Raw genomic sequence first — 72,089 nt, forward strand, 5'->3', positions numbered from 1 at the left:
TAGATATTATAAAAGAAAATTTAATAAAAAGTGAGGTTATTTCTGTGGCTACATGGTTACTAAATGCACACATAAAATTGAAATACATATGTTCTTCGAATTTATCGCCCTCTTATACATTCGATGTACAGTCGTGGACAAAACGAGCGAGACCCCTCGCCTTTTCGTTATGCTGATCCGCACGGCTTTAAAGTCTGCTACACAGCATAACAGCCAAGGCGACGATGTGCTACCAACATACTATGCACAGGCGTGAAACTGACAAACTATCTTAAGTTTTTAGGCTGTTTTCAATAATTTGTAAGACTATATTAATGTTGATTAGTGTGTTAAATACAACACGTAAATATAAGACAGAACTGAAAGAAGAAACGCTAATTGGTATGAACTGTACCAATAAAAATGAATTTCAACTTATCGAGATAACATAACTGTTTTAGTAAGACAAAGAACCCCGCATCGCTACGAATTAGCAAAATATTATCCGCATTCGGCCACGAAACGGTCTGTGTCAACGTTCAGACCAGTCATACTGGATTACCGTTGCTGACCTACCATGAAAGTGTGCAAATTTAGCAATGCGTGAAGATTCATAACGAAATTCAGTTAAAAATCATTCAGTGTCACATTTAAGTCAATTCCATTATTGACAGAAGCGGAAAAAGTAGGCAGTAACATGTATTAAATTCTACACGAGTGTCATATTGACATCCACAGGGCGCCAGTACAGAATGAAGGTAGCGATAAAACATATTGGGGGCGCGAGAACTTCTTAAAGTTGCTTTACTGATATTCTACCTGCCTCCATCGAGATTAGAACCGAAAACAAAGCAGATCTTCCTTTCACTACGCTAGCAGACAACCCAGGCAAACAGCCCTCTATTATTACCCCAGACATGAATAAGCCGGCAATTTCGCAATGAAAATGGCAAAATGATCTGCAGTTTCTGTTGCATAGAGCTTTCTGGACTACTTAAACCAACCTAACCTAACACACATCCATGCCCCAGGAAGGACTCGAACTGACGGCGGCCGCAGCTCGTGGTCGTGCGGTAGCGTTCTCGCTTCCCGGCCCGGGTTCCCGGGCGGGGTCAGGGATTTTCTCTGCCTCGTGATGCCTGGGTGTTGGGTGATGTCCTTAGGTTAGTTAGGTTTAAGTAGTTCTAAGTTCTAGAGGACTGATGACCTCAGATGTTAAGTCCCATAGTGCTCAGAGCCATTTGAACCATTTTTTGAACTGACGGCGCAAGCACCCGTGCGATCCGCGATGTGACGCCGTTGAAAGCACGGCTAACCCGCGCCGGCAAGCTGTTAATATCATCTGATGTTGCTAACAAGTTATTTACTTCTGGTGAATGATTTTCCGCGCAGTTCGTTTAAGATAGAATTACTAAAATATATTTGATGTTACGGAAGACGAAGGACGCCTAATTCATTTCCCTCTCTTTATTTATGATGTTAGATTCGCAATATCTGAGCATACGTATTATCCATAACCACACTTCAGCTCCTCACAGATATGTGAATGAAACACATTGGCGTACAGTTTTAGATATAAAAACTGATTGCCGGCCGGCCGCCACAGAGACTAAGTCCGAGTCGTTCACTTAACGTGGGCAATAAAACTGACCGCCCCTGACAACTCTAAGTCCGGCCATCTGCACAATCTGGCAACACTGTTAGATGCGGAAGTGTTAGGAGGAAGTGTTGTCTACTTCCGAGATGTTCCCAGATTGTGTGAGCCCGTGGTCTAGTGGCAAAGGATAGCCCTAACCTTGATTTCCCATATTTCGCCTTGTATATAGGCAGCTCTCTGGGGTGGGTTTACTCAGGAGCCAACGCCTGAAGTTATAGGATTTTTTGTTATAGGATGAAAGGTGGCGGTGGCATTTAGGTTTTTTTTAGTTCCATTTTCCTAAGGAACTTTTTAAGGGGAAAAAAGTGGTCAAAAAAAGAAAAAAACAACAAAATAAAACAAAAGCAAAAAAAGTGTTTGGCTGCTAAGCAAAAAAAAGTGGTAATCTTCGTGCATTCTAAACTTATGGTCGCCTGTTGGCGTCCAACTGTTTTTTTTTTTTTTTTTTTTGTTTTACCACATTTCGGTCTAAAGTTATGAGTCTGATTGAGCATCGAAGATAATTCGCTTAACATTCTACGCACCAGCAATAACAAGTATTCCAGAAACAACTCCGCAGGACAGCTCGTGGCTGTGTCGCGATCATAACAGCTTACGCTCCTCGCGCTGCAGCGGCTACCGGCCACCGGCCAGACGCCACCCGCCGCCTAAAATCCGGTGCCGCCCATGTGAACGCGGCGCCACGCTATCAATGTACGTATCAACTGCCATTTTAGAATTTGAAGTTCTAGTTGCAGTTAAGCATTGGATTTTTCATACTTGAAAATCATGAACTAAGTTAAGCATTGTAAAATTGAGTCGCAAGTGGAAAAAGGTGTAACATCTGCAACTCAACGTTTACTTTTGGTATAACAGAGGGGTGAATGCAGAGGAGGCAGCTAGAAAGATTTTAACTGTGTTTGGAGCGAGTGCTTTTGGGAAGAATACGCCAGAAAAAGACATTCGTGTTTCAACAAAGATCGTTCTGGCATGAATGATTTTCCACATTAAGGCAGTCTCGATTACTGATATATGTGATAGATTACCATTTTATCATCATGCGACATTTGCATTCAACAGGCAAAGTTAAGAAATCTGGTGTAGGAGTACTGCATGCTCTAATTCGAAACAACAAAATCAACGGAGTGACTATTATTGAACGTCATCAGGTCACTCATCGAGCATTCCTATGCAGTACTGTTACTAGTGACGTGTTATGATGCCTTTATCATTAACTTCCTAAGAAGAAATGAAAGGCTGAGCCCCACCAAAAGACGTAAACTCGAGGAAACAGTAGTATCAACATAACATTTTACCTCTGATAAATCCAAAAGTGTGTTTAGGGCTACGAATTGTGCCCCCAGGGTGTGTGCAACACAGCTGGAATTTGTTGCCAACATCTGAGACACGTTTCGGTCGCAGCGTAAGAAAATCGAGCAACAAAACTGCGTCACCTGTGCTACTGCATGATAACGCACTATGTTGATTTGAGAAAAAAAACTATCCAGGAGAATGATAGGAAAGTCGTCTCTCAGGCACTAATGTTGATAGGGAAGTCCTCTCTCAAGCACTTGTCCCTCTCGTTATATATTTGTAAAATTTTACGTTTCCCGCTCTTGATCGATCAACCGTCAAGGCAATTCATTTCTAGACGAAAATACTCTTAAAACTACTCTGGTTTAATGACATCGTTAGAACCAGTAGGATTCTACAGCCGTAGAATTTGTAAATAACTTTAGCATTGTCAGATCGTTTTAGATATCGTGAAAGAAACTTCTCCTGCTGATTAATTTCTCTTTGATAATTACTGTTGCGTTTAGTAAACTAATGGAATATGCAATTAAAATATTCACTGTACTAATACAAATTAAAATCAGCTTACTACAGAAACATCACGACGGCAGTCTATCTTAATAAAGCATTAAGCGTCTGTGAGACGATTGAGCCTACTTTAAGACGAATTAGTTGGACATTATCGACTTTCGATCTTTTCGATCTGTATTTATTTCATTTCCTGTACCATTCGTAAGTATTATGAAAATGTGACATTTCATAGATAAAATTATGTATTCACAACATCAAAAAGTATGTCGGCAGAAAACAAAAGTGGCATTATGAATTTGGCAGTACCGTAAGGTTTTCGCTCTGACACTAAGGCTTACTGAAAGTAGCAATACGAATTTTGCTCGTGCGTTGTCTTACGATTCCCTTATTGAATTTTTATCTGCCCACTTGTAGCTGTGCTACAAAAGAATTAATAATCTGGCTTTCAGCGAGTCTTGAAAGGCGAACGAAAGCAGCTTGCACCTGGTAGCTAAGCATGTTACCTGGGAACTGGTTTTTTCCTAAAGTGGCAAGACATCCTTTTGTGATTGAATTGTTGGCAAATGTCAGTCAGATGTGTGCCGTTGGTCTAAGCGTTTCGGTGTGTTGAATTTGTACCAATGATATTTCTACAGGTTTTTTCTGTCCCAAATAGAGAGTCGAAGTCTCCCATTAGTATTTTCACGTCATCTTGGTGAATTTTGCTCATAGTATCTTCGAGTGTGTTCCAGAATTTTTCGACATTTTCGGTGTTTTTCTTATTTTCGATGTTGGAGGGGACACGTGCATTGATCAGTGTATATTTTTTACTAGGGCTCTGAATGAGCTTGTTGATGGGCCGGCCGCGGTGGCCAAGCGGTTCTAGGCGCTTCAGTCCGGAACCGCGCGGCTGCTTCAGTCGCAGGTCGGAATCCAGCCTCGGGCATGGATGTGTGTGATATCCTTAGGCTAGTTCGGTTTAAGTAGTTCTAAGGGACTGATGACCTCAGAGCCATTTGAACCTTTTGATTGTTGATTGGTGTGATTTATTTGACAGAGTTGATGATAGATCTGTGTTCGAAAAATACAATGCCGAAGATTGGTACGCCTTTCGCTACCTTTTGTTGTATTTTGCTCTTGAAGATGCAATGGTTTCCCTAATGCAAGGTTTCATTGTCAGTTAGTCGTGGTTCTTGAAGAGCAAGGATGAGAATTTTTTGTCGGTCGATTTCTTTTGTGAGATTATTTAGTTTTCGTGTTTGGATGAATGTATCGATGTTTACTTTTAAATGCATGTTTTTTGCTTTTAGGGAAATTTACCAGAGATCTTCGATATTCTCTTCCGTGCTAACCTGGAGTCCCCAGAACCCGAAAATCCAACTGCCGCCTGTCGACAGCCGGGTTGTGTACCACCTGGGGTAAAGTTGACTTTGCTTGCATAGTTCATGTTTGCTTGTGTTTCATTGGTTTGGCCTGTGTGATACCAGGACCGGACAGGACTAGAGGGTGTTGAAGCCTTTGATAGCAAATATTTTTAGCCAAGCTCATTGAGCTAACAGACAGTGACCAGATTAGCGGTGATTTTCACTCAGACGTGTCTGGATTTTGGGTTCAACGGATTGAGTAGCCGTTCAGGATTGTGTTAGTAGTTGGTTCACCCCTAGTACTTGATTTCCTCGGTACCACGCATATGGGGGAGGGTTTCCCCTATCCGCCACACGCGATTATTATTATTATTATTGTCATTATGTCATCAGCAAATCCGATATGGTGTATCTTCCGACCACTGAAATAGATGTGTATTGTTCGATTCAGTATTTCCATCACATAAATGTGGGTTATAATTACGTTACATTGCTGCTAGTAGACATATTTCTCACTTTTTCTTAGACAGTTGCTACCTGTTACTCCATCATATGAATTTATGTGCGCAGCGTTGTTGCAATACAGACGTTCAAATTATCCGATTTCTGTAAATTCATTTCGATACCAGATCGTTATAATCGGATTCAGCCAGGCAGTCTTAATGTGGATATCCGACTACGACTCTCATCATATGATAGACTGGGTAAACCGCATTCTTAATCGGACTGTTGAATATAGATCACTTATCATGACAGGGCCTGAATTCTTAAACAATGTGGAAAATAATAATCCAATGTGCTTATTACAAATACGTTATTTAAATATAAATATATGAACTAGCGAGATAACAGTTTATTTACAGGAGCAGAGCCCCATCCATCATAGCAGAGCAGTGCGAGATTGGTTTCAGGGCCAAGAGAGGATAAAGCTGTTGCCGTTTGTTCCACGATCACCAAACATCAGACATATACAGAATATATGGGCAGAGGTAACAAGGCCATTGCCACGTGGATCTACAAAAGCAAGGGACAAATATCGAAACCATATGTTGGGAAGTACCCGTGTTCTGGGGGTAGCGTCTTTGATTCATAATCAAAACATCTTCGGTCCCGGGTTCGATCCCCGCCAATGCCTACATTTTGATAAATAATCAGCATTGGCGGCCGAAGACTTCCGGCATAAGAAGTCAGCGTCATTCTACCAACGGCCTTGTCAAATAGGGTGGAGGAGCGGATAGAGGTTCAGGGCACTCACTTGTCTTAGGGGTGGGAAATTGCCCCTGAAGGCGGAAGAATCAGCAATGATCAACGACATGAGGATGCAGAAGGCAATGGAAACCACTGTATTAAAGACACGTAACGTGTATCTACAGGATATGGGGCCTGTAATTGAAGAAGTGTCATGATGATCTTTCCTTTGGCAAAAGATTCCGGAATAGTCCCCTATTCGAATCTCCGGGAGGGGACTGCCAAGGGGGAGGTTACCATGAGAAAAAGTTTGAATAATCTACGAAAGGATAACGTTCTACGAGTCGGGGCGTGGAATTCAGAAGCTTGACCGTGGAAGGGATACTAGAAAATCTGAAAAGGGAAATGCAAAGGCTCAATCTAGATATAGTAGGGGTCAGTGAAGTTAAGTGGAAGAAAGACGAGGATTTCTGGTCAGATGAGTATCGGGTAATATCAACAGCAGCAGAAAATAGTATAACAGGTGTAGGATTCGTTATGAATAGGAAGGTAGGGCAGAGGGTGTGTTACTGTGAACAGTTCAGTGACCGGGTTGAACAACATATGCACCAGTCAGTTCCTCAGTTGGCGTCGAGTGGATGAGTCTTTTCAATTACCTTGCATTGCAACAATTGTAAGGAGGAGCCTGAAAGTAAATGGACTTGTATGGTAAAGAGCTGCGACAAACCAAAGCTTGACCGATTATCAGATAATTGTCCACAAGGGTTTTGTGGACGAGTATACTTTTAGTAGCCGCGCGGGATTAGCCGAGCGGTCTGGGGCGCTGCAGTCATGGGCTGCGTGGCTGATCCCGGCAGTGGTTGGAGTCCTCCCTTGGGCATGAGTGTGTGTGTTTGTCCTTAGGATAATTTAGGTTAAGTAGTGTGTAAGCTTAGGTACTGATGACCTTAGCAGTTGTGTCCCATAAGTTTTCACACACATTTGAACATGTTTTTATACTTTTAGTAACCAACCCACCCACGAACATTATGTAAGATTTCTCGAAGCCGTAGGGGAATTGATTTCATTAAGTCGTCGACAGTGTAGCGTGATGGTTTACTTCCCAACATATGTTTTCTATATTTGTCCAAAGGTCGCTTGGTTTTGTAGATCCACGTGGCAATGGCCATATATTCTCTATCTGGTTGATGTTTGGTGATCGTGGAACAAACGGCAACAGCTTTATCCTCTCTTGGCCCTGAAACCAGTCTCGCACTGCTCTGCTATGATGGATGGGGCTCTGCTCCTGTAAATAAACTGTTATCTCGCTAGTTCATATATTTATATTTAAATAACGTATTTGTAATAAGCACATTGGATTATTATTTTCCACATTGTTTAAGAATTCAGGCCCTGTCATAGTTAAGTGATCTATATTCAACAGTCCGATTAAGAATGTGGTTTACCCAGTCTATCATATGATGAGAGTCGTAGTCGGATATCCACATTAAGACTGCCTGGCTGAATCCGATTATAACGATCTGGTATCGAAATGAATTTACAGAAATCGGATAATTTGAACGTCTGTATTGCAACAACGCTGCGCACATAAATTCATATGATGGAGTAACAGGTAGCAACTGTCTAAGAAAAAGTGAGAAATATGTCTACTAGCAGCAATGTAACGTAATTATAACCCACATTTATGTGATGGAAATACTGAATCGAACAATACACATCTGTTTCAGTGGTCGGAAGATACACCATATCGGATTTGCTGATGACATAATGACAATAATAATAATAATAATCGCGTGTGGCGGATAGGGGAAACCCTCCCCCATATGCGTGGTACCGAGGAAATCAAGTACTAGGGGTGAACCAACTACTAACACAATCCTGAACGGCTACTCAATCCGTTGAACCCAAAATCCAGACACGTCTAAGTGAAAATCACCGCTAATCTGGTCACCGTCTGTTAGCTCAATGAGCTTGGCTGAAAATATTTGCTATCAAAGGCTTCAACACCCTCTGGTCCTGTCCGGTCCTGGTATCACACAAGCCAAACCAATGGAACACAAGCAAACATGAACTATGGAAGCAAAGTCAACTTTACCCCAGGTGGTACACAACCCGGCTGTCGACAGGAGGCAGTTGGATTTTCGGGTTCTGGGGACTGCAGGTTAGCACGGAAGAGAATATCGAAGATCCCTGGTAAATTTCCCTACAAGCAAAAAACATGCATTTAAAAGTAAACATCGATACATTCATCCAAACACGAAAACTAAATAATCTCACAAAAGAAATCGACCGACAAAAAATTCTCATCCTTGCTCTTCAAGAACCACGACTAACTGACAATGAAACCTTGCATTAGGGAAACCATTGCATCTTCAAGAGCAAAATACAACAAAAGGTAGCGAAAGGCGTACCAATCTTCGGCATTGTATTTCTCGAACACAGATCTATCATCAACTCTGTCAAATAAATCACACCAATCAACAATCAAAAGGTTCAAATGGCTCTGAGCACTATGGGACTTAACTTCTGAGGTCATCAGTCTCTTAGAACTACTTAAACCGAACTAACCTAAGGACATCACACACATCCATGCCCGAGGCTGGATTCCGACCTGCGACTGTAGCAGTCGTGCGGTTCCGGACTGAAGCGCCTAGAACCGCTCGGCCACCGCGGCCGGCCCATCAACAAGCGACTTATGACTATGCACATTCAGAGCCTCAGTAAAAAATATACACTGATCAATGCACGTGTCCCCTCCAACATCGAAAATAAGAAAAACACCGAAAATGTCGAAAAATTCTGGAACACACTCGAAAATACTATGAGCAAAATTCACCAAGATGACGTGAAAATACTAATGGGAGACTTCAACTCTCTATTTGGGACAGAAAAAACCTGTAGAAATATCATTGGTACACATTCAACACACCGAAACGCTTAGACCAACGGCACACGTCTGACTGACATTTGCCAACAATTCAACCACAAAAGGATGTCTTTCCACATTAGGAAAAAACCAGTTCCCAGGTAACATGCTTAGCTACCAGGTGCCAGCTGCTTTCGTTCGCCTTTCGAGACTAGCTGAAAGCCAGATTTTTAATTCTTTTGTAGCACAGCTACAAGTAGGCAGATAAAAATTCAATAAGGGAATCGTAAGACAACGCTCGAGAAAAATTCGTATTGCTACTTTCAGTAAGCCTTAGTGTCAGAGCGAAAACCTTACGGTACTGCCAAATTCATAATGCCACTTTTGTTTTCTGCCGACATACTTTTTGATGTTGTGAATACATAATTTTATCTATGAAATGTCACATTTTCATAATACTTACGAATGGTACAGGAAATGAAATAAATACAGATCGAAAAGATCGAAAGTCGATAATGTCCAACTAATTCGTCTTAAAGTAGGCTCAATCGTCTCACAGACGCTTAATGCTTTGTTAAGATAGACTGCCGTCGTGATGTTTCTGTAGTAAGCTGAATTTAATTTGTATTAGTACAGTGAATATTTTAATTGCATATTCCATTAGTTTACTAAACGCAACAGTAATTATCAAAGAGAAATTAATCAGCAGGAGAAGTTTCTTTCACGATATCTAAAACGATCTGACAATGCTAAAGTTATTTACAAATTCTACGGCTGTAGAATCCTACTGGTTCTAACGATGTCATTAAACCAGAGTAGTTTTAAGAGTATTTTCGTCTAGAAATGAATTGCCTTGACGGGTGATCGATCACGAGCGGGAAACGTAAAATTTTACAAATATATAACGAGAGGGACAAGTGCTTGAGAGAGGACTTCCCTATCAACATTAGTGCCTGAGAGACGACTTTCCTATCAACCTCCTGGATAGTTTTGTTTCTAAAATCAACATAGTGCGTTATCATGCAGAAGCACAGGTGACGTAGTTTTGTTGCTCGATTTTCCTACGCTGCGACCGAAAGGTGTCTCAGTTGTTGGCAACAAATTCCAGCTGTGTTGCACACACCCTGGTGGCAGAATTCGTAGCCCAAAACACACTTTTGGATTTATCAGATGTAAAATATTATGTTCATACTACTGTTTCCTCGAGTTTACGTCTTTTGGTGGGGCTCAGCATTTCATTTCTTGTTAGGAAGTTAACGAGGGAAGACATGAACCAAGGACCTCTCGTTCCGCAGCTGCTCACTCTAACCACGGGATCACGGCGCACGCATTATCCTTGATGTTGATGATCTTGCGCATGTTTTCTCGATTGATCTGTGTTCAGTTTTTCAAGGCCTATCCACTGTGCCAACTTATAACTAAATCTGACAGGGTGCGATGTGGATGTTCCCCTGTTAGTGGTATTGTGTGTTGGTGGCGTTGCTAGTTTACATACTGTGCATGTAACACACAATAAATGCGTTGGATGCCTCCTATGATCAGTTTACTTGAAAAACGTTTGTTGTCATCGTAATTTATGTAACTGGCTCTCCGACTTCCAATTTGACAATTTGTGGAATAATTGTCTACCTTGCTAGTCCTAGTTTCAAACATTACTGACAGAAAACTTAGGTATGAAGGAGTCAGTAAAAGCAATTATTCGCTATTGTAGCAAACTTTTGAAACCACTGGACACTTGAATTCTCTATATTGATTCTGAGAGTTTTGTTCAAAAGGTTCAAATGGCTCTGAGCACTATGGGACTTAACATCAATGGTCATCAGTCCCCTAGAACTTAGAAAGACTTAAACCTAACTAACCTAGGGCCATCACACAACACCCAGTCATCACGAGGCAGAGAAAATCCCTGACCCCGCCGGGAATCGAACCCGGGAACCCGGGTGGTGGAAGCGAGAACGCTACCGCACGACCACGAGTTGCGGACTGAGTTTTGTTATTTCCCTTGTTATTTACTGTCTCAATGTCATCCGTGAGCATAAAATTAAAGGCAGTTGGATTTGGTTCCTGATCTATAAACTACACTCCTGGAAATTGAAATAAGAACACCGTGAATTCATTGTCCCAGGAAGGGGAAACTTTATTGACACATTCCTGGGGTCAGATACATCACATGATCACACTGGCAGAACCACAGGCACATAGACACAGGCAACAGAGCATGCATAATGTCGGCACTAGAACAGTGTATATCCACCTTTCGCAGCAATGCAGGCTGCTATTCTCCCATGGAGACGATCGTAGAGATGCTGGATGTAGTCCTGTGGAATGGCTTGCCATGCCATTTCCACCTGGCGCCTCAGTTGGACCAGCGTTCGTGCTGGACGTGCAGACCGCGTGAGACGACGCTTCATCCAGTCCCAAACATGCTCAATGGGGGACAGATCCGGAGATCTTGCTGGCCAGGGTAGTTGACTTACACCTTCTAGAGCACGTTGGGTGGCATGGGATACATGCGGACGTGCATTGTCCTGTTGGAACAGCAAGTTCCCTTGCCGGTCTAGGAATGGTAGAACGATGGGTTCGATGACGGTTTGGATGTACCATGCACTATTCAGCGTCCCCTCGACGATCACCAGTGGTGTACGGCCAGTGTAGGAGATCGCTCCCCACACCATGATGCCGGGTGTTGGCCCTGTGTGCCTCGGTCGTATGCAGTCCTGATTGTGGCGCTCACCTGCACGGCGCCAAACACGCATACGACCATCATTGGCACCAAGTCAGAAGCGACTCTCATCACTGAAGACGACACGTCTCCATTCGTCTCTCCATTCACGCCTGTCGCGACACCACGGGAGGCGGGCTGCACGATGTTGGGGCGTGAGCGGAAGACGGTCTAACGGTGTGCGGGACCGTAGCCCAGCTTCATGGAGACGGTTGCGAATGGTCCTCGCCGATACCCCAGGAGCAACAGTGTCCCTAATTTGCTGGGAAGTGGCGGTGCGGTCCCCTACGGCACTGCGTAGGATCCTACGGTCTTGGTGTGCATCCGTGCGTCGCTGCGGTCCGGTCCCAGGTCGACGAGCACGTGCACCTTCCGCCGACCACTGGCTTCAACATCGGTGTACTGTGGAGACCTCACGCCCCACGTGTTGAGCAATTCGGCGGTACGTCCACCCGGCCTCCCGCATGCCCACTATACACCCTCGCTCAAAGTCCGTCAGCTGCACATACGGTTCACGTCCACGCTGTCGCGGCATGCTACCAGTGTTAAAGACTGCGATGGAGCTCCGTATGCCACGGCAAACTGGCTGACACTGACGGCGGCGGTGCACAAATGCTGCGCAGCTAGCGCCATTCGACGGCCAACACCGCGGTTCCTGGTGTGTCCGCTGTGCCGTGCGTGTGATCATTGCTTGTACAGCCCTCTCGCAGTGTCTGGAGCAAGTATGGTGGGTCTGACACACCGGTGTCAATGTGTTCTTTTTTCCATTTCCAGGAGTGTATGATTTAATATTCTACGCTGCTAAATAAATTTTGTAGGTTATATTCTTTACGTAAAACAGAGTATCGGTTTCAGTCCTAGGATTGACGATAAACTTCAGAAATACAATTACAGAATAGTGGCATATCGATTATGGCTCCTCACCAACAACAATAGTTGTTACCCATAGTTTTATATTTGCTATTTTACCGTCGTTACCGTTTTGAGATCAACCTGATCTTTCCACAATGCCATTTTTGACTTGCTTCTTAATATGTCCTATAACTACAGATTTGTTGAAAATATTAACTGTTAAATACGCTATTCCACAAATTAAAAACTTCCAGTTATTCTTCATATCTTGAAACTTACTACCGTTGACTTTCACTGAAGAAAAGGTACATAATAATAACATGAAATCAAAGATTAGAATGCCAAAGCATAGAGTGAATGGTTAAAATGAAATGAACTAAAAGTCATCTTCTTGTCTAAAACACGTTACTCTTCCAGAGAACTTCGGCACCTCTCAAAATTTTTTTACACCTCTGATGTTTAGCCACATGTGGACAAATAGTGGGTCTCATGATGCAGCACTGTTTAGCCGTCACAAAATAAAGCCTCAAAAATCAGTAAATAAAAATATTCTTCTACTGTTGCTCCGAATCCCATATACCAACCTCCTTCTAGCCCAACTTTTGTTCTCCAATTACGCCTTCATCGGCGAACTTCTCCTCAATATTTTTCATTTGTGCTGAATTGCTTTGTACCCTTCTTGCATATACACGTGTGCTATGTATTTTTAGAGACTGCATGAATATATAAGGTGAGGATTTCTTCTCTTATCAAATTAAAAAAAAGTTGAAACAGCTGTTGCAGCTGATTGGTGAAGGGATGGAAAAAAAAACACCTCTGCTGATACTGCTTAGTATCGCGTATAGCCTCCTTCGGCTTCCACAACAGCTCGAAGTCTGTTGGGCATTGAGCCCACAACTCGAGCCACATACCTAGGAGATTCAAGTAACTCATCCCAAGCGTCATGAATCACATCAGAAAGATGTCGGCGAGTCGACGGTGACTGCCCCTTTTCTCGTATTACTCTGACCATTTCTGCCCAAATATTCTCAAAGGGATTCATGTCAGCTCCTTTAGGTGGCCATTCCATTACAGTAATATTACTATGGTCATCGAACCACCTCTTAACAGCACGTGTCATATGAATAGGCGAATGATCTTGTTGGAACATGATCTGATCATCGCCAAATCTTGCTGTCACAGAAGGCAACATCACGTTCTCCAGAATTGATATATAATTGCTCGCATCGAATCTTCCTTCCACTTCTCACAGGAACCCACACCCTTCGGCCGATATCCATGCCCATACCGTTACCGACTCCCTGCCACTCCTTCGGCAACTGTAAATATATTTTCTATTATACCTAGCACCTTTAGGCCGGTAAACAAGTACTTTTCCGGTTGATGCCGTAGAGAAAACTTTTTCGTCCATGAAAATCACTCGCCTCCAAAACTGGAGAGGTTTGTCGACATTTTCAGCAGCAAAAGCAAGGCGAGCTTCTCTGTGGGAAACAGCCAATGTCTCTTTCACAGCAGCGCTTCTTGCTCTCAGTCCACCTTCGCTTAGACGACGAGTGACGGTCTTACTGTTAACATTGAGACGCATAGTTTGCTGAATTTGTCGTGCGTTGACAAATGGGTGGTTCTCACTGAAACGGCGTATCTGCTGTTCCTGAGCTGCTGTTGTTTTGCGGCGACGGCCATGAGGTCTCCCATTCAGGTTACCACTCTCCTCCTTTCGTCTGATACACCTGGCTACCGTCGACTTGTGCAGACCCATAGTTCTTGCTATATAGCCATTTGAAGATCCCTCTGCATGGAGTGCTATTATAGCGCCCTTTTCTGCCTCAGCCAGATGGGCCATTTAGCGTTGACTGAATGATTCGTCGCGGTTAATATCTGCTGCGGAAACAGCGCTAGCAGGAAACAGACTGCCTCCTCCACGATGGCAGCCACAACGCAGTGGCCAAGTATGTGTAACACGGAAATCGTTGGCATAAACGAGAGATCGCAAGCCCGTACCTGTGTCATTACATAGTGGAGCAACTTAGAATCTGTATTTTTTTTTTTCAGAAGGGACTGGTCCACTATTGTCCACTATTGTCATCTTTTATCCTGATAAATATTACATAAAATGAAATGTTTACGTTTTGCATATGCGGCAGGCCTAACGAAAGGAACATTTCTGAAATATCTGTGGCAACCTGAAGAACACTTCCTGTAGAAGGTTGCCTTATAAGAAGGAAAACGTGTTTATCCCCGATCGCCGTGTTTCCAAGTGGCACAGTTTACTCTGAGGCATACATAATTCTCGCCGGGTGTAAGAAGCGACTCGACTAACGAGGGGAACTCGCCAGGTGTCATAAGCTGATTGTCCGGAAACTTTGCTCAGTGAAGGAGAGGACAAAATAAGCGAACATATGTTTCGACTTATCTGCAGACACTCGACCGTTTCCGAGAAAACGACGGTCAAAGTTATCAACGCGCTGTTGCTATAGTGTAGATACCTTCTGCAGCCGAGAACCCAATTGAAGCGGTGGATCACTGGCTACCGTCGTTCCTTCTTAAGTTTGATTCCCGTGTTCGAGACCATATTGGGTTTTTCTATTATTATTTTTTCCTGCCTTCTATCAGAATTATCTACGAATGTTTTTTTCTAATTTATGTTGAAATAATGTTGTCATTATTCGCCAATTAACTTTATGTGTAATTAATGAATTAAAAAAATAATAAACGAATGAGACAAGCTGATCTAACATCATCTGGTCTGCCTCATGTATCGTTATATCCAAATGGTTTATAAATGTTAATCTACATTCAGATCCGATGATGGCACCTTTAGTGTGTTGAAACCGGTTATCCAGTAAACAGTATTTAAGCGACCTTGGCTTCTGAATTATTTCTACACAGAGTGATCGCCCCACTACGCACTATGTGTTCCATTTTAACTTATTTCTTTACACAGTAAATTAACTGACGAATAACGACAACATAATTTGGAATAAATAGTCGTGGATAATTCAGAGAGAGAGGGGGGAAGAAAGGAAAAACCGGGTTTCGAACTCGCAGCGCAAAATTCCGAAGTCGCTATGGTAGCCGCAGAGCCACCGCTTCAGTTGAATCCTTACCCGCTAAGAGGTATCTACGCTATAGCAACAGCGCATTGAAAACTTTGACCGTCGTTTTCTCAGAAGCGGTAGAGTGTAAGCAGATAAGCCGAGACACGTGTTCGCTTATTTTGTCCCCTCTTTCACTGAGCGAAGTTTCAGCAAGATCGGGGTCCCCTCGTAAGTGGCGTGCGTTGGGATTCAGTAGACAGAATGCGTCCACTTTCCTCGACTACTCATTGACATGTTTGGAAACATTCTTTCTTGTAGTGGCACTTTGCATTATGAGGGCTGATTTTCCTGATAACGATCAACTAATGGACTTTGCTCCTAATTTACGTTACTGTGTAGTAGACCTACTGCAACTACTTAAACTGGAAATGTTTGTTTATTTTGATATTCCGCTTCTTAGTTTCTACATTTCGCTATAACATTTTCCTGTGTTTCAAAACAGCAAGTTAAGACGACCACTGCAAATTGGTAACATCAGCAACAATTTAATACAATGAAACAGTTATGTGTGGTGTGCGAGGAGTGTGCTCTGTTGAATGAGGAATACATTAAAAACGAAAGTTGCGTCCAATAACAATAATTAACTTTCGGTTTGTGGTATACACCACTTCTAGCAAACACCGAACAACGCGCTCCAGTACGCGGCCGCCAAATACACTCCTGGAAATGGAAAAAAGAACACATTGACACCGGTGTGTCAGACCCACCATACTTGCTCCGGACACTGCGAGAGGGCTGTACAAGCAATGATCACACGCACGGCACAGCGGACACACCAGGAACCGCGGTGTTGGCCGTCGAATGGCGCTAGCTGCGCAGCATTTGTGCACCGCCGCCGTCAGTGTCAGCCAGTTTGCCGTGGCATACGGAGCTCCATCGCAGTCTTTAACACTGGTAGCATGCCGTGACAGCGTGGACGTGAACCGTATGTGCAGTTGACGGACTTTGAGGGAGGGCGTATAGTGGGCATGCGGGAGGCCGGGTGGACGTACCGCCGAATTGCTCAACACGTGGGGCGTGAGGTCTCCACAGTACATCGATGTTGTCGCCAGTAGTCGGCGGAAGGTGCACGTGCTCGTCGACCTGGGACCGGACCGCAGCGACGCACGGATGCACGCCAAGACCGTAGGATCCTACGCAGTGCCGTAGGGGACCGCACCGCCACTTCCCAGCAAATTAGGGACATTGTTGCTCCTGGGGTATCGGCGAGGACCATTCGCAAACGTCTCCATGAAGCTAGGCTACGGTCTCGCACACCGTTAGGCCGTCTTCCGCTCACGCTCCAACATCGTGCAGCCCGCCTCCAGTGGTGTCGCGACAGGCGTGAATGGAGGTACGAATGGAGACGTGTCGTCTTCAGCGATGAGAGTCGCTTCTGCCTTGGTGCCAATGATGGTCGTATGCGTGTTTGGCGCCGTGCAGGTGAGCGCCACAATCAGGACTGCATACGACCGAGGCACACAGGGCCAACACCCGGCATCATGGTGTGGGGAGCGATCTCCTACACTGGCCGTACACCACTGGTGATCGTCGAGGGGACACTAAATAGTGCACGGTACATCCAAACCGTCATCGAACCCATCGTTCTACCATTCCTAGACCGGCAAGGGAACTTGCTGTTCCAACAGGACAATGCACGTCCGCATGTATCCCGTGCCACCCAACGTGCTCTAGAAGGTGTAAGTCAACTACCTTGGCCAGCAAGATCTCCGGATCTGTCCCCCATTGAGCATGTTTGGGACTGGATGAAGCGTCGTCTCACGCGGTCTGCACGTCCAGCACGAACGCTGGTCCAACTGAGGCGCCAGGTGGAAATGGCATGGCAAGCCGTTCCACAGACTACATCCAGCATCTCTACGATCGTCTCCATGGGAGAATAGCAGCCTGCATTGCTGCGAAAGGTGGATATACACTGTACTAGTGCCGACATTGTGCATGCTCTGTCGCCTGTGTCTATGTGCCTGTGGTTCTGTCAGTGTGATCATGTGATGTATCTGACCCCAGGAATGTGTCAATAAAGTTTCCCCTTCCTGGGACAATGAATTCACGGTGTTCTTATTTCAATTTCCAGGAGTGTACATCGCTGGCCGCACTTCTTTGGGCGGCCCGCTGCTTCCATCGCTGACCGTCTTCACACGCACGCTCCCTTACGTGGCCGAGAAATACATCGCTGGCTGCACTTCTCCGGGCGGCTCGCGGCTACCATCGCTGGCCGCCTTCGCGCCCGCGTTTGTCAGCACACAGCAGTTGGCTACGCCAGGAAACATTGTGATTGGTTTTCCCTGGAAAACAGTGACCCCAGCCGACGGCTCCATTAACTAGCAAGCCTTATATAAACCCGGCCGCCGCCGCAAACGACAGTTCTCATCGGGAAGTGCAGTACGCCGTGTTCCAGCTGCTTGTGGATGACTCGCCGCACCACTCGAGGTTACCAGGCTGCTCGGCGGAAATCTTGCGACTTCACTTGGAGAGACTGAACTTCACTGGACTTGGGAATAATTACGGGACATGCACCCCACCAAGCACATTTGGACATTGGTATAACCAAACTTTAATTATGCATTACTTCTGAGTGTGAGCCTGGGTAGACGCTTGGCTAACATAATTGTTAAAAAGTGATTTGTGATTTCATAAACCAGACTGAAGAGCTTATTGTGTTATTCCTGGTTATAACACAATAAAATGGCGACGAGCACGCACCAGCAGACGTTGGAAGATCTCCTCAAGAAACTTCTCCAGCAGCAGGACGAGAACCACAGGCTGCTACTCAACACCCTCCAGCCACTTACACAAGGGTTCATGCAGACGCAGGCCACGCAGCAAGTACCGCCGTTTCCGTCTTTTGAAGAAACGTTAGAGGACTGGGAAGTCTACAAATCCCGATTGCTGGAACAGTTCCATGCTTTCAAGGTAACTGACGTTGGCCTAATGAAATCTTTGTTTTTGTCTTGGTCTAAACCTGAGATTTATCGGCTCTTGTGCAAACTGGCCCCCTTATCAAAACCTTCGGAGCTGACTTTTGCCGAGATTCGCTCGTTGCTCACTAAATATTACCAGCGCCATACCCATGCTATTTCATCTCGAGTCGCCTTTTACCAATGCAAGAAACAGCCGAATCAGACGCATCGAGAGTGGGCAGCGAAATTGCAAGGCTTGGGGCGACGATGTCACTTTGTTACCTCTAAAAATAAGGACCCCTACGCCGAAGAAATGATCCGGGGCATGATAATCAGGGGTACGCCAGACAGGCAGTTCCAACATGAGGTCCTTCAGCTCGTCGACCCCTCATTGGATAAAGTCTTGGACTTGGCACAAAGCTTCGAGGTGACCCGTGCAGCAGGCAAGAAACTAGAATCATGGGTCGACATTGCAGCAGTCAATGTAAACACATCAGAGCCGGCGGCTAAGGCCCACCCGAGTGATGATTCCGAAATAGCGATAGTGTGGGCAGGCCGCCGGTCCAGTCAGCAGAACCGTCCGCCACCTCGCTCCAACCGCTCAAACCGGTCGTGGGTGCCAAAACGTTTGCATCGTGTCCTGATTGTTTTAAAAAACATCAACGAGATGACTTTCCTGATCGATGGGCCTTTTGTTACAAATGTTCTTCTGAGGGCCATTTAGCTTCTGTGTGTCGAAAGTCCCGCCGGCCGCAGCAACCTTCGGATCTTCCGATGGATGTTAATCTGATCGCCGCTATTGATCATCAGGAGACCACCAATAGGCTTTTTATTGAAGTCCTGATTGCGGAAAAACCTATTCAATTACAGGTCGACACTGGCGCAGCCGTGAGCATTCTAAATTACGCCACATATTTGAGACTTGGCGCTCCTCCCTTGCACGATACGCAGCGACGCCTCATGGCGTATGGTAAACATTCCATTCCAGTCCGCGGTCAAGTCGACTTACCGAAGACATACCGGAATGTCACCCGCCAGGTCACCTTCTTAGTCGTTAACAGGGATTCCTCTGAGAATTTATTTGGGCTGGACGCCTTTCGAAAATTTGGTTTTCCAATCGACGATTCTGTGAATTTGGTGTCGGACGAGGTTCCGTACTCGGATCTGGACAGGGTTTGCCAGGATTATGCAGACCTGTTCACCCCCGGCCTCGGTTCCGCAAAGAATTTTGAGGCACACATCACACTGAAACGGAGTGCGCGGCCTCGGTATTTTCGGGCCCGTGCCGTTCCTTTAGCTCTCAGAGATCAAGTGAAGAAGGAGTTGGACCGCCTCACGGCAAGTGGCGTTCATGGGCCTATTCCTTCTAGTCAGTGGGCTACTCCCCTCGTCGTTGTTCGGAAGCCGTCAGGGCAGCTCCGTCTCTGCTGTGACTTTAAAGTAACAGTTAACGCCCAATCAGAGATCGAGACATATCCTATTCCAAAGCCAGAGGAGTTGCTGTCCAAATTGAAGGGTGGAAAATTCTTCTCGAAAATAGACCTCACTGAAGCATACCTACAACTCCCACTTGATGCCGCATCTCAGTAGTTCCTGACGCTCAACACGCCGCACGGGTTATGTCGTCTGAAACGCCGTATGTTTGGGATAGCCAGTGCCCCTGCTATTTTCCAGCGGTTTTTGGAAAAATTAGTCCTTAAATTTGATGGATGCATTAACTATTTGGACGACATCGTGGTGACGGGTCGTACGACGGAGGAACACCTTCACAACCTGCAATCTTTATTCCATGTCTTACGGAAGGCTGGCCTAAAATGTAGGAAAGAAAAATGTTGTTTTTTCCAACCTGAAATTGAGTACCTGGGCCACGTCATTTCCTGTTCGGGTGTTCGTCCGTTAGAGAAACATATAGAAGCCATCATCAAGCTGCCACGACCTATAATGCTGACACAAGTTCGTTCCTTTCTGGGGAAGATTTCATATTACCGAAAATTCTTACCCGCGGCTGCGACGGCAACTGCCCCCCGGTCTCAGTTATGCAAAAAAGGGTTACTTTCGAGTGGACGCCGGCATGCGACCGCGCCTTCCACAGGTTGAAATCCCAATTACTGCAGGCCCCGTGCCTCGCACGTTTTGACCCTACTAAGCAAATCGTCATTGTAACGGATGCCTCGGATACAGGCATCGGGGCGGTCCTGGCTCACAGGGAGACAGATAGGTCGGAGCACCCTGTGGCCTATGCATCGAAAACATTAACCGATACGCAACGCCGATATTCCCAAATTGAAAAAGAGGCACTGGCCATCATCTTCGTCTTAAAGAAGTTCCATGTTTTTGTGTATGGTACAAAGTTTCACCTCATTACGGATCATAAACCCCTCATATCATTATTCAATCCTGCAGCAAAGATCCCTGACCGGACTGCTCACCGTCTTCAGTGCTGGGCTTTGTTTTTGGCACGATACCAGTATGAAATCCACTTTCGCAACACAACCGAGCATGCCAACGCTGATGCCCTCTCCCGCCTTCCATGGGGACCGGATTTGGATTTTTTTATTTATTTATTTTATTTATTTATTGCCAAATTATAGACCTGTTACCTGATGTTTAAAACAGGTCGTACATCTTACAATTTTCGTTTTTCATCGTTTTACAGTTTTCTTTCCTTTTGTTTTATCTACAAAATTTACAAAGAATGATTCAAAATAACAATAATTTGAGGTTGAAATATAAATAAAATTTTGTTGTTTTTAAGAAGAATATAAAAAGAAGATAGGATAGATGAGAAATTTGTTAGTACCATCACCGAGTGTGACTGACGGTGAATACCTCGGAATGGTTTCATCGAGCCGTTGACCGCCAGTCACACACACACACACACACACACACACACCCACACACACACGCACACACACAAATGGTTATTAGTAGAGAAATAATGTTGATTATTCTATTTATTACTAGTCCTATGTATTAACTACTTTAGGTGCGCATCCATGTACAGCATTTGGTGTTTTCTTGGCTAGATTGCCAGAAATTTGCTTATTTACTGTCACATCTCAGCTTCCTCTTCCTGTTCCTCCTCATTGTCACTATTTTCGATGTCACTGTGGGTATCGCTGTCCAACCTCTGGAGATTTCTGTTACGCTCCACATAGGCATGTCTGTGATGTCGTGTCCGCATGTACTCTTCATGTGTTGTTTTTGAAATACTGTTTGTCAGTGCGTTTAATTGTGCCCATTGTTCTTCGTCTCTTATTGCTGTGTATATATCTATGTCTGTATCTGTGTAATCTAAGTGTAGTGTATGTCTATTGTTCGCGTATTGCCCGCAGAAAAAGACAGTGTGTTCTGGGGAACCTTCTTCCCCGCATGTGCATGTAGGTGTCTGCCTCAGACTCACGCGGTTTAAGTGCGTGGGATAAGGTCCGTGCCCGGTTAAGAAATGTACCATACCGCGGCTGGGATCGATATGTCTCATTCTCAACCGCTCCCTTATGTCAGGGAGGAAGTTGTGCAGTCTACGTCCCTTATCACTTACATCCCACTCACCTTGCCATGTATCCAAACGCCAACTTTTAAGGTGACGTATCGTCTCTATGGGCACACCGGTTATTGTGTGTACCTTATCTAGTCTCCCCACCTTTAACCAGTACCTTGCAGCTCTGTATTTGATCGTGATATCTATGGGGCATATTCCGAACACCACACACAGTGCATCTGCTGAGGTGGTACCGAAGGCTCCAGATAGCCTAAGTAGGACACTTCTCTGCCCTCGTCTGACGGATGCTTTGTTGGTGACCACGTTCAGTCTATGTGCCCACGTGCTAGCTGCAAAGCTGAGTACTGATTCGAAGAGCGCACAGTGGTATGTACGTATGACTGGTAGAGGTAGTCTGTACTGTTTTGAATTTAGCCTCACCAGTTTGTGGAGTATTTTTTCTGCTTTGTCTGTTGTTAGCCTTATGTGTTCGTGGAAATTCAATTTTTCATCTATGTGTACCCCAAGATAGCGCGTAATGCGTGCTCGTTTGATGTTTGTGTCCCCAATTTTAACCGAAGGGTTCCTTTGGAGTGATCCTTTCAGTAAAGTGTATGTTGTTTTGTTTTCGGCTATCCTGAGTTTGTTGTTGTGACACCACTGAGTAATTGTTTGTAGTAATCCACTGGCTTTCTCTTCTAACTGGGCTCTGTTGTTTGCAGTGACTACAACTAATAGGTCATCTGCGTAGGCGACAATTCCGTCTGACCTGTCATCCCCATCCAGAAGTTGTAGGAGGGGTTCGATTGTTATGTCCCAGAAGATGGGGCCGCAGATCGACCCTTGAGGACAGCCTTTGGTAATTCTTTTAATTACTTTCCGGCTGTCCATCTGCCATTCGACTACTCGGTCTTTACAGTAGTCCAGAAAACTGTTGTACAGTGATTGCGGAACCTCCAGATGTCTTAGCCTCTGAAACAGTGCTGGCCACCAAAGATTATCAAATGCTCCGGCAATGTCAATCATTATTGCCATGGCGTATTTCTGTTTTGTGGTGTTAACTATGTGCAGGGCCTGGTTGATGGCATCATCTATTGATCTGCCCGCTCTGAAGCCGAACTGGTGTTGGCTCATACCCCTGAGAGCTCTGTGTGTTTGCAGGCGCTTACACAGTAGCTTCTCCTGAATCTTTGCTAGGGTGTTTATTAGGCATATTGGCCTGTAAGTCTTTGGATCTAAAGGATCCCTGTCCGCTGATTTCTTAATAATGACTGCTTTGGAGGTTTTCCATACTGTAGGTACCCTGCCCAGCCGTAAGGCATCGTTCAGTAACGTTGTTAGGAACGGGGTGATCTGCGGTGCTAGTTTTTTCAGTGTTTCCGAGTGGATACCATCTGGTCCAGGTGCTTTTTTGTTTTTGAGCTCTGAGATTGCTAGCGCAACCTCTTCTTGCGCAAAAGGACAGGTGACAGTTGCAGTGTTGTATAGTGTGTGTAGGTTTCCTCTTAGTGTTGCATGATATTGTGTGTCTGTATCGATAACGTCGTCAGGGAGCAGTTTATACAGCAGAAACTCCGCTGTATTCCTCCATCCCCTCGTCATCGTGCCGTCATCCTGCCTTAGCGTTCCCAGAACTAGTGGGGTTTTTATCTTCTCTGTCAGTATTTTGTATGGTTCCCCCCATATATTTTGCTCTGTTTGTGTTGTTACAAATAGCTCCCATTGTTGTCTACGCGTGTTGTATAGGGTCTGTCTGTATAAGTCTTGTGCATGCCTATATGCTTCAAGTCTTATTCGTCGGTCCCTATCTGCTATCGCCCTTTGATATAATTTTCGTTTGCGTCTTGCGTCTTGTTTGAGTCTCGTAAGTTCGTTGGTCCATGGTACTGGTGAGCAATTTGTGTTCTTTGCTGTCGGTATTGATGTGTTTTGTGCATGTTGTATCACCTGTGTTAACTTGTGTGCTCTATAATCGATACTTCCATTGATGTTTTGTAGATCGTGTCGTTGTATAATTTCCGTTAATTTGTTCCAGTCTGCTTTGTGCAACAGCAAGTGTCTGGTGTGTGATTTGGTCATTGTGTTCTGAGTGTGAGTTAGTGTGTATGTTATGACATTATGATCACTACTGGTTATGTTGTCGTGTACAGTCCAGTTTGTTACGTATGCCATTGCTGCATTATTTGCTAGCGTGAAGTCGATATTACTGCTCGTACCATCGAACCCTGCATATGTTGGTATAGGTCCTTCCGTATTCATTACATGTAGTTGTGTTTCTTGTATTAGATCGGTGATTATGCGTCCTCTGTCATCTGTTCTGTCTGAGTTCCAGAGGGTCGATCTGGAATTAATGTCAGCACTTATCACTAATTTTTTGCCTCTGGCATACATTACTAGGTCTCTGATGTAGTCTGCATACGGCTGTATTTGATGGCTGTATTGGGCGTACATGGATGCAATAACCCATGTGACGTTCCCGTTAGTTATCTCTATGGTAACCAAGTGTTGATTGCATAACTGTGTTACCTTAACTATGTTATAAGTTCTATTTAGAATTACTATTGCAGCCTTACAGTCATTGCTACCTGTTATTGTGGTAGCATGTTTTGGTAGACATATCAGTTGCCCGTTTCTGTTATAGGGTTCTTGTAAGCACATGATGTCTGCCTGCAGGTCTAGTGCTATTTTAGGGATTTCCGCGCTGACTGTCGTACTGTTTTTTGTATTATGTTGTAAGATATTCATTTTTTGTCTATGTGTTCTGGGTGTTTTACGTGTACAAAACATTTACTGCCAGTCTGTGAGTAATCAAAATATGTTCGTCCGTGTGCTCTTACATGATCGATATATATTTTGTCCAAGTCGAAAGATTCTGACCTGCGCAGGCAGACCTGGAGCATGAGATCGAGCAGCGGCTCTGCTGATGTAGGAATATTTTCTGTCTTTAGGATGATTCTGTCTGTTTGCTCAGTTACTGGAAAACAGAGAGAATCTCCCTTTGGATGGCACAATCTAAGTAGCATCCGCTGCGCTGTCTGCAGTATCTCTTTTTTCTCTAGCCTACTTAAAAGTAAGTTAAGTTCTAAATTATCATAATTAGGTGCAGCTGGCTTGCTGTTGGTGCTGGTTTCTGTTGCGGTCTCTGAGGTGGTACTGGACGGATTGTGGCTTGGTGTTGGCCGCTGATTGGGGGACATTTTAAGACCTCTTTGGGATGTCACACGGTTACTTTTCGTTTTGTCACACGCCTCTTCAATGCTGTTTGCCTTCACACGTTTTTCACTGATGTTGGTGGTGCTTGCTGGCGTGGTGTCGGCGGTGGTGGTGATTTTTATGGGACTGACTGTATGTGTTATGTTGTCTTTGTTTGTGTTTGGAGTGGAGGTTGTTGCTAGACGCACGTTGACATCGTTGCAAATGTCACATGTCTCTCCCTCAGATTTGTCCTCATCTAATTGGTCTACTTTTATAAGTCTGGCTCCAGTAGTTTTGAGTTTTGTATTGGTCTGTAGCCTGAGTGTTTCGATGTGTTTTGATTCAGGGACTGCATGCCTGTCTGTTCCTTGTTCCATTTTCCCGGGGTGAAGAGTGCCTCCCGAGACAAATTTGACTGGTTTGATGTACTGTTCACATTTACGTGTGTCGTAGGGTTTTCCATGTGATGATGATTCTGGTTTGTGTTCATCCTGTGTATGTGTGGTGTGATGTACTTCGGTTGGGAGAAATTGTGAGGGAGTATGTCGGTTTTGTTTGTACATTTTCTTGTGCACAATATATGTAAGTTCATCTTCCAACTCATCTATCCTCTGCATTAATGTTATTTGGAAGTTTATCCAGTGGTGTAATTGTCTTTTAATTTGCTTTGCCACCTCGTAGTGGATGGAACCACAGATTGTCATGTCATCTATATATTCTATCGTATTAATGCAGCTATCCTGTAACGTCGTTGAGTGTGTTAGGGGCGGGATGGGTTCATTATCGACGTAATTCTCCGGCAGAAGATTCATTTGTCTTCTCCAGGAAATTGCTCTTTGGTAGCTTCTCTGTAATGTTGACGGTGATTTGTATTTATGTGTTTTGGGTGATTGGCTTTGGGCGTTCGTGTTTCTTGCGTGTGTGCTGATTTTAGCTGCCATAGTCTATACTGTCCAGGAGCCGGTCATGCAGCTGTTTATAGGTCTGACAATCACCTCCTTTTGTTTTATTGCAGACGCGGCCTCTGTATTTGCAGGGGATACAGACGCAAACCGCGGACCTGCACTCACTGCGCTTGTGTCCTTGGTTGCCGCACTTGGCACACGTGACGTCGGCTTTTCTGCAGGTTTTAGTCGTATGTCCTAGGTCGCAACACTTAAAACACTTGTTTACAACTGTATAGTCTTTCACAGAAAGTGATTCGAAGTCTATGTAGACTCTCTGTCTTCTTGTAAGGACTCTGTACAGGTGTGGGCTGACCTCCAGTATCTGGTGACTGAAACCCCTTCCCCTAGGCCCTGTTTTGAATCTTATTTTGACCTCTCTGTCGAAGTCTTCTTTCGTGGTGTCACCGCTTAGATTCTGCTCATAAAGGCTTTCTAGAAACTCTTCGTCGGTAAGTGTATCTGGCACGTGATATACTGCCACGAGTGGCTTGCGTTTTCGCGGTCCTTCACAGACAATGGTGTGCAGGTCTTTAGTCTTTTCTATTATTTTTCGACAGTCCTCCTGTGTTTCCGTTTCTACTATAACTGCAGTCTGCGTGGTTCTGATTGATTTTATATGTATATTCTCTTTCCTGGGATTTATATTCTTGGTGATGGTCTGTCGGACAGCTTTGGCGTCTTGATTTTCTGTCGATTTGATATAGAGGGTTGTGGCCTGTTTTGTTTTAGCCTGTTCTATTCTTCGAGCCTCTTTGGTTTTGGGCTCTATAGTTAAGGCGGCAGCATATGTCAGTGTCTGTGCTTGTGTCTGTGCTTGTTGTGTGACTTTATTAGTTAGTTCTCTTATTTGTTGCTGCAAGTCTTGGTTCGCTACACTCAATTCCCTATTTTCGTTCTCTAATTTCTCAGCCTTCTCTTGCAAAGTTTGTATTTGTAGGTCTTTGACTGGATTCGAGGCTCTCTGTAGTTCTAGTCCTAGTCGCCTATTTTCATCGTTTAGGCAGGACAGTTTAGCTTCAAGGCTAGTTATTTCGAAAGCCAAGGGAAACACTTTGTCTCTAATGACGGTTAACAGGGCAGATGAAACATGCTTAGCTTTTAACTCTGCTCCTATTTCACTCAATATTTTGTCTATGGCTGCTATCTTTTGACTGGGGGACATGGGCACAAGTTGTTCCTCCGTGTGTTCCATACCTGGAGTGACGTTGATGGCTCTAGCTAGCGTCTTACCCCATGCTTTCCTTCTTCTTCCGTCGGCCTCTGGTGTGGTGGTGTCGCTGCTTCGTCGGCTGGAATCCAGGGCCGAAGGTAGGCAGGCGGTTGTTTACCAACAGCAGGGAGCACAGCTGGTGGCCGCTACTGCTGACGTCGACGGCGGGGCGCGGGGCAGCCGGTGGCCGCTGCCGACGCGTCGGATTCCGCTGCGGCTGGCGAGGTGTCGCAGCGCGCGGCGCGGAGTGCTGACACGCGAGAACCGACGCGGCTGACTGGCGAAACCGACACGCGCTCGGCCAGCGGGAGGGCGACGGCCTCTCCGTTGACGCGTTTGACACGACGAACGCACTAAAGCACTTTAATCACTCTCTCTGTTTTATTTACAGTATTTAAAGAGTAAACGAGAACGGGCTGTGTAAGATAACACTCCCGGTACACGATAATTAAAAATCAGTGTTCACAATCAAATTTTTACCGGGAAAATCTGCATCTGAATGCGGAGCCACATCACACTGCAACCTACTCGGCCGCCATCTTGGCCTCAAAAACCGGATTTGGATTTCGACAAAGAGGAAATTCTGTGTTTTCACGTAGACGAAGAAGCACAGGCCGCAGTAGAGGCGTTTCCCATTACCAGCTCTCGGGTAGCGGACGCAACCGGTAACGACGAGGTGCTCCGACAAGTCTGTCGTCACGTGCGTAATGGATGGCCCGAACGACCACGGCTTCTGCGGCGTTTCGTCAGGTCTTTACTGTCCGCCATCAGCTTCAGTTGGTTGACGGGGTCCTTCTACTTCTTTCGGACGACGAACATCCACGGGTCGTCATTCCGCAGTCTTTACGTCAGCACGTTCTGCACCTGTTGCACCAAGGTCATTGGGGGATATCCCGGACGAAGCTTTTGGCTCGCCGGTTCACATACTGGCCCGCTATGACTCAGGAGATTAAACGCCTCATGCAGACGTGTCCCTCCTGCCAACGCCAGCAGGCAGCCCTACGACATTCCTTTGCCTCTTGGCCACCATGTGCTCGCCCTTGGGAACGGGTGCACGTTGATTTTGCTGGGCCGGTGTTTAATGCCATGTTTTTTATTGTCGTCGACGCATATTCCAGGTTTCCATATATTGTCCGCTGCAACTCCGTTTCCACTTCCACCACTATTGCAGCCTTAGAAAAAATATTTGCCATTGAAGGTCTGCCGGAGGTTCTCGTCTCGGATAACGGTCCGCAGTTCCGCAGTGAGGATTTTCGGGTTTTCTGTGCCCGGCATGGCATTCGCCACATTCCGACACCCCCCTTCCATCCTCAATCTAATGGCGAGGCAGAGAGGATGGTCCGCACCTTCAAAACGCAGATGAAGAAAACCTCCAGGATCACTCCCCCGACGCATCTCTTACTTTTTTCTTGAGCAGTTACAGGTCCACGCCCATCGGAGATAAAAGCCCGGCGGAACTTCTTCACGGACGGCAGCCCCGGACCCTCTTGAATCTGCTTCTGCCGACACCCCGGTTGGCTCCGTAGCTGTCTGCTTCTCGTTTCCGCCCAGGTACTCTGGTGTGGGAGAAGGGATTCGGCCGACAACCAGCCTGGATTCCGGCCACCATCATCCAGGGCAGGGGCAGGAAAGTCTTCTGGGTTCAACTTCCCGACCGGGAGGTTCTTCGACATGCCAATCAGCTTCGCCCTCGCCTGCCTTCCAAATCGTTTATCTCCTCCCCCCCTCGGCATATTCTCCTCCCGTCCCCTCCTTCCCCTGATTCCCCACGCCAACCAGAGGAGGACACGCCAGGGTGGTCCTCGCAGTTGGCCCCCGGTCGCCTCACGGACGACGCCTCCCAGCCAGAGCTTCTTTCCCCGGACGTGGACCAGACCCAGCCACAGCCAGCCGGGGACTCCGAGGTCTGCCCCGATCTCCATCCTCCAGGTCACTCCGGATGCCGATGAAGACATGCCACTGGTTCCTCCTGCACTGCCTCCTTGGTCCACGCGCTATAACCTTCGCCCCCAGCCGGGGCGCTTTCGCCCGCATGCTCCTGTGCCCAGTCTCACCGCCGACGCCGAGGTTTCGGAGGAGGAGGACGCCATGGACGTGGCGTTCATTCGCAGCCAATGTTTCCACGCTTCCCCACGGGGGAAGGGGTGTGGTATACACCACTTCTAACAAACACCGAACAACGCGCTCCAGTACGCGGCCGCCAAATACATCGCTGGCCGCACTTCTCTGGGCGGCCCGCTGCTTCCATCGCTGGCCGTCTTCACACGCACGCTCCCTTACGTGGCCGAGAAATACATCGCTGGCCGCACTTCTCCGGGCGGCTCGCGGCTACCATCGCTGGCCGCCTTCGCGCGAGCGTTTATCAGCACACAGCAATTGGCTACGCCAGGAAACATTGCGATTGGTTTTCCCTGGAAAACAGCGACCCCAGCCGACGGCTCCATTAACTAGCAAGCCTTATATAAACCCGGCCGCCGCCGCAAACGACAGTTCTCACCGGGAAGTGCAGTACGCCGTGTTCCAGCTGCTTGTGGATGACTCGCCGCACCACTCGAGGTTACCTGGCTGCTCGGCGGAAATCTTGCGACTTTACTTGGAGAGATTGAACTTCACTGGACTTGGGAATAATTACGGGACGTGCACCCCACCATGCACATTTGGACATTGGTATAACCAAACTTTAATTATGCATTACTTCTGAGTGTGAGCCTGGGTAGACGCTTGGCTAACATAGTTGTTAAAAAGTGATTCGTGATTTCATAAACCAGACTGAAGAGGTTATTGTGTTATTCCTGGTTATAACACGGTTACATGACAAAACACAAGTCGAAGCACTGTCAGTTCATCTCAGTACCCAGTAAAACTTAAAGTGGAACGATCGAAAACATACTTTTGTGGGGAAGGCAAACGAATGACTGCGTTTTATTGGCCGCACACTAAGAATACGCAAGAGGCCAACTGAAAACACTGCCTACGCTACGTTCGTCCGTCCACTGCTATAATATCCTTGACAGACGTGATTGACTGTGCACGCAAAAACGTCCAAGGAACGGTAGCACGATTTGTAATGTCACGAAATAGGGGAGAGAGGGTCTCAGATCTGATAATCGAGTTGGAGTAACATTCATGAAAACAAAAGCGTTTTTCGTTGCCGCCACATCTTTTCAGGAAAATTCAATCACCAACATTTGTTCTGAATGCCAAAACATTATTTCCTCGGGAACGTACACAGGAAGAAACCATAGTAATAATGTAATTCAAGGCTCGCAAGAAAAGATTGAAGTGGATCTTTCTCCCGCACACTGTTAATGAGTGGGACGATAGAGAAATAGTCCGAACCTTCTGCCAGGCACGTAAGTCTGGATTGCAAAGAAATCGTGTTAATGTAGTCATGTAGATGTAACAACGAAATTATGTTGTAATTGCGACATGTGACTTTCATTTGATTTGAACATCGAAGTTGTTTGCTGTTTATTTACTTTTTGTTCATTAGTTTCAGCCATATACGAACACCTAGGCGCGTTAAATTGATATTGAAATAAAGTGTCATGCATGGACCAATAACAATAAATTCTTACCTACTTGTTATGGTACTGCAGTATCTGCCAGCGTCTTCAGAAGTGGATATCGCATACGACGTTCCTAGGGTGTTTATAAATGGATATTGCAGACGACTTCGAACAAATTTTGAATGTAGCTTCGTAAGCGTTCCGTGATCAAACGATCTGAGTTGCTGGCGAATAGAGTTTATCCTCACTAGACAGTATATATTATCATTATACATCAGGTGAATAGGGTTTCGCCGGGTGCGGTGGCCGAGCGGTTCCAGGCGCTTCAGTCACGAACCGCACGGCTACTTCAGTCGTAGGTTGGAATCCTACCTCGGGCATAGATGTCTGTGATGTCCTTAGGCTAGCTAGGTTTAAGTAGTTCTAGGTCTAGGGGCTGATGACATAAGCAGTTTGGTCGCATAGTTCTTGAAGCCATATTTTGACCTTTCGCGTAAATTTTCTTTACATAAACGGCCGTATCTTTAGATTGCGTTGACAGAGAAGCTCACTTTTTTACACCAACAAGGGACCGGTTACCGCAAGAAGTGCGATACATTTCTGCTTATTATGTCCACCCGTTCTGGAGGTAAACGGGTTTTAAGGGTTGGGTAGACCGATAGACGGTCAAGAAAGTGAGACTAGTAGGGTTCCGTTTTTACCGGTTTAGGTGACGAAATCCTAACAACGAAAACAGCTACGACAGCTACTGAAGATGAGGGCCGCATAAATAACACCCCCTACTCTTTATTCGAGATGTTCTAGTTGCAGTCGATACATCAGCATATCAATCGTAGCTACGCTTTCGATATAAATCACGTTTACAGGAATGGAAATAGAATCCATTTGCCTATACACGTGGTAATTCACATCCAAGTATTAATGCCACCGCGTTTTAGAAGTGCGAACATTCCCATTGCTAGCTAGCTTAAGAAACACTTCGGCTAATGAACGTTTTCTGGCTGTGGCGAGTCTAGTGGAGAATTCGAAACAGTGTAGAATACGTTTGGCGGCTATGTAGCCGTTTATTTCCTGGGGTAGCCGGCCGTTGTGGATGAGCGGTTCTAGGCGCATCAGTCTGGAACTGCGCTGCTGCTACGGTCGCAGGTTCGAATCCTGCCTCGGGCATGGATGTGTGTGATGTCCTTAGGTTAGTTAGGTTTAAGTAGTTCTAAGTTCTAGGGGACTGATGACCTCAGATGTTAAGTCCCATAGTGCTCAGAGCCATTTGAACCATTTCCTGGGGTGGTGCAGAATTATCCTACTAAATTTACTCTCTAATAACAGTATTTTGTTAATTCGATAAACATCCCGAATGATTGTCACATAAGCGGTGACATAAAGGAAGAATATTCATGTTTTTCAGTCCAGAAAGCTCTATGCAACAGAAACTGCAGATCATTTTGCCATTTTCATTGCGAAATTGCCGGCTTATTCATGTCTGGGGTAATAATAGAGAGCTGTTTGCCTGGGTTGTCTGCTAGCGTAGTGAAAGGAAGATCTGGTTTGTTTTCGGTTCTAATCTCGATGGAGACAGTTAGAATATCAGTAAAGCAATTTTAAGAAATTATCGCGCCCCCAATACGTTTTATCGCTATCTTTATTCTGTACTGGCCCCCTGTGGATGTCAATATGACACTCTTGTAGAATTTCATACATGTTACTGCCTACTTTTTCCGCTTTGTCAATAATGGAATTGACTTAAATGTGACACTGAATGATTTTTAACTGAATTTCGTTATGTATCTTCACGCATTGCTAAATTTGCACACTTTCATGGTAGGTCAGCAACGGTAATCCAGTATGACTGGTCTGAACGTTGACACAGACCGTTTCGCGGCCGAATGCGGATAATATTTTGCTAATTCGTAACGATCTGGGGTTCTTTGTCTTACTGAAACAGTTATGTTATCTCGACAAGTTGAAATTCATTTTTATTGGTACAGTTCATACCAATTAGCGTTTCTTCTTTCAGTTCTGTCTTACATTTACGTGTTGTATTTAACACACTAATCAGCATTAATATAGTCTTACAAATTACTGAAAACAGCCTAAAAAAGTTCAGATAGTTTGTCAATTGCACGCCTGTGCATAGTATGTTGGTAGCACTTCGTCGCCTTGCCTGTTATGTTGTGTAGCAGACATTAAAGCCGTGCGGATCAGCATAACGAAAAGGCGAGGGATATCGCTCGTTTTGTCCACGACTGTACCTTTGCTCGAGATAAACTTATAGAAATGTAACTATTTATAACTAACTTCGTACCATTACATGGTTGGCATTCCCACTTATATGAGAAAAACATTGCATAATCTACCTTAATACAATTTCTAGAATGCCTCGCTGAGATTTATTTACAATAGTCTTCAACATATAGGTGGTAGGATTACACGTAGCCTAAGTTCATATCGGTAGAACGTGGAAGCCGATTTAACGTAATTGCCTCCTAAGACAAGGTATAATAATAAAATTGTGGCTGGTTTTTTTTCTCAACACCATCAACATTTGTTTTCAAATAACAGCCATGGTCTCCAATCATGTCATCATATGACTAAATTGCATATAGTAATAATATTTATGTATCCTTTTATTGTACATGCGGTAAATGTTGAGTTAGTGCATAGATTCATTGCTTTTTTCCGTAAGTTTAATAAACACATCAGATACAAAAATGGTTCAAATGGCTCTGAGCACTATGGGACTCAACATTTGAGGTCATCAGTCCCCGAGAACTTAGAACTATTTAAACCTAACTAACCTAAGGGTATCAGACACATCCATGCCCGAGGCAGGGTTCGAACCTGCGACCGTAACGGTCGCGCCATTCCAGGCTGTAGCGCCTAGAACCGCTCCGCCATACCAACCGGCACATCAGATACATGTAACAGAGAATTTAGCTACCAATAATACATTTTACTTTAGTTTTTGCAACAGTCTGCCAACTGTGGAGTAACTTTCCCATTCCGCGAGTGTAGAAATCACGTGATGTGGAGCGAAGAACTCGTCGAGCCATGTTCGGAGCACGTTTTCTTCTGGAAAGAAAGTTCCACGAAGGCTGTGCGATAGAAAGCGAAAAAGGTGAAAATCAGAGGACGCAAGATCTTATGAATAAGGTGGGTCAGGAATGACTTCCCAACTTAATCCTGAATAGTGTTTTTTGTCAGTCTATCAGAATGGAGGCTTGTGTTATCGTGGAGTAGCATCACTTCACGCAGTCTTCTCAGTCGTCGTTCTTCGACTGCGTCTAGAAGATGTGTCAATTGTTGACAATAAATGTCAGAGGTGATGTTTACACGTCGGAGAAACAATTCATAGTACGCCACACCGTCGCTGTTCCACCAGGTGAAAACCATTATCTTTCGTGGATGCACGTAGGTCTTTGTAGGTGGAGTTTCTGCTTTGTTTGGGCTCAGCCCTTCCTCACTTTTGCTTACATTAGCACAATGGCACCATTTCTCGTCGCCAGTAACGATACAGGATGGGGATGGTCGGTGTTTTTGACCAGTTAATTGATGACGAGGAAGCAGAGATTTTTGTGATTTTGGCTTAGAGTATGCGGTATCCGTACATCCGATTTTTGAAGCTTCCCCATTGCATGCAAATATCGCACGATGGTGGAATGATCACATTTCATCACATTTGCCAGTTCTCCAGTGTACTGCCGTTGGTCATTGTGGATTAATGCGTTTAATGTTCTTCACCATAATCAGAAGTCCTTCCTGGGCGTGGAGATTCACTAATGTCAAAACGAACCTCCTTAAAACGAGAAAGCCATATCCTTGCCGTGTTCTATCCAATGGCATTGTCGCCATACAGGCACAAATGTATCTGACTGCTTCTGCTGCTATCTAATGAACTTAAAGACAAATATATGTCTGAAATGTTCCTATTTCTCCACTTGGAAATCCATATGATAGTTTCCACCCCTCCACTCTGTATTTCCAAATGACTAAATGACAATATGTAAACTCAAATAGCTACAGCGAACTAGAAAAAATTACCTTCGATAAATATATCCACAGTAACCGGATTAGCAAAATGCAAAACCAAAACGCCACGAGCTTGTGAACTAACCTAATATATTGCCTCGAATACGTTTAGTATTTGAGGGATAGGAGTCAGTATACCGATATCTTGGCTACTGGCAGTTTTTGAACGGTAACTCATCCCGTAATTACATTGCTAGTGCTCTTATTTACATCCGTGAACTTTCTTAGGCATGCGAAGCTTATGAGTACGTAGTACATACTACTAGCGTTCGATAAGATCGAATTTATTATCTTTCATGGTCATAATCGTAAAGTTGCCGAGGGCTACCTTGTAGCAGGATATACTCTCTGATCCTGCATTGGTGTATGAAGCTGTTTTCTTTTTTTTCTGTATATGACATACCACAGCCAAGGGCAGACGGAGGGAACCTGGACAAATGATGGGAAAGAAAAGGTGGGGGGGGGGGGGGGGGGAAGGAGAGGAAAACCGAAGTGGGGGGAGGGGGAAAGGAGCCAGTGGAGGATGAGGACCCATAAGAAATGGGGTTGCTGGGCAGATGTGACAGGGAGTGTGGAAAGGCAGAGTGGGGGAATACAAAAGGATTCGGAGGGAGGGGGGGAGAAGGTAGGCAGAGAGAGGTTTGGAGAGGAGAAAACAGGATAGAAGGGGGCAAAGAGGGAGACCAGGGAAAGGATAGAGAAAAGGAGGAGGGGTAAGGATCAGAGTTGATAAGAGGGATAAACGAAGGGAGAGAGGGCATCATCCAGGAGTTGAAGTTGACGGAAGCCACCTTGGGAAAGGAGATGAAGCGTGTAGAGATGGAGGGTAGGGGGCACACAACAGTGAAGGCATGGCAGAGGGCGGGGATTGGAGAGGAGCAACCAGGGGGTGAGAGGGATCAAGGCACTGGGAGGTATAGAGTATGCAGATATGTTTGAGGAATAGGAGCAGATAGGGGAAAGGAATGAGGTTGTAGAGGATCCAATTGGGGGCAGGAGGCATATGCGGAAGGCGAGGTGGAGTGCATGGCATTCGAGGATCTGGAGGCACTTGGGGGGGGGGGGCGGATATCCAGGCGGGACTGGCATAACAGAGAATGGGACGGATTAAGGATTTGTAGGTGTGGAGGATGGTAGAGGGGTGGAACCCCCATGTCCAGCCAGAGAGGAGTTCGAGGAGCTGGAGGTGGTTGTGGGCTTTGGATTGGATGGAGCGGAGATGAGGGATCCAGGTGAGGTGACGGTCAATGGTGAGGCCAAGGTAAGTGAGGGTGGGGGAGAGGGGGACAGGTTGGGCGCAGATGGTAAGGGAGAAATCCAGGAGCAGGAAGGAGCGAGTGGTACGACCTACGATGATTGCCTGGGTCTTGGAAGCATTGATTTTCAGGAGCCACTGGTTACACCATGCAGCAAAAATTTAAGGTGATTCTGGAGAAGGTGTTGGGACCGTTAGAGGGTAGGAGCCAGGGCAAGGAATGTGGTGTCATCGGCATACTGCAAGAGGTGTCCCGGAGGGGGGGGGGGGGGGGGGACATATCTGCCGTTTACGGGAGGTGAAGGAGATTGAGAGCCCTGTGGAATACCTGCAGAGGGGTAGTATGAAGCTTATAAATATATATACTACCAGCTCTCCTAAGTAATATAAAGAGATATAACAAAAGAAAAAAATAGTAAAAAGTACACTACTGGCCATTAAAATTGCTACAACACGAAGATGACGTGCTACAGACGCTAAATTTAACCGACAGGAAGAAGATGCTGTGATATGCAATGATTAGCTTTTCAGACCATTCACACAAGGTTGGCGCCGGTGGCAACACCTACAATGTGCTAATATTAGCCGGCTAGAGTAGCCGAGCGGTTATAGGCGCTACAGTCTGGAACCGCGCGACCGCTACGGTCGCAGGTTCGAAACCTGCCTCGGGCATGGATGTGTGTGAAGTCCTTAGGTTAGGTTTAAGTAGTTCTGAGTTCTAGGGGATTGATGACCTCAGCAGTTAAGTCGCATAGAGCTCAGAGCCATTTGAAGCATTTTACTAACATGTGGAAAATTTCCAACCGATTTCTCATACACAAACAGCAGTTGACCGGCGTTGCCTAGTGAAACGTTGTTGTGATGCCTCGAGTAAGGAGGAGAAATGCGTACCATCACGTTTCCGACTTTGATAAAGGTCGGATTGTAGCTAATCGCGATTGCGGTTTATCGTATCGCGACAGTTGCTGCTCGCGTTGGTCGAGATCCAATGACGGTTAGCAGAATATGGAATCGGTGGGTACAGGAGGGTAACACGGAACGCCGAGCTGGATCCCAACGGCCTCGTATCACTATCAGTCGAGATGACAGGCATCTTATCCTCATGGCTGTAACGGATCGTGCAGCCACGTCCCGATCCCTGAGTCAACAGATGGGGACGTTTGCAAGACAACAACCACATGCACCAACAGTTCGACGACGTTTGCAGCAGTATGGACTATCAGCTCGGAGACCGTGGCTGTGGCTACCCTTGACGCTGCATCACAGACAGGAGCGCCTGCGATGGTGTACTCAACGACGAACCTGGGTGCACGAAGAGCAAAATGTCATTTTTTCGGATGAATCCAGGTTCTGATTACAGGATCATGATGGTCGCATCCGTGTCTGGGGACATCGCGGTGAACGCACATCGGAAGCGTGTATTTGTCATCGCCATACTGGCGTATCACCCGGCGTGATGGTATGGGGTGCCATTGTTTACACGTCTCGGTCACCTCCCGTTGGCATTGACGGTACTTTGAACTGTGGACGTTACATTTCAGATGTGTTACGACCCGTGGCTCTACCCTTCATTCGATCCCATCGAAAACCTACATTTCAGAAGGATAATGCACGACCACGTGCTGCAGGTCCTGTACGGCCCTTTCTGCATACAGAAAATGTTCGACTGCTGCCCTGGCCAGCACATTCTCCAGATCTCTCACCAGTTGAAAACGTCTGGTCAATGGTGGCCGAGCAACTGGCTCGTCACAATACACCAGTCACTACTCTTGATGAACTGTGGTATCGTGTTGAAGCTGCATGGGGAGCTGTACCTGTACACGCCATCCAAGCTCTGTTTGACTCAATGCCCAGGCGTAAGGCCGTTATTACGGTCAGAGGTGATTGTTCTGGGTACTGATTTCTCAGGATCTATGCACCCAAATTGCGTGAAAATGTAATCACTTGTCAGTTCTAGTATACTATATTTGTCCAATGAATACCCGTTTATCATCTGCATTACTTATTGGTTTAGCAATTTTAATGGCCAGTAGTGTATATTTAGCTCTGTGTTTGAACGCTTACTAAGTGACTGCAAACATAAATGCGTAACACTCATGTTCTTGGAATTTATCATAATCTTATGAGTTATTACAACCGTTCTTGTGTTTCCTGGTTGATTGATAATGTCAACAAACTTGAACTACTAATATACTGCTCAACTGTGCATGATACGTCCAAGAGATCAGCTGATGTACACACACATACAATTCGTTCAGAGCATTACCTACTGCATGAATGTTACATACTTTCTTGAGTAACATCGTCTTCCCAGCCCGCTTTAACTCAAGTCATATGTATAACGTAATATAGTAAATAACAGTACGCATGAATGAATTGAAGACCCGATAACATGGGCCTTATTGAATCAACATAAAACGACAGAGTATGAAACAGATCCATGGTTGCAACGAGATTTTAAACTCGATTTACTTTTTGCAGAATTACACACGTTATATGTACTAATATGAACCCGATTGATTTATGATACCCTGCGCACAGTACACAATATTCACTTTATACTGCCTTGTGTGCAATAGTCCCAAGAAACAACAACTCAGTGCTGACAACTTCTGGACGAAGTGAGCTATAATAGACTTCACTTAATGCGCTTTGCACATAACATTATGACTCAACAGGATCACAACAGCACAAGGATACTAGCGTTAAGACAAAATATTCTGACTGTGCTACTTGCAGTCTGCAGAAGCTGTTGTCGCCGTCCTGCGGTGCCGTGTGTGCGACAGGATAAAACAGCACCCGCTACAACAAATTGTTGTCAGCACTGGCTACGTTGACCGTCTCCGACAAGAGTCGATGCACAAGCCAACTCGGTAAGGTCCTTGGTTTCCCACAGAACTGCCTTCCTTGGCGTCTTCCAGCAACTACATGTCATTGTGGATGGCACGCTGTGGGTCCCGACCACAGCCCCGGCCCTTGCTTGTGGGCGATGTATCTGTTCTACTTGAGTCCAGCTGACTCTCACCGTCATTCTTTCCACTCCCCAGCACCGCCACGGCCGTGATACGTCGCCCACATGTCTGCAACGACAACTCTCTGTCTTTCCAGTACCTCATATCCAAGAATATGATAGCTGGCGCCATGGAAAATGGGCACGCTGTTCGACACAGCGCAGCCTTCCACAAACTCACCTCAATACGACTAGAACACTCTATAACATTAGCCATCACACGCAATTCCTTCAGAGCATTAGCTACTGCATGAACGTCACCTACTTTCCTGAGTAACATCATCTTCCCAGCGTCCTTTAACTCATCATCAGCAACAGAAGCGCTTAGCAGTAAATACTACTTGTTACAAAGTAATATAGAATATTTCATCCTTCAACAACACACGTCGTACTGTGATTGATTTCTTTATCATGAAGCAGTTACTGCGATTTTAGACCGCATTATTTCGTTGTAGTTTCTTCTAAACTGAATCGTTCTGCACGCGATACCACACGCTGCTGAACGTCTCACTGAGGTTCATTGTTTTCTAAGTGCACATGACGATTGCATCTTTTCAAGAAATGCCTTCTTTTGAGGCAGATACTCGTGTGTAAGACACCCTGTCAAATCTGATGGGACCGCAACTAGAAATAAGACGGCAAGTACGAAAGTAATCTATAAATTATTTACACTGCAGTTGTCTGCAGATTAAGATTGATTAAAAGCATTTTTGATTAAGTACTGAACAAATTTTTGCCCACCTTTCTTCAAACGTTAGCAATCCAAAGGTACAGTAGGCAGTGTACCAGTACTTCGTCATACGTGCTTGTACTGCTCAAAATGTCTGTATTCAAATCCAATTTACTTATCTAGAAATAAGTATACGTCTTAGTGTGAAAGATTTGACTGAATCTGAAGAAAGGAAAACGGACTCAAACTATTGTAAACAGGGAGAGGTTACACAATGCTATGTTACAATTAGTGTTTAAAATACTCAGTTTTGAAGCACAGAATTATTAAAAATGCGGCACTATATGTATCATCATAAATGTGAAGATACGGCAGACTGTGAGCTGGGAATCCAATCTAAACTTCGTACTGCTGATATCCATTTTCGTCTTCAGTCTTCATCAGATGGAGTGTAAAAATAATAGTTTTTGCGCCCAACATTTCTGAAGCATTTATGGTAAATAGTGATTACGTAACACTCTGATGCGTGGGTCCCAACCGTGAAGAAAGAGATTTCCATCACAAATGTAAAGAACGTAGCGACTACAAACACATGCTACAGGTAGTCTTAGCTGGATACGTGTGACGTCACATACCTCTCAGGCATACAGCAGAAGTTCTATTTTAGGTATCGTTGTCTTGATGATTTACCATTATTTACTTGCAAGCAACCCGATCACGAACGCGGGACTTTCAAATGAGGTCTCCATGCAGGCCATCAAAAAGTGGACATTATTAGTTGCTCCCTGCAACACTATAAACAGCCACAACCTGAAGATTTCAGTTACCTCGAAGAAATATTGTAGGATACAAATACTGTAATGTGGCAGCAGACTCTAGAGCCAAGTATGTTAAGCAAGATGTTGAACAGCGATTTGAGAGTTAGTTACTCTTTTTTAACTATTGGTTTATGTTTTCTTTTTTATCATACCAAGTAGGAACTGGGCACTTATCCTCAGTAGAACTGAGCTGTGCCAGCATGTCTCTGAGTACAAGTATCAGAGAGACTTGCTATGAATGTGCTGTGGGGCGTGTAATCTGTGGTCGTGGCGGAAGTGCTGCAGCGTTAGCTAGTGTGGGCAATCAGACTGGAGTCGGTCTTTGAGGGAGAAAGGGAACACGTGACCTGCTGGAGTGCCTTGAGTCTGTGGTGTCTAGAAAACCTATGCACTCGGTTCGCTACACGAACAATTGAAGCAAATCATATTAATGAGTTTTATCATTGATTAACTTTTGTAACTACACAGATGTGTCGCATGCAAAGGGCGACATACAAAATAAGCAATTTTCTTCAATATAAACAATTCCAGGTCTGTGTTACATTAATAGTACAAGCGAAGTAACTAGAGTTCACGTTGCTGTTCATGTCACTGTTCTTGAAGCTACTATTGAACTGGGCCGCGACCAGTCGGGCGATTATGTCCTCTGCACTTAGGGGCCGCTGCTGCCGTGTTGTCGTCCTGGAGAGGGGTCGGTAAGCATGCTATTGGCTGACAGCTTCTCACAACCATCTATTCTCTACCGTTTCCGACTGGCGTGCCGGCGCTTGACTTTATGTCGTAACATCAGCAATGGAAGTACGCTGTAGGCTTATCACTTTCTTGTTGATGTGTGTGGGGTACAGTGCCCTGGTACATACTATCCCTGTCACGTCCAAGTTGGTGTGTACGCCAGAGTCACGAAATCAGATTAGCATGGTGCTCACTTGTGGCTGAAAGAGGTGTATCTATCACGGTGGGAGCGAAGACGTTTTGTCGCCAATTGAGATTTGTGGGGCGCAGTGCTTTTTTCTGGTGTCTAATGTCATGTTTGTTTAGTTAATTTAGTTGTGTTAGTGTCGCCTGCTGTACCTGAGCTAGTGTGCTTGTTAAACTGTGTTCCTCAGAGCGTGTGTGGTCTATTTTCGAATGTGAAACTCCCTTACCGTTTCCGTTTGTCGATTGAATTTAGTGCTTAGTTTGGCTTGTCGTTTGTCTTCCTAAGTCAGTACAAACGTTCTGCGAAGGGCATTCATATTTTATTGACAGATAGTATTCCGAAGCTTCCTACCATTCCAATACCGTTAAATATTTATCGTGCTGTTAGCACTGATGTTCTCAGTTAGATGTTTCAAAATATGTGAAGCTATTGCTCTCAGCTTGCTTCCGCTCGATTCTGTATGGTTTAGTGCACTTCGATGTGCGTTAAGCTAAAAAATTGTAAGTAGGCTGTTTATGTTTTCCTTATGTAAGTAGGCTGTTTAGGATTTCTTATTGGTAACGCCACCTCTGTATGAAAATCACTGGCTGTGCTGTGTGCAGTCTGTGGCTGCTTTGCATTGTTGTAATACTCGCCATTGTAGTGTTAGGCAGCTGGCTGTGAACAGCGCGTAGCGTTGCGCAGTTGGAAGTGAGCCGCCAGCAGTGGTGGATGTGGGGAGAGAGATGGCGGAGTTTTGAAATTTGTCATGAACTGCTATATTTATATATGATGATATCAAGGTAAATACATTGTTTGTTCTCTATTAATATCTTTCATTTGCTAACTATCCCTATGAGTAGTTAGTGCCTTCCGTAGTTAGAATCTTTTATTTAGCTGGCAGTAGTGGCACTCGCTGTATTGCAGTAGCTTGTGCAGCGAAGATTTCTGTGAGGTAAGTGATTTGTGAAAGGTATAGTTTAATGTTAGTCAGGGCCATTCTTTTGTAGGGAATTTTGAAAGTCAGATTGCGTTGCGCTAACAAAATATTGTGTGTCAGGTTAAGCACAGTCCTGTATAATTGTTCAAAGGGGACGTTTCATATGTCGACCCTTAGCCGAGGATACCTCACTGGAATCTTCTGATTTTTTGTTGTAGTTTGTGTAATTAGTGTAGATTTTGTTTATTGCTAGCGCGTAATTGTAGAGAAAATCTCCTTTGTAGTTGCAGTCTTTCATTGTTGTACAGTAAAACAGTTGTGGCATGCATGTAGATTTGCACCAAGTATTTCGCAGCTGCAATTAACTAGATATTATTTTCAGTGTTATGTTAATGTGTTCTCTTATTTTTGCTCTTCAAATTGTGCTTTTCTGTGTTGTCGTGTGAAATATTGTGACAATAATGGCGTGTGAAAAACGTAATACTAGGCTCCAAAGTAAACTGAGAAATGACAGTGAAGACGAAGGCAGTGTGTTAGCGCCACCGAGTAATGAATTAACTGATGTTCAAAGTAGTAATTTGGTAATTGTGCATAGGGAAATGGAGCGGGCTGCAAACAATGGTATAGACAGTGAAACAGGTAGTGAACAGGGAAGCATTATCGATCGATCGGTCGGCAACAGCTCGCCTGAGGAATCCGAAATGACAGGACACAATTTCACAAATACTGTAGATTCAGGTTTTGGGTTATCACCGTTTTCTCAAATAAGTCAAGACGCATTTTCTGCTTGTCAAAATATGAATGTTGCCGGTGCAAATGCACTGCCGAAAAGCGTAGAGAAACAGATTCCAGACACTAATACATTATTATTGCAATTAATGCAACAAATGGAACAAAATCAGAGACAAATGGGACAAAATCTTCAAAAGCTAGACACAATGGAACAAAATCAGAGACAAACACAGCAAAAGCTTCAAAAGTTAGACACCACACTTGAAAAAACACGTGAAGGTTTAACTACTGAGTTACATAACTTTGAATCGAAATGTCAAAAAGTCTGTAATGACGTAAAAACACAAATTTGTGAGCATTTTCAACCTATTTTTTTGCGGCATGAAAATGTATTACAAAATCACGAAGCAGCCATAAAAGAACTGCAAACCATTGTTCATGAAAATCACGACACCTTGCAAGCTAAAATTGACTCAGTTGCATCTACCGATTCGGTTACGCAACTTGCAAAAACTCAGGAAAACTTAAAGGACACAGTAGATACTCTGAAACTTGGTTCAGAAAAACATACAGAGGAAATAATTTCACTATCGGATAAAGTAGCTGAACTTTCAGATCAGTTCACTAACTTATCTACAAAGGTAGATGATGATCTGAATAACACAACACCTGTAGCCTTCACTGACACAGAAGAGTATGAACAAATTAGAAAATTCAAACAGAATCAAAATCAAATCAATACACAGTACAAAAGAGAAATCCGGGAAGTACAAGATCAGCTGACACAAGTAATTGAAGAATTACGTATTTCAGAGGATACTCGCGCCCCAATACGGGAAGAGGGACATAGAAATACGGAACAACCACAAAATAATAACACAGGACACTTCGGAAATTATGAAAGAAATTGGCAAGGCGCATTGGATTTTGAGATGGAACCGCCGAAACGAAGTAACAATGACCGACATGCGACTCGCCGACATGACGATTTTGACTATAAGCTGTTCATTACTACACGTAAATTCAAAACATTTAAGAATTCTGGCAACGACATTCATCCACAAGCATGGCTCCATCAATTCTCTCATTGTTTTCCTCCCAACTGGTCGTTGGAACACAGATTAGAATTTATGTGTGGCTACTTGGAGAATGAACCAGCTGTAAGAATGCGATCGGTAATTCACGATTGCCACAGTGAAGGAGAGTTTTACCATGCCTTCCTCTCAGCATATTGGTCTCAAGCTACACAAGACCGTGTAAAACATAGCATCATGATGATGAAACACTTCGAACAATCTGAATTTTCCAGTCTTGTGAAATATTTTGAAGACATGTTGCATAAGAATCAGTATCTTTCAAACTCATACAGCCCCTCAGAACTCATCCGCATTTGCTTACTCAAATTGCCTGAACATTTACGACATATTATTTTAGCAGGACGTTGCAAAGAAGACATTGAAGCTTTTCAGGGACTGTTACAAGAATTAGAAATTGACACAGACAGTCGCCGGATGCGAAAACAGGAAAACAATCACTACAGGTCACATACGTCACAATTCCGTGACGACAGAAACAATAACTGGCCACGACAAGCCTATTCTTACAACGCAAATCGTGACCAAAACAGACACCACCCATATGACAACCATTGGCAGAGTAATAGTTACAGAGAAAGATCGCATTTCCGTAGTAATGAATATGACAGAGATAACCATAGAAACAGACAATATGGTAATCAGAACTATTATTATCAAGGGAGACAGAATAATTTCAGACGCAACAGTTCAGCGCGCAGTTACGATTCAGGGAGAAATTCTCCACCACGTGACCGAAACGAAAGAAACTGTGTAAACTACCGACAAAACGACAGACCTGAATTCCATCAGAACTGGCGAGCTTTAAACAGAGCTGGGCCCTCTCGGCAAGGCGAATTTGTGGAAGTTAGGCCTCCTAATCCCAGTAACGACGCGCGCCAACAAAGAGACAGACAATGACTCGCACAGCAGGCAGCTGCGTGCGGCCGCTGACTCCGAAAATAATAACAAAGACGCTAGCCTTGAGAAAAGATTTAGCATTCTTTACCGATGTATACAACATGATAATTGCTTTGAAGTTGAAACCCTGTGTACTAGGAAGAGTAAAGGTTTACACCACATTTCACATGTAAAACCGTTTATTGAAAGATAATCTGCTTTTTAACTTTGTCTTTGCCATAAAACTTTTCACTTCACATTACTAATATGCTTTGTCAGATTTAGAATCTGTTAACATGTAACAATGTTTGAAGTGAAATATCCAGTCAAGAACCAAAAGAACTTATTTAAACAGAAATGACGAATGCATTGTTATAGTGAACAGAGGTCACAGTGTTATTGTGTGTGTACATTCTTGCTTGTTTGTTGCACGATTACGTAACGACTATAAGGCTCACATACTTAGAACATTTACCAGTACTGCTAATGAGATTTTAATGCAACATTTTGGTTTATTTGAAAATACATTCTGAATTTAAAGTGCTTTCTGAGAGATACCAGATGACACAGAGGTTAGTTTATGTGACAGCTACACGATTTTTATCACGACGCTACTAATGAGTGACAATTTACAATGTTGCTTTTGGGGTGTATCTGTTTTATATCTGCACAGTTTTCTGAATTCTTCTGGAAAGAAAAACATGTTTTAATAGTAACTTTTGTGGTATAGCAACAATGAGACAGCCTTTTTCGTGGCACAAAATTACGTTACTGTACAGTACTTTCTTCATCACGCCAATAAGCGTAGTAACTAAGATATCTATACATAAAGCATTTCACTTTCGTGTATTATGAGGTAAGTACATTGACTTCTGCAGAACTTAGCTTTCGGAGGACGATACCTACGACACTTCCACACAGATTATGTGCAACAAGACGCACATTTAGCGCTACAGTACACGTATTTGAGTGATTAATTTTGTACTTAAAACATTTATTTTTAAAGATTTTTGAATTACAAAGAAAGTTTTCCGTGATACATTTCATTCCATTGCTGTAATCTGTAACACCTGAGGGTATAATTACATTAATCCTCAGGGGGGTACACGCTTACTTTGTGTACCATGTGTGTGGCAACCACAAGGAACCCTAGCTCATATGGTATTTGCTTATACAACTTTACACATCGGTACCATATTTCTCTAACACACAAATTACACAGTCATCTGATCATGTAACTGAGAGATAAACTTTTTTTATTACATCAGTGACATATGTTTACGCAATTACAGAGTTGGATTACTTCACACTTACGAAATTGTATTTTGTCTGTACTGTGTGATCTGTTCATATTTTTTCGGAACCATTGTGATACTATGAGAGCTTTGAATGATATATTTGGTAAGGGAGCATGATTTTAAAGTACGTTTGAGGTAGATGACACTATTTAAATGAGCAGAGAATTCTTTTTAGGCTTAGAAATTATTGGAGGAAGTTACGACGATTTTGAGATTTGACTGAAGTTTTATGATGTTATTATTACGACGACGATGTGTATTATGTTGTTGAGGAATGTTTATTATGCTACGTATTTCTCACGATGAAATATTGAAGAAGTGTCGACGAATATGTATATGTATAATGAGGTAAGGAATAATGAGTAGTGTTTAGGGACTCTGATTTATGAAAAGGATGTTGGAAACCAAGAAACGTACTTTAAGAGTTATGAAATGTGTGACTGTATCACAATGCTGACCAATATTTTTTTTGGACATTTATATTTATAGGATTTTGTTTCTACAGATTTGCAACGCTAATTCTTGACCTGTGAAATATTTTTATATGAGACTGCAACGGTAGCAGAAACTGCTGTCGTAAATATTTCCGTACGAAAGTTAAGTGACCACCTGCACGTAATGCGTCGCGGGCACCAGCTGTGTCAGACGCCTGGAGAAAAAGCCATTATTGCGAGCCCTTTTCAGCGGCACAGGTAGAACAAAAAAAAAGGGGAGGCCATTACCCTTGGAAATATTCTTACATCTGCAAACCTGATAATGACAAGTGTCTTTCTACGAGAATTGAGAGCTACTGACTTACGAAATGCCACATGACTATTGAATGATATTTTTATGCTTTGCTTTTCGTAGTTGCTTATTTCAGTTGACATCTGTTTTCCAGCTGTGTTGCAGCATTGGTTTCATAAAATAAAATTAAATGCATTTGCTAATGTGAACACTTTCTGTCAACAGATTTATTAAATAATTATTTTCTGATCCACATTCTTCGAAAAAGGAGCTCTTGGAATGGAGAGAACAATAAGAAGGGACTAATACCAGTAACTGCATCTATAATTTTCTTTTCAAGTACTTGGTAATTTCTTTTGTAGAATAATTTGTGGTGCACCACTTTAACTACGTAGACATTAAGATGTGAATATACATTTCCCTTATCTGCATTGTTATCTTTAGTGTACTATTTTTTCTGCTTGAGCTATGTCATGTTTTGATATAAGTTATTACATTTGCTGCTGCTAGCTTTGCCAATCTGTATTTTTTGTCATTGCTGCTTGTGTTAATTGTTTTGTGCTGCTGCATTGCCTCATTCCTTAGTTTAGCATCTGAGCTCAGTAGATTTAAGTTAGCTTAAGAGGGGGTAGCCTCTAAGAGAATGAGTTGCGATGAATTGGAAGAAATGCATTGAGAAAACAGGTTTAGGTAGGATTTTCTTGGAAATAAATGTTGAGGTAAGAAATGTGCGAACATATAAATACAGAAAGCATGCTTAGATAGAATTTTTTGGTGGAAACAAAGGATGAAATAAGAGGAGAGATATATGAAGTTTTGGGTTGGACTGCAGTACCACATGTTACACTGAAAACAAACCCTGTCCTTTCCCTTTTGTGTTATCCCACTATATGTTTGTGTACCCTTGTGTATTTGTTTTCTTCCTGTCTCTGTGTAGTTTCATAGAATTTTTCTTCTTTTAATATTAAGCTACATTCACTATGATGAGGAATACTGTTATCCTCGAATATAATTGGCATTAATAATATGTTATTTACTTTGTAAAGATGTTAGATATTGTTAATTCTGTTCTGTTTAATGCTCATGTGTGAAGTTGTGGTTTCAAAAGTTACTCTGATCTTTTATGTATGTACTCATGTCATAATTCCTGTAACACTTATGTATATGTTATTTCGATTCTTTTGTAAAGCCTGTACTACAAATGTTATCTGTATTATTATGTTTTTAATGATGTATTTTGTACCTTTGTTATTGTATTCTTATGTTATAAAGTTGTAATTGTCACCAGTTCATGATATTATTAACTTGTTAGTTACATTTCACTGCACACGTTTCCATTGGTCATAGTATATGGACAATATGTGAGAAGTAGGGACTGATAGTGTTTGCACGTGTGTTAATAATTCAGCAAGGGACTGGATAACAGCATTGCTGGTTCTAAGGACAATTCCAAAAACTTTGTGAGTGCACAAGTGGTGGTTTATGGACTTGCTATATTCTCCGCAAGACTCTTCGATGGTGAATGTGCACCTGCACCATCGCAACAGATGGCTGCTGGCCGTCTCTACAAGGACTACAGTGGGTCTGCACCTTCGATGGCCCACCAATACCGTAATCTCTACAAGGACTACAGTGGGTCTGCACCTTCGATGGCCCACCAATACCGTAATCTCTACAAGGACTACAGTGGGTCTACATCTTTGATGGCCCACCAATACCATTATCTCTACAAGGACTACAGTGGGTCTGCACCTCTGGTGGCCCACCAATACCATACTCTCTACCAGGACTACAGTGGGTCTGCTCTGTGATGACCTACCTACCAATATTCTTCCAAACTACGACTGACTCTGCTGTGGGTTTGCTCTGTTGTGGCCCATTATCTGTCAGCATGTTGCTATTCTACTGTTATGTACGATTAGGACTGTCTTTATGGACTGTGAGAAAATTTGAGCTTTTGACCAACGTTGTATCAATAAGTGTGTGCATTTTATATCTTTGTTACTGTAATTGTGAAAAATTTTTGTCAAATCTGTATTGGCCAGTGCCCAACACCATTTGTAAAAATTTTTTGTGGGGAGCATGGGGGCTATGTAAGTAGGCTGTTTATGTTTTCCTTATGTAAGTAGGCTGTTTAGGATTTCTTATTGGTAACGCCACCTCTGTATGAAAATCACTGGCTGTGCTGTGTGCAGTCTGTGGCTGCTTTGCATTGTTGTAATACTCGCCATTGTAGTGTTAGGCAGCTGGCTGTGAACAGCGCGTAGCGTTGCGCAGTTGGAGGTGAGCCGCCAGCAGTGGTGGATGTGGGGAGAGAGATGGCGGAGTTTTGAAATTTGTCATGAACTGCTACATTTATATATGATGATATCAAGGTAAATACATTGTTTGTTCTCTATTAATATCTTTCATTTGCTAACTATCCCTATGAGTAGTTAGTGCCTTCCGTAGTTAGAATCTTTTATTTAGCTGGCAGTAGTGGCACTCGCTGTATTGCAGTAGCTTGTGCAGCGAAGATTTCTGTGAGGTAAGTGATTTGTGAAAGGTATAGTTTAATGTTAGTCAGGGCCATTCTTTTGTAGGGAATTTTGAAAGTCAGATTGCGTTGCGCTAACAAAATATTGTGTGTCAGGTTAAGCACAGTCCTGTATAATTGTTCAAAGGGGACGTTTCAAAATATACAAATCATGAACGGTCCTTTTAGCAGAATTTAACGCTGGGTACTTATTTTAAAGTGTAAGGCAGCGGTATTTTGCCTCCTTACATGGTCAGTTAACGCAATTTTAACGCAACTAATTCGATCGATTTGATTAAAATATTTATATTATTCGGAATGGAAAGTTAGGTCGGTACATGAATTTATTTTTGTCTCTAAGCACTATGGGACTTAACTTCTGAGGTCATCAATCCCCTAGACTTAGAACTACTTAAACTTAACTATCCTAAGGACATCACATACAGCCATCCACGAGGCAGGATTCGAACCTGCGACCGTAGCAGCAGCGCAGTTCCGGACTGAAGCGCCTAGAACCGCTTGGCCACCCCGGCCGGCCATGAATTTATTAATCAAACTGATTGATACTGGACAACACACTAAGAAATGTATTACTGCATGCTTTACAAAAATAATTTTTACGCTGGCTAGGATAGCGAGAGAGGCTGAGGAAGTGACGGACTTGAGGCAGGTTGGGGAGTGAACTGGGAATTTTTTCTCAGTGACCGAAGGGTAGCACTTTACAGACCACCGGAAAACCGTCCGGCTCAGCGGCCTAGCGAGTGTTGTCTCCCATTGTCAGGGGCTTGGGCGAAAGTTGAAAGGGGGCAGTAAAGACATCCATCTAACAAGAATCGCTAGCAGTTTTTTTATTGTTGGAATGCATTTCCTGTTTCCCCATAGGCGCACAGGAGTCAATGGACAGAATTATTTCTGTACAGAACTCCACTGTAACCAGGAGGCCTTGCGACTGGCTGAGCCTTCTCGTGGACGTTGTTATAATTTTTAGAGATGCTTCTAGACCATTTTCTACGAAGAGCTCAGGGTTGGCCAGCGATTTCCTGCCCAGAAAGGGTAGGAGGAAATCAGGTTGTAACAAAGGCCATCATTGACATTAGTGAATTGAACTCTGTTGGTCCACCGTGGACAGGAGACATCAGCTTAAGTAATTGTCAATATCAATAAAGTTCACCAGAAGCCATATAATTGAGTTGTTATTTTATTTTGCTTTGACGGTATCAGTTTCGGCATTCTACTGTGCCATCTTCAGACCACTTATGCATGTCTCAAAGTAAACGATAATGCTGCACAGTACCATATGTCACTGGATTTCGTGGATTCAAAACGTTTCACAAGTGCTTCATTCGAAGATTTGGTAGCAACTGACAGTCACTACTACGTCTTAGAATGAAGCCCTTGTGAAAGCCAGGGATATATGGCACTGCCAAGAATTATCGTTTATTTTGAGAGATGAATATGGGGCCTGAAGACGGCGTATTGGAATGACGAAACTCATTGTCATCAGAATTAAATAAAATAACTTCTTAGTTACACAACTGTCGGAGAATTTCATTGATATTGACAGTTAGTGAACTGAGGTTTTCTAATATCGAAGCAAAACATGTTTCGGGGGACTCTCTGCTGAGTGTCGAGCTGACACACGTCGTTGTAGAGCGTTTGATTTGTTACAGATGTTACTACTAAAGCACCTAGTGATCACTCTCAAGCTTAGTCTGAGAAAGTGCCGATAGCGCCACTTGTAGTAGGATCATTTTGTTTCTCTGTTAGCAGAGTGAACGGACTCTGTACTTCAGTAGCTTTAAACTTAGGAGTTTCTGATCACAGCCGCCTGCTGAGGTGGCCGAGCGTTTCTAGGCGCTACAGTCTGGAACCGCGCGACCGCTGCGGTCGCAGGTTCGATACCTGCCTCGGGCATGGATGTGTGTGATGTCCTTAGGTTAGTTAGGTTTAAGTAGTTCTAAGTTCTAAGGGACTGATGACCTCAGAAGTTAAGTCCCATAGTGCTCAGAGCCATTTTCATCATTTTTTGAACACAGCCATACTTCCTGTATGTAATTAAATTCACACCTGCACACCACACTTTATCTGCACGATGACCGCAATCTTCCCCAGATCGACGTAGTAGACGTGTTCTCCATTGGACCGTTTGTGATGATACACGCATCACGGCTTAAGAAATGGGGAACTATAGCGGTGAATGCGTTCAGTTCCACTAGGTTGTTCTCTGAGCTCTCTGTTGTCAGCGCCGGTCAGGGCAGAGGCTTTTTCTAACACAGAGGTTAGACACCATCAACCACATCAGTGTTCCTGTCGTGAAAATGGGGGTGCGATTTTCGCATAGGACACAGGTGGTGTGCCAGTCACAAACTTGGTCCGACCAGTAGAATTAATTGAATGTTGTCTTTGTACATATTCTGTTGCGCAATTTCCTTGTTTTTTGGTGATAAACCCCCTTAGTGTCCCACTATTCTTATTTAACTAGAAGTACTCTTTACCCCGCTGATCCTGAATAGGTTGTTTAAGAACATTAATCAGTTATGATCAATTAAACTATTTTTGTCTAGCGTCTGAGGTTGGTCAACCATGGCTGGGCTTGTCAGATTGCAGCATATTAAAATCATGACCCACCCCCAGTGTTATATAAGAATTTCTTGTCTGCTTCTAAATGCGTGATCATTTTATTGTGTAAAGTATAGAGCGCCAGTTGCGCTATAGTTAATCTCTCCTGTACGTTAGCTATCTATGTTTCGATTGTGAAAAGTTTTCACATGAAAATTTATTTTATAGAAGTTGGTGGTTGCTTGTGAACGCCTTTGACGATTCACAAGCAGAGAGTACAGCAGGTTGCGAAGTTGCAGTAACTGTAAACTTAAGTATCTGCCACCACAGTCTTTGTTTTTGTATTGATCAGTTTCATATACTTTTGTCATCACTTTTGGTGGGTCATTGCGCCTTAATAGTATGCATGTCTGAGTTTTGCTATGTCTTCTATATAACGTGCGCGATACATTACAGCCACACGTATTATGCTACCAAGTGTATGACAAAATATCCACTTTCTTACTGTTAAGTGGCAATACGGTTATTTCGCCCTGAAACTGTATTGGTAGTATTTTTTGTCTTATTACCAAATATGATAACGTGTATTGTGAGAGAAAACTGTTTTCATCAGCCAGCGTAAAGTCGCTCTTATAATTACGTGCAAAGTTTACATTTGAACTATTACTAACAAATGATGAATTGAAATTAGTCTAGTGAAACCACCAGCACCATCCACACCTCTACACCCACACACCTTGCCGTTGCAAGATGCGCAAGTTAAAACCAAGATCCTCCGTAGACTTACAATATGCTCGGATGAAAATTCTGGCATCCATGTGTCAACGAAGGAAAAGTAACGCTCAGTTTTAGTTAGTCGAGAACAGTCCATTCTTTCACGACTTGACGGATGCTAATGAAAGGACATTTCAACCAAATAATATCTTTCTACGCATTCGATCAAGCGTCATACACAAACAGCGACGAAATTCAAACCTGAGTACTAATAACGAACTTAAAATGCGGCTGACACAAAGGTCCATATCGTTGTGAAAACAGAAGAAGATCTAGTGAAAGTCCAAAAATAGAAAGTCTCTCTCACAAAATTTACGAACTTATATAGCTACGATATAGCTTTTTTCCTTTAGTACAAGAAGGATCTCATGGAATGATTCTGTCGGTTGTAAAGAATTACCTAGAAGTTTACGCAGTTTTATAGAAAGAGAGAGAGAGAGAGAGAGAGAGAGACTCTGCTATTAAATTTCAAAATAAACATATTCGCTTCCGCAACTATCTGAAGCCTGTTTGTTCACAACGGAACCTACATAAGCGAAACATCATATCTACTTCGTGAATATCGCCGGAATAAACGGAACCAGCATCCGCTGCTACCTAATATCCCGGACGTAAATGAAAACTGCCGGAGGAAAGCAGCAACAACAAAGATAACGAAACGGAGCGACACAGAACATCGTCAAGTAAGTCGCCATCCTCGGTATACAACTGAATTTTGTTAGCATAAAAGGCGAATAATCGGTGGCAAACAGTAATTTTCACAGTTTGGGAAGCAAAGACCTAATTTATATTGTAATGTTCAAGAGTACTCAGAAGCTTTTAGCGTCGCTAACGCTGCAATCACGCTGGCGTAAAAGCGATAATGAAAGAGCGATTATTCCTTAGTGAGAGTCCAAGCCCTTGAAAAAGGGAAGAATTCCTCTCCCGAGAGACATTTCATGACGTAAGAGAAAGTAACACCTGAACAGTGGGTTTGCCTGAAGCGACATTCGCTTGAACCGACTACACCTTACCCAATGAACTACTCCCCCCCCCCCCCCCCCCCCCCCCCGGGAACCATGGACCTTGCCGTTGGTGGGGAGGCTTGCGTGCCTCAGTGATACAGATAGCCGTATCGTAGGTGCAACCACAACGGAGGGGTATCTGTTGAGAGGCCAGACAAACGTGTGGTTCCTGAAGAGGGGCAGCAGCCTTTTCAGTAGTTGCAAGGGCAACAGTCTGGATGATTGACTGATCTGGCCTTGTAACAATAACCAAAACTGCCTTGCTGTGCTGGTACTGCGAACGGCTGATAGCAAGGGGAAACTACAGCCGTGATTTTTACCGATGGCATGCAGATTTACTGTATGGTTATATGATGATGGCGTCGTCTTGGGTAAAATATTCCGGAGGTAAAATACACTCCTGGAAATTGAAATAAGAACACCGTGAATTCATTGTCCCAGGAAGGGGAAACTTTATTGACACATTCCTGGGGTCAGATACATCACATGATCACACTGACAGAACCACAGGCACATAGACACAGGCAACAGAGCATGCACAATGTCGGCACTAGTACAGTGTATATCCACCTTTCGCAGCAATGCAGGCTGCTATTCTCCCATGGAGACGATCGTAGAGATGCTGGATGTAGTCCTGTGGAACGGCTTGCCATGCCATTTCCACCTGGCGCCTCAGTTGGACCAGCGTTCGTGCTGGACGTGCAGACCGCGTGAGACGACTCTTCATCCAGTCCCAAACATGCTCAATGGGAGACAGATCCGGAGATCTTGTTGGCCAGGGCAGTTGACTTACACCTTCTAGCGCACGTTGGGTGGCACGGGATACTTGCGAACGTGCATTGTCCTGTTGGAACAGCAAGTTCCCTTGCCGGTCTAGGAATGGTAGAACGATGGGTTCGATGACGGTTTGGATGTACCGTGCACTATTCAGTGTCCCCTCGACGATCACCAGTGGTGTACGGCCAGTGTAGGAGATCGCTCCCCACACCATGATGCCGGGTGTTGGCCCTGTGTGCCTCGGTCGTATGTAGTCCTGATTGTGGCGCTCACCTGCACGGCGCCAAACACGCATACGACCATCATTGGCACCAAGGCAGAAGCGACTCTCATCGCTGAAGACGACACGTCTCCATTCGTCCCTCCATTCACGCCTGTCACGACACCACTGGAGGCGGGCTGCACGATGTTGGGGCGTGAGCGGAAGACGGCCTAACGGTGTGCGGGACCGTAGCCCAGCTTCATGGAGACGGTTGCGAATGGTCCTCGCCGATACCCCAGGAGCAACAGTGTCCCTAATTTGCTGGGAAGTGGGGGTGCGGTCCCCTACGGCACTGCGTAGGATCCTACGGTCTTGGTGTGCATCCGTGCGTCGCTGCGGTCCGGTCCCAGGTTGACGGGCACGTGCACCTTCCGCCGACCACTGGCGACAACATCGATGTGCTGTGGAGACCTCACGCCCCACGTGTTGAGCAATTCGGCGGTACGTCCACCCGGCCTCCCGTATGCCCACTATACGCCCTCGCTCAAAGTCTGTCAACTGCACATACGGTTCACGTCCACGCTGTCGCGGCATGCTACCAGTGTTAAAGACTGCGATGGAGCTCCGTATGCCACGGCAAACTGGCTGACACTGACGGCGGCGGTGCACAAATGCTGCGCAGCTAGCGCCATTCGACGGCCAACACCGCGGTTCCTGGTGTGTCCGCTGTGCCGTGCGTGTGATCATTGCTTGTACAGCCCTCTCGCAGTGTCCGGAGCAAGTATGGTGGGTCTGACACACCAGTGTCAATGTGTTCTTTTTTCCATTTCCAGGAGTGTAGTCCCCCATTCGGAACTCCGGGCGGGGACTACTCAAGAGGATGTCGTTATCACGAGAAAGAAAACTGGCGTTCTACGGATCGGAGCGTAGAATGTCAGATCCCTTAATCGGGCAGGTAGGTTAGAAAATTAAAAAAGGGAAATGGATAGGTTAAAGTCAGATATAGTGGGAATTAGTGAAGTTCGGTGCCAGGAGGAACAGGACTTTTGGTCAGGTGACTACAGGGTTATAAACACAAATAGGGGTAATGCAGGAGTAGGTTTAATAATGAATAGGAAAATATGAATGCGGGTAAGCTACTACAAACAGCATAGTGAACGCATTATTGTGGCCAAGATAGATACGAAGCCCACACCTACTACAGTAGTACAAGTTTATATGCCAACTAGCTCTGCAGATGATGAAGAAATTGAAGAAATGTATGATGAGATAAAAGAAAGTATTCAGGTAGTGAAGGAACCACATGTTTGTCTGGCCTCTCAACAGATACCCCTCCGTTGTGGTTGCACCTACTGTACGGCTATCTGTATCGCTGGGTGACTGGAATTCGAGTGTAGGAAAAGGGAGAGAAGGAAACATAGTAGGTGAATATGGATTGGGGCTAAGAAATGAAAGAGGAAGCCACCTGGTAGAATTTTGGGCAGAGCATAATTTAATCATAGCTAACACTTGGTTCAAGAATCATGAAAGAAGACTGTATACATGGAAGAACCCTGGAGATACTAGTAGGTATCAAATAGGTTATATAATGGTAAGACAGAGATTTAGGAACCAGGTTTTAAATTGTGAGACATTTCCAGGGGCAGATGTGGACTCTGACCACAATCTATTGGTTATGACCTGTAGATTAAAACTGAAGAATCTGCAAAAAGGTGGGAATTTAAGGAGATGGGACCTGGATAAACTGAAAGAACCAGAGGTTGTACAGAGTTTCAGGGAGAGCATACGGGAACAATTGACAGGAATGGGGGAAAGAAGTACAGTAGAAGAAGAATGGGTAGCTTTGAGAGATGAGGTAGTGAAGGCAGCAGAGGATCAAGTAGGTAAAAAGACGAGGGCTAGTAGAAATCCGTGGGTAACAGAAGAAATATTGAATTTAATTGATGAAAGGAGAAAATATCAAAATGCAGTAAATAAAGCAGGCAAAAAGGAATACAAACGACTTAAAAATGAGATCGACAGGATGTGCAAAATGGCTAAGCTGGGATGGCTAGAGTACAAATGTAAGGATGTAGAGGCTTATCTCACTAGGGGTAAGATAGATACTGCGTACAGGAAAATTAAAGGGACCTTTGGAGATAAGAGAATGACTTGTATGAATATCAAGAGCTCAGATGGAAACTCAGTTCTAAGCAAAGAATGGAAAGCAGAAAGGTGGAAGGAGTATATAGAGGGTCTATACAAGGGCGATGTACTTGAGGACAATATTATGGAAATGGAAGAGGATGTAGATGAAGATGAAATGGGAGACACGATACTGCGTGAAGAGTTTGACAGAGCACTGAAAGACCTGAGTCGAAACAAGGCCCCGGGAGTAGACAACATTCCATTAGAACTACTGACGGCCTTGGGAGAGCCAGCCATGACAAAACTCTACCATCTGGTGATCAAGATGTATGAGACAGGCGAAATATCCTCAGACTTCAAGAAGAATATAATAATTCCAATCCCAAAGAAAGCAGGTGTTGACAGATGTGAAAATTACCGAACAATCAGTTTAATAAGCCACAGCTGCAAAATACTAATACGAATTCTTTACAGACGAATGGAAAAACTAGTAGAAGCCGACCTCGGGGAAGATCAGTTTGGATTCCGTAGAAACACTGGAACACGTGAGGCAATACTGAAGATTAAGGAAAGGCAAACCTACATTTCTCGCATTTGTAGACTTAGAGAAAGCTTTTGACAATGTTGACTGGAATACTCTCTTTCAAATTATAAAGGTGGCAGGGGTAAAATATAGGGAGCGAAAAGCTGTTTACAATTTGTACAGAAACCAGAAGGCAGTTATAAGAGTCGAGGGACATGAAAGGGAAGCAGTGGTTGGGAAGGGAGTAAGACAGGGTTGCAGCATCTCCCCGATGTTATTCAATATGTATATTGAGCAAGCAGTAAATGAAACAAAAGAAAAACTCGGAGTAGGTATTAAAATCCATGGAGAAGAAATAAAAACTTTGAGGTTCGCCGATGACATTGTAATTCTGTCAGAGACAGCAAAGGACTTGGAAGATCAGTTCAATTGAATGGACAGTGTCTTGAAAGGAGGATATAAGATGAACATCAACAAAAGCAAAACGAGGATAATGGAATGTAGTCGAATTAAGTCGGGTGATGCTGAGGGAATTAGATTAGGAAATGAGACACTTAAAGTAGTAAAGGAGTTTTGCTATTTGGGGAGCAAAATAACTGATGATGGTCGAAGTAGAGAGGATATGAAATGTAGACTGGCAATGGCAAGGAAAGCGTTTCTGAAGAAGAGAAATTTGTTAACATCGAGTATAGATTTAAGTGTCAGGAAGTCATTTCTGAAAGTATTTGTATGGAGTGTAGCCATGTATGGAAGTGAAACATGGACGATACATAGTTTGGACAAGAAGAGAATAGATGCTTTCGAAATGTGGTGCTACTGAAGAATGCTGAAGATTAGATGGGTAGATCACATAACTAATGAGGAAGTATTGAATAGGATTGGGAAGAAGAGAAGTTTGTGGCACAACTTGACCAGAACAAGGAATCGGTTGGTAGGACATGTTCTGAGGCATCAAGGGATCACCAAGTTAGTATTGGAGGGCAGCGTGGAGGGTAAAAATCGTAGAGGGACACCAAGAGATGAATACACTAAGCAGATTCAGAGGGATGTAGGTTGCAGTAGGTACTGGGAGATGAAGAGGCTTGCACAGGATAGAGTAGCATGGAGAGCTGCATCAAACCAGTCTCGGGACTGAAGACCACAACAACAACAACCAATAAGGAAATAATACAAATATAAGGGTGTTAAACTAATTCAGATTTCTGAGTAAACATACATCAGCCGGTTCCAAAGAAAAAAGGACACAAATCTACATAGAAACTACATCATCAAGGAGAATATTACGCACTGGTGTGGAAAATTTATGGAAAAAGGTAACTTTCGTTTAATATGTCACTGCCAAGTAACATATCTCGATGAAGGACTATACATGGAAAGTACTGTATAGTATAGGTGGTAAATGAAAGAATGAGAAGTACGAAAAAAACACTTTTATTCTTAGCCAAGAATTACACTGACGTACCGTGACTTACGATGGTCTCCTGCACATTAAAAAACACGAGCCGTCGTTCTTGACCACCAAGGACGACAATGCTTGCATTGCAACGTGTTGCCCTGCTGGCCAGAAGGTTAGTAAGAAGTTCTTGTGGTAGCGTGTTGTATTTGTCCACCAGCGCGGTTGACAACCACTGTATGGTCATTATTGCATATGGGCGCGCTATAATACATCTCCTCACCGTTCCTCACGCGTTGGTGGAACGGGTACGTCATTCCATTCGTCGAATATCTTATAATTCCAAGAGCCCCTCCACCAGCGCTGTTTGACGCTGTCGAGTATTCTCATCTAAGAAAAACGGATTCACGGCTAAATGTACCCGTAAAAGAAAGACGCACATGGGTAAGGAGTACAGGGTCACAGTAATGTGCTCGAAGATTCGAAGGTATGACCATGCAGTAGTGTGCTAACGCCCTCACCATAACAGGTGGACCATCAAAGCGATCATGTTCGACTACGTTCGTATGTGCAGTGCGCGTACCCACCTCTCGCTACGTGCAGAATCAGAGACCGAATGTGCTCTAATCCGAGAAGAGCATGCGATGCACTGCTCTTTGCTCCAGTACCTAAGCCCTTGGCACCTTAGCAAACTGTGCAACCAATACGCGATTCTGGTCTTCGGGCGAAGAGACAATTCCCATGATGTCGCGGTGCCCCTGTGGTGAGCGAAAATGCGTGGCTTGCAGTCCTGTTGAACGTGATTGCAACTGCACTCTCTATTTGACGTGTTGTCCCTTATTGGCTCTTGCATAATGTAGCGATCATCTAATGCTGTGTCCGTGCCTGTGGTACTGAACTCTCCTTGTGCGAGTAATATAATCCTGTGATCAGTGACGGCTCGCGGGTATACGTTCTTGGTGCTCACAAATTTTTAAATTCAGATAAATATCAGCGTGAAGTTAATAGCATTTTCTGTATAGCAATTATGCTTATCAACATATTTATAAAACTTCAGCCGCTACCAATAACAATAATAATATATATATATAAGTTGTCTGAAAAAGGAAGAATGGTTTTTATGGAATTTTGTACATAATTGAGTTTATGGCAAGAACGAAATAATGTATAAACTTTCACTACTCTGTTCGCATTTTTGTGAAAGTCGAGTTTTCGAGCTTTTTCATTTTTTCGTACAAATGTACAACATCCTAAACACACGAATTAGTTAACGAATTAACTTCCAAGATGAAAATCAGGCGTTTTTACGTTGCACCCACAGTTCTTACTCTTGTTATGTATTTCTTTGTTAAATGTTCGCTTGTAGTCACGTTTATTTGATTTCGTCACTATCTCACACAATGAATCTGATCTGGGAGGCCATACTTCCTCTGCGCCTAACCTTTCCTGTTAGCGCTTAATACAGGTTCAACAGAGCTCATGTTGACACTGCACAGAAAAGCCGACTCCTGCACAGTTAACGACCAACTCCAAACACAAACTGCCATTTGCGGAAAATATTAAATTCAAGTAGTACTACCTACCTACAAGTTCCCTGGACTAGAACACAAATTAGACCAAAAGCACACCACCTTCGACTGCCATATTTAAGTGAATATCAGCTAAACCAGTGAGACAGCTTATCATGAATGTTCAGATATACGTTCAACGTGGGCCTACAGGGCATATAAACCTGATGCCCCATAAACAGAAATACGTCAGAAGCATCAATCATTGCTACAGTCTTACAATCGGCGATGATATGTGTTATGGTCCTCACGGTCTCAAATGGATTACTGTAAGATAAAATCCAATATACAGTATCTCATTCAGAATCCCACAAAACAGGTTGTTCTATGGGAATAACTATAGCATATACTGACGTACGATCTAATTTTACTATATACTGAGTGAATTGGCATATCTGTGGAGTGTGTTACCGCCTAACGGGATTTATGCCAAGCGAACGTGGATAAGTCTACTGCAGTGTGCTTCTACCTCATGGCATTGATGTAAACTTTTAATTAATTCGTAAGGACTAGCAGTGCACGCCGTGAACTGTGCACATCGTTTATCAAATTCGTGTCTGTTTGGCCTGTAAGTCAATTATGCCACGCCAGTTGCCCATGCGCAGAAGCTCCTGAAAACGTGCACAACTGAAAGTGTGCTCGCGACCCTGAGTCAAGAGGAGCAGCCGCGCGGTAGATTTAAGTGCCGTATCTTTCAGATTGCAGCATTCAAATAAAAATAAATAAAAAGTCAACAAGGCGACGAAAGTCGTTCTCTTACAGAATAGCCGCCACTGCCTGTGAGCAATAACAAACTCTTGGACTACAGTCGTCTCACTTCTTCCACCTTCCAGTTTTCCGATGGTTCTCCCAGTCTGATGTGAGCCAAGCCTTATGATCGTATAATGTTGTAATGAAGAACATCACCACAGTACACCGTAACTACTTGCTGACATACACACACTGTCTTTTCCCGTTCCTTCAACTGCCTCATGTTGTGGGACCAGGTGTATTTGGCGCTGTAGTCACGGTGCCACGCCACGGAACGTACAGCTTTCTGTGTACGACTGGAAGACCTTTAGAAACATGCTCCCACATTTTCTTTCATTCCCCGTCGAGTAGTTAATATGTTACGTTGCTTAAGCTTTGCAGAAAAGTGTATATAGGAGGGCGTGCTGAAAACTAATACCTCTGAATATTGTAAGTGAAAACTCTTACAGATTTTTTAAAATAAAACAGACGTTATTAACATTATCCATCTTTATTTTCATGTCTGCACTATTTCTCAACAGAGTAACCCTGCCGATGAACGCATTTCTCCCAATTAGAGAGACCGTAGAATATTTGACTTTCTTGACGGAGCGACAACCTTACCTCTGTTTTCGCCACTGAACCACTGGCAAAGTGAAGTGCTCCAAGGTACTCTTTATGTACTCGATACGGATGAAATTTGTACGGGGCGAAGTCGGGACTGCATGGAGAATGAGCGAGAACAGTGTATCCTAGGCGTCGGACTACTGCAGATGTCACAGCGCTAGTATGTGGTCTGGGATTGTTGTGCTGAAAGAGAGGATGCTCCATGTGTGGATGAAATCTTCGAATTCGAATCTCAATTACAACACACTGTTTGTCAGGAAGCGACACAATTACGTTGTACACCACCATGTTACACGCTACAATTCCTGGGGCTCTAGTGGCAGAGGGCTGTAAATTATACATAAAGAATAAAGATGTAGATTGTTAATAACTTTCGTTTTATTTAAAAGCTTAATGAGTTCTCACATAAAAAATTCGAAAGTATTACTTTACAGAACGCCCTCGTGAACATCAAAAGATCGTGGTAAGAAGTACTAAGAAATAGAAAACTCTCAAATGGAACAACCACCTGCTAAAGACAAAGTTGTTGAGGAGACAGCAAGAGAAACGTGTTACATCACTTTCGTTGTGGTCTTCAATCTGGAGACTGGTTTGATGCAACTCTCCATGCTACTCTACCTGTGCAAGCCTCTTCATCTCCGAATAACTACTGCAGCCTACATCTTACGGAAACTGCTTGATCTCCGTCTACCATTTTAACCCCCCCCCCCCCCAACCACCCTCCAGTGCTAATATGGAGATCGCTTGTAGTCTCAGAACTACTAGGCAGTTTTCGCCAAAAGTTTCTTTTCTCCCCAATTTCATTCACTACCTTCCCATTAGTTATGCGGTCTGGACATCTAATCTTCAGCATTATTCACTAGCACCACATTTCAGAAGCTTACGTTCTCTTCTCGTCTAAACTGTTCATCGTCCATGTTTCACTTGCCTACGCGGCTATACTCCACAAATTCATTCAGAAAAACTTCCTAATATTGAACTCTGTTTTTCATGTTAACAAATATTTCTTCTTCAGAAACATTACTGACCACTAAACTGCAACCCAGGAGCTATAGTAAATAATGAAATTTCACTTTGTGTGCTTGTACAATATAGTGGGTCTAGAGAGACGAAGACGATACCTCACAGAAGCGCTTATACTATTGAGCAACACCAGAGAGGATAGCAAATAACTATTTTCCTTGTTGTGCGTAGACGGCATGTAAATTGAATATCTCAATATTAGGTCTAGACCTTTGCTTCCCCCGTTTTGGAACAGAGGGCAGTAGCCGCAAGTGGTGGTACAGATGATAGGTCGTAAGTCTCATACAATAATGCTAGGCATCTGTAAACATAGCGCCGTCAAGATATTGGTCGTTTTGTGATTGAATTATAAAGTTATTCTCGACTGAATATGTCAACTTACCAGCCCATTTCACGTCATTTACCCTAAGTCTTAATTATCGGCTTTTGCATGAAGAAATCAGCAACCGACGCTCCTAAAAGGCTGGGTAAGACGTATGGCGATGCACCTATTAGAAAAAGAACGTGCCGAGAATGGTTCCAACGCTTCGAGAACGGTGATTTTAACTTCGAAGACCGACATGGTGAAGCAAGAGTGAATTTTAGAAGCTACAGAAACAGACAGAAACAGTCGCAGGAGATTGTTATCGAAAGCAGTCGACACATTTGAGTCGAGCGCTGAAAGATAAACGACCGCAATACAGCGATAGACATGAAAAGCTGATTTTGTAGAACGACAAAACTCGACCTCACGTTACAATACCAAGTGGAAACATTGAAACGCAACGTCCTACCTCACCCGCCGTATTCTCTAGACATTGATCCTTCTGACTACCGCCTTGCTAGGCTGACCAGCACCTCAGGTCACATGAACAAGTCTGAAATGGGATCGATTCGTGGATCACCTAAAAGGACGCCCATTTCTTCCACCGCGTGATTCTAATGGTACCCGAACGATGGCAGAAAGTAGTCGCCAGCGACGGCCGGTATTTTGAATCATAAACTTTTTGTACATTTTTGACAATGAAGCCTCGAACTTCGTGTAAAAACGGAAGCAAATTTGAAGACCTAGTAAAATAGTAGGCGACTTGGGAGTATACAGGTTGTGAAATAAATATACTGATAAATGATCCATTCCATCAAGTGAGTCTGAATTTGGAAGAAGTAGGTAAATTATTCCATGTTGCTTCAAATGTATGCCAGTCGAAGCGCTGATTCTAACTCGATCTTCTCAGAAACAAACGACATTCAGATTCATCGTCTATTCGATAAAGTGGCTGCTTTAAACCTCTTTGTATGCAGAATGTACACTGCAGTGATAAAAAGTAACGGGACAACGATAGTCCCACATACGGATGGCTGTACTATCCCGTTCACAAGGTGCAAGAGAGCAGTGCATTGACGGGGGTGTCACTTATACAAGGTCATTCATGTGAAAACATTTCCGACACGACAGAAATTAACAGGTTTTGAACACGGAATTGTAGTTGGAGCTAGACGCATGGGACATTCCATTTCGGAAATCGCTGGGGAATTCAATATTCCGAAATCCGTAGCGTGCCTAGAATACCACATTTCAGGCAATACCTCTCACCACGGACAACGCAGTGGCCGACAGGCTTCACTCAACGACCGAGATCAGCTGCGTTTGCGTACAGTCGTCAGAGCTAAAAAACTAGCAGCTCTACGTGCAATAACCGCAGAAATCAATGTGGGACGTACGAGGAACGTATCCGAAATTTAGCGTTAATGGGCTGTGGCAGCAGGCAACCGACGCGAGTCTGTCTGCTAATAGTACAACATCAGCTGCAGCGCCACTCCTGGGAACGTGATCACATTGGTTGGATCCCTACGATTGGAAAACCGTGGCCTGGTGAGATGTGTCCCGATTTCAGTTGGTAAGAGCTGATGATAGGATTCGAGTGTGGTGCAGATCTCACGAAGCCGTGGACTCAAGTTGTCAACAAGGCAATGTGGAACCTGATGGTGTCTCCACAGTGGAGTGGGCTGTGTACACATGAAATGGACGGGATCCTCTGGTCCAGCTGAACCGATCACTGACTGGAAATGGTTATGTTCGGCTACCTGGAGACAAATGGCAACCATTCCTGGACTTGATGTTCCGAAACAACGACGAAATTTTTGTGAATGACAATGCACCACGTCACCAGGCCAAAATCGTTCGCGATTGGTTGAAGGAACTGTCTGGACAATTCAAGCGAATGATTTGTCCTCCAAGTACGCCTGACTTGAATCCCATCGCACATTTGTGGAACATAATCGAGATGTTAGTTCGGGCACAAAATCCTGCACTGGACCGGTACAGAGGCAGAGCTTCTCATTATTCCTGCAGGAGACTTTCAAAGACTTTTTGAGTCCGTGCTACACCGACTTGTTGCACTACGCAGAGCACAAGGACGTCTGACACGATATTAAAGATATCCCGTGACTTTTGTGGCCTCAGTGTATATTACTTCAACCTAGTCAGTGCAGTTGTTCAGAAAGTCTAATCTTTTTCACATCCGAGCGTGTGTTTTTATCTCATGCGAATTTGACGCTTGTTACGTGTTGCCTTTATGGGTTGCAATTTTAGTGGGCAGCAGTGTATTCCAAATTGCTTTGGGATTAATGTGATTAGTTATAACAACTAATGAAAGAAGTAAATGAAAACACTAAACGCCTGAATAAGATAATGATGAAAATTTCGTTCCGTACGCTTCATTTTCCATTGGCTAATACGGCAGATGGTGTAATTGCAAGAGAGAGAAAATTCAACACCCACTTAATGATTTATTTAAATGTTTATATAGTTCGAACAGAGACGAAATTATGCTTCACCACGACCGTGTGGAAGCGTGTGAAATACGTTAGCTGTGCGGGCTAAGACCAGGCCCTCAGGTGCAGGGAGCAGCAGCTCGCAAGAGTTGGGGCGGCGAGAAGTTGGCGGAAGCCGGTGTAACGCAATCTGTTAGGCAAATGAAGCCGGCAAACGTCGCGCCGCAGACGGATGAATGCCAGGGGCGCCGCGCCGCTAATGGGCCAGCGGCGTCTTCATAGCTGCTGCCGGGAACTAATTGTAGCCGCCACCCGCCCACGGAAACCATCCCTCGTCCGAATTGCCAAACAGGCGGAGAGGTTCCGCGGGTGGAGCCATTCATATTTTCTGCCATTGCTTATGCCTCAATATTAAGTACTCACGGTTATCACGTCAAGTAATAGCACAATTTTCTGTTAGTGTTGTGCTCAAAAGGATTCTTATTCCATATTCAGTGTTTTAAAATATATAGAATGTAAAGGTTATATGTGCAGGCATTTTTATATGTGGAGCCATAATATGTAAGCACATCAGTAAGTTGGTTGTTTTGTCTCCGCATCGAACAGTCTCCCCACAGACACGTCACAAACTTTACGATCTGATGGTTTCTGCATGGTCGTAACTGCACCACCAAGCGGACTACGCCTGTTAGTATAGACCGACCGTCTAGCGCCCACAGGTCCGTCCACACTTGCTCTTACCATACATAGTTGGAGGTAGTAACCAACCATAAAACATACGACTTGTAATAGCTGTAATTATTAGACAGTAAATGATGTAAATACTGATGTAATGTTGTTCAGTACATCATCCTCAGTCACTAACAGATACATCTGCTCTTAAGTTACACATGTATATTCGTCTACCTAATGGTCGCTCTCTTCTAAAAGTAAAATAATATCTAATATGACAGTAACAATAATAGATATTTAGACAAAATGGTAAGATATACTGGGTGTTCCATTTATCTCAATTACCCCAACAGCAAGCAAAATGAAAAACGTATCAACCAATTGTTGTTTGCTACCAGTGGGACAATAATCGTGCTTTCTTTTAAGTTCGTTCGTTACGAAGATATGAACAGCAGTACATATTTTTTAAAGAGCATCCTGTATTTTTGTATTCGGTAATACACTTCCGTAACTCATGCCCTATTCAGAAACGTATCACAGTGTACCTTTAAAGTAATTATGACATTCTTAAAAACGTAGCTTAAAACTGACTCTGACTTTCTGTACTAGGCACCTGAAGTAAAGTAACTCGTTCACTTGCTGAAGTCCATAGTACTCAAGAAGTTTGTAGCACACAAACGGAAACACATAAAAAATACAGACTGCTCATTCAATCAACTGCCTTCAGTTGTAGGTTTTTATGAGTACAACGTACACCAGCGAAGGAAATGTAAAAATCACACAGCTGCACACAACATAAGTTTTAATTTTCCCTGTGTTTCCAACTGATCAGTGCAACCTACAAGAAATGGAGGAGTAGTGTTATTCCGAGTACCTATGACGTCTGCTAGTACATTAAACCAGAGAATTTTTTTTGTTATCGGTCGTCATGTTTACTTGAATGGTTCGCTGCGACACATTTTGAAACATGTATTGAAGAGAGGAATTTATTACCGAATAAAAATATGTAGAGCTGTTTAAAAAGACATACCGCCATTCACACTGCCATTCATAATCCGTGACAGCACCGTTTTCTCTGGCGTCCTCACGCTCAAGTAGAATATTTCTATATGGTATTCCAGATTATTTAATTTAATTACATTTCATCGAGAAAATAAAAGTAATTTAAGGAAGAACTTCGTCGATAATTTGTCCTTCGAGCCCAGATAATTATTTCTTGGCATTGCTATCTAAATCCCCACTTCATTATCTTATGAAAACTTAGCTAATAGTGTTTTATTGGATGTCAATACCTTTTTCACAGAAGCATAATACCATGATTCGTCCAAAAATGTCTATATTATATGTGATAATAATAAACATAGATGACAATTTACCATACCGTGTTTGAATCTCATTTATAGGGCTATACATTGTCGATTTGTTGTTCTAATGATTTATAATATTCCAAACGAAGTAGATTTTTATAGATGAAAGATTAATCTGTGAAAATTGGTAAACTGTAATAAAAATAATTGTAAGAATGACTGCTGAATTCTATTCTCAAAGCGATTCTGCAGTGCTTGAACTGTTAAGAAAAACGATGTAATGTTCCTTTGGACATGCAGATTATTATTACATAGCGCCTTTGACAAGTGTCTCGAAAACGGCGAAGCTGGTCGAATGTTCAAAGCTACTGTCCTGAGCATTTAAGGAAAGAGGTAGAGGGACAGTGAAACTACCACTATGCGCTAAATGGTTGGACGTCTACGGCTCTTCACAGAACGTGGGGTTCGGAGGCTTACCTCCTCTGTAAAGTGCGTTAGATAGTGGGTGATCTGTGGCATCTCTGCCGAAAGAGCATAATGCTGGTGTACGCACAAGTGTTACGGAGCACATTGTTCATCGTACATAGTTGAATATAGGGCTCCGTAGGAGAATCCCTCCATGTTCTCATGTTGACCCAACGACATGGTCAATTACTATTGCAGTGGGCACGGAATCACCGAGATTCGACCGTCGATCAGTGTCGGCTGTTCGAGTGAATGCTATACTAGGTCCATGGTCACCTCCATAAACACCGTCGTCGAAAAGCGCAGCGGGTCACGGACGCAGGCTGGTGGGAGAAGTATTATGCTATGGCAGATAATCTCCTGCGGTTCTGTGGGACCTGTGGTAGTAATCGAAGACATGCTGACAGCTGCCAACGACCTGCATTCGTTCATGGTTGATATCTTTCCCGACGGCGATGTCATCACTTAGCAGTATAACTGTCCGTGTCTCTTGAGCCAGAATCGTGCCACAGGGGTTTGAGGAGCCATTTAGTGAACCGACGTTGTTGTCTCAGTGACGAAATTCGCCCGATGCAAATCATAAGAAACTCATCTAGTCGCTATCTGGAGGCATTACCGCGTACTCAAATCAGCGGCGCGTTATTTAGGCAAATTACATGATCTGTGCGTAGGCAGGTAGTGCTACATATCCCCACAAACTTACCAAGTCTCGGATGCCTTATACGCAGAATCAGTGACGCATTTTGCTCCAACTACGGACAAACAAGCTACTAGGCCGGTCGTCATAATGTTTTGGCTCATCAGTGTGTAGACTGAGGAAGCAATCACTCCTGAGTGCCAAAGTGCTACAGCAAAATGTGCGTAGGAAGTTAAAAATATGGGGGTTCAATGGTCTAGAAGCTACTCATAAGACACACTTTTCTGAGGAATATACTGCGTGACTTGCGTATTTTAGATTTTTTTTCTCGCGGTTACGTGTTTGTACTTATCACACAAGAGTGTAATAGTGAACATAATATTTGGTTATTTGAGGGTACATAGTTATCAAGGGTTTCGACAGGAGGACCTTTCAGTTCTTGGAGATAGGTTGTCACAAAATTGTGTGGTTCATTTATAGTTGCAATGGGTCTGTGGTTAGCCTGTACCAGGCTGGTTTTTACATCACGTGTACACCTTGGCATACGGATTTAAAAATAAATGATTTATGGAACCCTTTGAGAAATTTGTCTCCTGGTACATTGTGTTGTTTTAATGATTTGGTTTGAAAGGAGCGAAAGTTGTCTTTCTAGATGTTCATTGTTTCTACATACGACGACAGCCATGTGTTTTGTGACGCTGATTCAGGTTTATTCTGTGTTTATTGAAATCTGGTTTCGCAGGACAGAGTGGATCATGTTATGGTTGTGGAAAGGGGCCAAAATCAGTTACTCAGTTAGTTGCACAAAACACACAACTTTATTTTCCTAAAAACAGTTAATCGTGCATGGCCTTAAAAGGATTCGAAACAATACGGCTGAAAACCCGAACACAAGTTTTTAAAATTGCTTTAAGGAATACACGCGGCTGAAGGCCTTTACTTAAAAAAAAAAACAAAAAAAAAGAAAAACGTAAATACTCTGCTGAAGGCCGCACCTGAACATAGAGGGAACCTTCTAAGAAAATATGTTCAAACAAAGAATCTTCAGAATTTTAATTTACGGCTGCTGAAGGCCTTATCTTAAAAAAATATTTCACGTAAAAGCTCGGCTGAAGGCCATATACTGAACATTGAACAACTCAAGGCCTAAGACCTCGATAACAAATATTTAAAATGGAGCCAAATCTCCTTTTTAAAATTAGTTTTAAACAAATCAATCTTCAAAGCTTAGTTTAAGTCGGCTGAAGGCCTTATTTTAAAAATAAACCAACTAAATTAATAGGCGCTTTAAGGCCTCGCACAGTACTTGAGACAAAATCACAATTTAAAAACAACAGAACAATGGAGTTCAGTAGTGTTCCTAGGGTCGGCCTGAGGAGGTAACTCTAACATAAGTTTAGGTGAGACAGGCAGCCAAGAATAAGACTAAATAAACGGATGGCAACCAGATCCAAGGACGGCTGAAGAACCGACCAACAATCTAATCAATACCCTTCCGCCGACCAACGGCAGAACAACGGAAAATATCAGTCGAGGACGAAGATACCAGCAGCACCACGTTTTCAAAATTGGCGTCTAAAAATAGCCAAGGTACAATAACCACTCAAAAACATGAACAACAGCAAAGGCTGTCGAACTACACGCGGTCCCGGACAGCATCAACACGGCGGGGAAAAACACACTGCGGAACACTACGCTAAAGACCTCGCCACGGAGACTTCCTCGCTGCTGTGTCCCAACCGACCGAGTGCCTGCTCCACTACGTAGACAGCATTCATAACTGCTCAGTGGAAATCACAGAAGCTACACACAGTTCCACGTAAACACATGCAGCGAGAACTCCGACCATCCTTAAACGAATCACTGTGGAACAACAAGGAGAAATCACAAGTCGACTCACACAGAGTTTCCATAAGCGGTCGGCAACCGAATACACGTCGTCCGATGGGACGACAGACCGTACGACCATCCATGGTCGTCCCTACTCAAGTTATGTGTGTCGGCAACGGTCGGGTGAGTCATGGCTCTCCGGAGCTTACTGCAGCTCCATCCCGACTCCCGTGATTTCCGTTCGGAACTCGGAGACACGGCGACCCGGGCACACTGGCTCGGAACCAACAATGCAGAGGGAACAATTGCCCATATCTGCACAAGGAAGGAACCGACCCATGTCCGGCAAGATGACCAACTGACGAGGCCCAGGAACGACCAAAAGACCAAATACACGTCGCCCTATGAGACGACTGACCGAACGAACAACTAACGGTCGTTCCCGCTCCAGTCTCCTTCCGTCGGACAGTACATGTGTTTCGCCAGAGGTTGGCGAGTACTGGCTGTCCGCACCTCACTGGCGCTCCGTCCCAACTGAATTCCGACAGAGGACGACTCGCAAATACTAGCGGTCGATAGTCTTATCGATAAGCGCTGCTGCTGCCACTCACGGGAAGCAAACCAGCAACTTAGTGACGCCAGTAAATCGAATAAGAAACGAGGCGGCAGTATCGTAAAGACAAGTGACAATCAATAAACGGCATGAACACGAGCCGCGCACGGCTCATTTGTTTTACACGCTTATAATTTCTGGACTAGAGCAAAGAAAAAAAAATGGAGGTATTGACGTATGTGCTGTATTGGTTCTTCGTTGAATATTATCTTAAGGTCACTTCAAAGAATACATTTATGTGTTTATTGTTTTATAGTTGTTTAATTTTCAAATGCTGGCATCGTGTTACTGTCATTTGGTAAACGGTGTCTGAGGATGTCGGTAATGTGCTACCGATACTAATCGTGTGGAGGAACTTTTTCTCATAAAAATTATATCGCATCTTCAACACAACAAAATAACAAATTCCTCGATTTCTAGGAAACTGTTAAGTTGGAACCGTACATCCATGGACAAATTATTCTTGTTTTCGTGTGATCTACCTATTCCACCTGATTCGAATCAACTCTTACGTCATGATCTTTGACCTCAATTTTTTTTTTCGAGAACGGAACCAGTCACTGAACGTTTTTACAGGAGTAACTTCCCAGAGGCCCCCGACTTCCACGCGTAAATCGGTGGATAGCGAGGTCGGGTCTCACCTTGGAAGAAGAGTGGGGACAACTGTTCAGTTTTGAGCTTTTCTTCTCTGTCGTCATTTCCCTGTATGCCTTTCAGGTGTGCGGATGCCGGCATCTTGACATCACAGGTGGCCAAGGATAGAGCCCGCCCCCGAGGGCTGAGCCCTTATTGGAGGAGTGGTTTATGTGACGCGCGGCACAAAGCGAGCGCCGGGCGGCGCTGCTCTTATCGCCGGCCTCCTCGTAGCTCTCTCCACCTGGACGCCATTGTGTCCGG

Source organism: Schistocerca americana, chromosome 3, assembly GCF_021461395.2.
Source record: "Schistocerca americana isolate TAMUIC-IGC-003095 chromosome 3, iqSchAmer2.1, whole genome shotgun sequence".
In the NCBI taxonomy this organism is placed as follows: Eukaryota; Metazoa; Arthropoda; class Insecta; order Orthoptera; family Acrididae; genus Schistocerca; species Schistocerca americana.